General features: G+C 50.2%; 4 protein-coding genes across 5 annotated transcripts; 2 read left to right on the forward strand and 2 right to left on the reverse strand.

Annotated features, from left to right (window-relative positions):
• Positions 1-342: 342 nt before the first annotated feature.
• Positions 343-6,986, reverse strand: LOC123830238 (myeloid cell surface antigen CD33-like). The gene is made up of 6 exons (XM_045856245.1): positions 6,950-6,986; positions 6,505-6,885; positions 6,023-6,301; positions 4,425-4,521; positions 4,063-4,147; positions 343-742 (listed from the first exon to the last, which is right to left on the reverse strand). The coding sequence occupies exons 1-6, from the start codon at positions 6,984-6,986 to the stop codon at positions 623-625; spliced, it is 999 nt and encodes a 332-aa protein (XP_045712201.1). The 3' UTR covers positions 343-622.
• Positions 6,987-18,889: 11,903 nt separating this feature from the next.
• LOC123830233 (sialic acid-binding Ig-like lectin 5) lies at positions 18,890-23,717 on the forward strand. Its single transcript, XM_045856234.1, has 9 exons — positions 18,890-19,023; positions 19,090-19,470; positions 19,679-19,948; positions 20,155-20,199; positions 21,408-21,659; positions 21,744-22,028; positions 22,326-22,416; positions 22,767-22,827; positions 23,496-23,717. Exons 1-9 carry the CDS (start codon positions 18,987-18,989, stop codon positions 23,655-23,657), a joined length of 1,584 nt encoding a protein of 527 aa, XP_045712190.1. The 5' UTR covers positions 18,890-18,986; the 3' UTR covers positions 23,658-23,717.
• A 6,861-nt stretch (positions 23,718-30,578) lies between these two features.
• LOC123830237 (myeloid cell surface antigen CD33-like) lies at positions 30,579-34,450 on the reverse strand. 2 transcript variants are annotated; one of them, XM_045856244.1, is made up of 7 exons: positions 34,391-34,450; positions 33,943-34,326; positions 33,462-33,740; positions 33,201-33,248; positions 31,657-31,750; positions 31,256-31,336; positions 30,888-31,028 (listed from the first exon to the last, which is right to left on the reverse strand). In XM_045856244.1, exons 1-6 carry the CDS (start codon positions 34,425-34,427, stop codon positions 31,264-31,266), a joined length of 915 nt encoding a protein of 304 aa, XP_045712200.1. In that variant the 5' UTR covers positions 34,428-34,450; the 3' UTR covers positions 30,888-31,028; positions 31,256-31,263. The 2 variants fall into 2 exon arrangements, with proteins under 2 accessions (XP_045712199.1, XP_045712200.1); XM_045856243.1 differs by lacking the exon at positions 31,256-31,336 and having other exon boundaries at positions 30,579-31,028.
• Positions 34,451-48,046: 13,596 nt separating this feature from the next.
• LOC123830227 (sialic acid-binding Ig-like lectin 13) lies at positions 48,047-51,000 on the forward strand. The gene is made up of 6 exons (XM_045856227.1): positions 48,047-48,101; positions 48,169-48,552; positions 48,762-49,031; positions 49,239-49,283; positions 50,521-50,772; positions 50,860-51,000. The coding sequence occupies exons 1-6, from the start codon at positions 48,047-48,049 to the stop codon at positions 50,928-50,930; spliced, it is 1,077 nt and encodes a 358-aa protein (XP_045712183.1). The 3' UTR covers positions 50,931-51,000.
• The last annotated feature ends 18,435 nt before the right edge of the window (positions 51,001-69,435 follow it).

The following is a 69,435-nucleotide window of genomic DNA, read 5'->3' on the forward strand; positions in this document are numbered from 1 at the left end:
TGAGAAGACAGAGCAGTATCTTGACTTGGTCATCTCTGAGTTTTAGAACATTATATAAATGTCAACACGTGCTTTTGCCCACAGCAGGACTAGTGGCAGGCAGGCAAGATGGAAAGGGAAGTTACCAGAGTGGAGAGAGATGATGGGAAGAAACCCACAGCAGGGATTTGAGTAGAGAGCAAGGCTGACATGTTGCAGATGTGGTGTCCAGGATAGGACAAACACCCAGCCTCTAAGTGGTATGACACTCACTCTCACAGTGCACCAGGACCTCTGCTGAGTGTTCTGCATATGGACTTTTATTCAACCCTGAAGCAACTCTGTGAGGTGGAACTTCTTACACCTAATCACAAAGCAGGGAATGGAGACATGGAGGGGTAAGATGGTTGACTGGCTGCCATATTCAAAATAAATGGAAGAGCATGAACTCGATCCCAGTTCCTGTGATTGCAATGCCTCAGACAGTGTCAACATCACAGGAAATGCATGTACAGTCGTTTATGCACTCCTTGCCCATGGGGACATTAAGTCTCCAAGAATGAGTCTGCTGACATGGACACGCTGGCTTCCTACTAGGTCCTCATCTCTGTGTATTTTGTGTGGGTTCTCTTCTGAGGAGGATTCATTTCTGAAATCTGATGGAAGCATAATACACCTCTGGCTCTCTTTCCAAGATCAGGCTGTCCCATGTAGAGTGTGTAGGGTCAGCAGGGCTGTCTGATGTGGGTTTTGTCTGGTGACCCTGTGGGGAGAGCAAAGAATGGGGTCAGAGCAGGGAGTCAATGGAGTGGGGAGGGTCCCCTGAAGTGGATTTGAAAGTGACAGGACCTTTGTTCATTCTTCCAATCTTTTATTTAATACCCATTTTTAACCTGTACTATTGGGGTGTGTGTGTGTGTGTGTGTGTGTTTCTATGAGAGAGAGAGAGACAGACAGAGAGAGAGGGAGGGAGAGAGAGAGAGAGAGAGAGAGAGAGAGAGAGACATTGATGTGAGAGAGAACATCAATGGGTTGCCTCCCATACACACTCTGACTGAAGATTGAATCTGCAGCCTAGGTTTGTGCCCTCAGCAGGGATCGAAATCTCAAATTTTTCATATATGGGATGATATTGCAATGAACAGAGCCACCCCACCAGGGCTATGAAGTATTTCTCAAGGTCCCATGTCTTCAGTTACCCAACAAACATGCCTCTTATAGGTTGCTACCAATTCCACTCAACAGGCACACAGACCTCTGTGTAAAATGTAATTATTTTTACAAATAAAGAAAGTAAGACTGAAAGAAGGTATGTGCTTCTCAAATGTCTTTCATATGTCTATGGTTTGGGAACACAACCCCTGGGCTCTCAGGGGTCTCCCACGTGCCAGGCCCTGGATAGAGTAGAAGGGGTTTATGAAAATTGACTTCTCTTTCTGTGTGTCTCTCCTTTGCTGTTACACTGAGCCATTCTGTGATATCAGCTGAGTGACCTACAACAGGGTTGAACTCTGACACTGTCTACTTGCAGTATTCTCTGATCCCACACATCAGGGGCTGTGTCCCAGAAGATTGACCCCCACAGTGCCACATCAGATGCCAATCACAAATCCAGGTTGTCACTCCTTCCTTGGCTGCCAAGTTAACTGCAACATTTCTCAAGAGGCTTTGCACTTCCTCTTCTTCCAGTCTCACTTGAACTCGCTCCAATCAGGACATTTGCCTCCTCCTGGCCACCAGACCCGTGTTTGTCCACAGCAGCTCTGATACCACTCAGTTCAGTCTGAATGGCCATTTCTCAGACCCTGTCTCACCATACTTACTAGCATGTGAGCAAACATGGACAGTCTCTCCTCCTCAAAGTTCACTCCCTTCTGGCCCCCAGGACCCAACCCCACACTCTCTTGGACGTTCAATTTCTTCAGTGGTCTCCTTTCTGGGTCCACCATGTCTCCCTGACACTAAACACTGGAGGGAGAGGTCTCAGAGCTCTGTCTGCAGACCCCTTCTTATTTCGGTGCTGTCGTCCACTATCAGACCTTGAGTGGAGGATCCCCAAATCTCCGCACTTCCCACCTGCCCCCTCCTGAGCTCTGGACTCTGACCATCTGTTTTTTGTCTTCAGGTAAACATTTCAGATGCACCATAAACTTATGGTAACTGAAGCCAGGTTTCCTCTCTCACACTGTACTCCTCCTGAGAGGTGGCCATTTTGGGAAATTGTAATTAAGTTCTTAAAGTCTCAGGGTGACCACACGGGAGCCCTCCTTGGTGACTGAGGATGTTTATGGACATCTAGGACCATCTATGGACCACTATGGCATCACCAGACATCTATGACATTCATGCAGTCACCTCTGACACCAATGACACCTGTGAGGTAGAGTCCATGGGCTCTCTTTGCTCCCAGCCCAAGTACACCCCACACTCCATTGGTAAATGTGATTGACTCCACCTTCAAAATGTATCTAGAACCCAACTGTTTCACACCAAATTCATTGCTGTTACCCTTAATCAGTCTGTCATATGACTGGCCTGTGCCCCCATATTTATGGGTAGAAACTCTAACTCCCAATGTGACTGTACTTGGCATTTGGGACTTTGGAAAAGGATGCAATTTTAAAAGGGGTCATTAGGGCAGGACACAAAATGATTTAAATCTCCATAAGAAGAAGAAGCATAAATGCGTGGACACACAGAAAAGGCCATGAGAGGACTCAACCAGAAGGTGGCAATCAGCAAGCCAAGGAGAACATTTTTAGGAGAAACGTTTTACATCAGTAACATAATGCTTTATAAATATATAGATTTTACCCAAGCTTCCAGAACAGTTGACAAGTGGGAGATATTTGCTGAAGGAAAAGATCAGTGCTCGGGTGCTGTGAATCATGTGCTCAAAGACCTCACCGCAGTGCCCTCATTGGTGCACAAGTGAGAGCCAGAGTGCAGAGTGTGAGCAGGAACTGGGCAGTGATGCAGGCATGTGACAGGGCGGGGAGAGATGGTGGGTGATGCTGAGATGCGAGTGAGCAGGCAAGTGTGGGAGGCAGGAAGCACTGAATGTGACCCTGGTTTTCCGGCCTCAAATGCCAGACCAAGTGGCCTGGGCCTCAGCAGCTCAGTGCATTTCGGACTTGGGTGGGATGGGGTGGTGCTGTTTCATGGAAGCAATGCTAACAGGCATGTGGGGAAGGAGAGGTAGAGTGGTGGCAGTCAGGGTGCAGCGAGGCATCAGCAGGATAAGGACTAAGAGGGGAGCTCAGCTTGAAGGGAATGCCTGTGCTAAGCTGTGTTCAGAACAAGCATGGACAAGATTTGCAGAGCCTTGCTGCCAGAAGAGCTGGTGGAGGAGGGACAGAGACAGTTCTGTGATTGGGTGTTAGGGACAAGAAGACCAGTGGCAAGGTGGATATCCAGCACTAGTGTGTTTGTGGGGGTATTAACCACATCTTTCTTTGTTGTGACACCAGGGGCTTTGCTCCCCTAGAAAAACAGTCCCTGCCAGAACTTGCAAATGGCTAGAGATAGGGAAGGACTTGCCTGCAGATGTGACAGGAACACAACAAACTAGCCAGTCCCAAGGGAACAGCCCCTACCACCCCCTTTATGGAGCTCTTCCACCCCAGCCCCTTCTCCTCCTGTCCTAATCCCACCAGGACCAGGAACCAGGCAACAAGAGGCAGCTCCTACATCTAGAGCCCACTGACATCATTCAAACCAGCCAGGCCTAACCCTGCTTCCTCTGCCTCACCTCCCCTTTCCCAGGTAACCCTCCATCAAGGATATGCCCACGTGTCCCCCTCTCTCCTTCTGTCTGCATCTGACTGACCCCCGGACTGCCCCGTCTGGCCCTGTAGTGTGGCTTTCCCTCTGCCTCTTGGGATGTGGGAGCAATAAATGGTGGTACTTGTCTCCCAGGTGTGTTGGCCTGATATACTGAATAATAATAAAATCTACACTTTCAAATAGAAGTACAATGTTGGAGACCCCATTTTTGTCCATGGCAACTGGAGCTCGACTGTGGGCCACCCAGGAAAGAGGGTGGGGTGTGCAGGCTGCCCACCAGATGCTCAGGTCACTCACCGAGGGAGCAGGTGCTGTGGCAGTGTGGGTGTCCTCCATGCCCCCTGCTGGCCTGGCTGCTGTCTTCCTGTGGGTCCTCTTCACTCTGGGGGAGACACCAGGGTCTTTGCCAGGAGGTCCCTCTCTGAGGCTGGAGTGTGTGGCTAGGGCAGGTGCAGGGTGGGGCAGACCAGGAACCTTCATAACAAGACTTTCTAACCAGGTCCCCCTGATTTTGGACATCTGGGGCCACAGCTGGGAACACACTGAAGCCTGGCTCAGCAGCAGGATTCTCACCACTACTGCACCCCAGCCCTCCATGGGGCCTCCCAAGCCCTCCAGCCCCTGTTCTGCACCTCGGACCCACACCCTATGCAGCTCACAGGAAGTAGGTGGCACAGAGGCAGCCAGCAAGCAGCATGGTGACACCAGCTCCCACGATGGCCCCATGGACCACGTCTGTCCTGGTCTCTGGTTCCCCTGCACACGAGAGAGGCTCGGGGTGAGCTCCAATCTGAATGTGTAGGCCATGTCCCTTTCTCCTGGATAACGAAGACAGGGGTGCCCCTCAGCTCCCAAGCGGGTTCAGCACTGAGGTCCCCCAGAGCCACAGCATAAAGGGGTATGGTCTATGAACACCCCCTTATATGGTCCCTATGCTCCTGGGCAGCACATCTCATCACTTCTGAGACCAGGTCCCTTTCCACCTGGGTGTCTCTGAGGCAGACGCACCCTGGCTGCACAGAACCTTTCATCTCAGGATTGCGTGGGCATTCCCACAGAGACACGCAGAGAGCTGGGGGGTGCTGAGAGACTTGCCTCTCCTTCCTTCCTGGGAAGCATTCTGAATCTTCTATCCTCGTTGCATCTGGCCCTGTCACTCAGGGTTCAAGGTGGTCTTTGTGCCTCCAGAAAGGGGCACCATCAGGGAGGTTCTCAGACTTTCTAGGAAACCCCAAACCACTGACTTGCTTCCATCTGACCCGTCTCCCAGGAGCCCCACGCCCATGGTCAGGGTGGTGTCTCTGGGCACCACCTGTGTGACGGGACCAAACAGAGTCCCTGTCCAGTGGGGGTGGGGACCAGAGGCTGTCACCAAAGGGAACAGGGCTGGGGGAGTGCTGGGCTCCAGAGACAGGCTGGGGTCAGGGGTGAGGGGCCGACAGTCACAAAATACCCCAAAGAGAGTATTCTGAGCACTGAAAAGTCTCTGTGTGATACTGTAAAAGTGGACACAACCCATCACACAAAGTCCAGACCCACAGCACGTCCAGCACCACAAGTGGACCCTAAAGTAGATGGTGGGTTGTGGGTGATGGTGCCGAGTCACTGCAGGCTCATCGATTGTACACATGTCCCCTCGGGTGGCGGATGTGCTTGTAAGAAAGGGAGCAGCAGGTGTATGGACAATCATTCCACCTCTTGCTAAGTCTCACTGTCGTCCTACACCTGCTCTAAACACTGCATCTCCTGGAAAATGCCCTAAATATGGGTGACTGAAGGAAATGCCTCCTTTAGGATGGGCAGGGAGGAGATTGTGGGTCACCCTTGGGGGACAGCAGGAAAGGACATTGGGGATGAGGCCTGAAGGAGGTTCCTTCACCTAACCATATCCTGTCCCTCTCTTGGGCTCTGGTGGACTTGCTCTGAATGAGCTGGGCACAGACCCCTCTTCAATCAACGCCAAATCGGCAGGAGGATCCTTCCCACCTGGGCCGTCTCCCAGGCAGGCAACAATGGCTGGGTTCTGCGTGGCACCTGGGACAGGAAGAGAGGAGTTTCCTCTTCATTGGGTGAGACGGGATGAGATTCGTGTAGGCATCACCCCATCCTCAGAGACCACAGAAATGCAGGACACACAGGGATGTGCCCTCTGAGTCCCCTGCTCAGCCAGGCCTCCAGTAGAAAGGCACCTGCACAGCAGCCTGGCTCTCCTGTCCCCACACCCTCAGGGACCCTGCCGTTCTGAATCAGCACTCACAGGTGACGTTGAGCTGGATGGTTCTCTCCACAGTCACACCTGCTGCAGGAAATTGCACCTGACAGGTGAGGTTTGTCCCATGGTCCTGAGGCCGTGGGGTGAGGGTGAGCACAGAAGACAGTTGTTTCCTGGGACCCAGGGAGGTGTGAGCAGCTGACATCCAGGAGAAGAGGGGGGGTGTGCCCCGCTCACAGGCCCAGGGCACAGAGCAGGTCAGGTTCATGGGGCGGCCAGACTCCAGGGCCCCCGGGATGAGGATGTCAGGTGTGTGGTTGAGGGCTGGTAAGGAAATGGGGGGAGAGAAGATCAGGAGTGGGGGTCCCAAGTACAGCCCTCAGAGAAGCCTCAGGCTTTGGTCCAGATCATCCCTCTGAGCCCCACCATGCTGTTACCCCCTCCACCTCCCAGGATGGGCCCATCGCAGCCCTGCCCTGGGGCCACCGTGAACTTCCCTGTGGCCTGTCCAGGAAACTGTTCCTTACCCTCCACACACAAGGTGAGCTTGTTCTGTATGAAAGAATGTTTTAACATAGTTTTTCCCTCCACCCGGAAAAAGTACGATCCACCATCTGTCCTTCTGGCATCTCTGATTTCCAGGGAACAGTTGTAGTTCCTGGGATCCCCAAGGAGGAAGAATCGGCCCTGGGTCTCCTCCTGCACTTTGCGATTGTGCTTGTTTGTGGCAACCGGAGCATCCCAGTCTGTCTTAGCCCCATCTCGGAACCAGTAGCCATAAGTGGGGGGATCATAATACCAGTTCTCCGGGTAGATGAAGGAGCAGGGCACAGAGACACACAGGCCCTCCTGCACTGTCACCGGCCCCTGTACGATCACCTTGTATCTTCCATCCTGAGCCAGGGACCCTGCAGGGAAAGCAGGGTCAGCAGCTGCCCTCACCTACCCACAGCCTTCCCCTCAGGCTCTTACCTGCCCACAGCAGGGCCAGCAGGAAAAGCAGCAGCATCGCTGACAAGGAGGGTGTCTGGTTCCTGTGGGTGAAAAAGAATGAAGGCTGTGGGAGAGGTGCTGTGGGGAGACCACGGAAGCTGGGAGGAGCACGAGATCTCGGCTGTTTGTAAAAGAGGAACCTCAGGGCTAAAGTGTGCCCTCTCTGCACAGAACTGGAAAACACCCCCGCCACCCAGGAATACTGGCCATCCACCTAGAGAAGAGCCGACAGGGAGCCGACCCTGAGTGCTAGTCCCTTGGCAGCTCCCCTGCAGCACTGGGGCAGCAGCAAGACCCCTGAGGACAGACACGTGAGTCTCCTAAGGGCCCCCATTAGAGGGGCTGGTCATCTCCTGCCTGAGCAGGAGGTGAGAGCCTCACCTGAGCAATGTGCTGGGTCCCACAGGGTGTAGGACTCCTAATGTTCCTGTGAGAGTCAGGGAGAAAGGAAGAGGGGGGCCCTGTGAGGAGAAGGCAGTGCTCACTCACTCAATCATTCACTCAGTCATTCATTCACAAGCACTTGGTGAGCATCTAAATGTCAGTTGGTTGAAGACAAGACAAGAGGGGACCCATGGACCTGCTCTGTGTCCCTGAGAAAGTCCCCACCACAGACATCCCTCCCTCCCAACACAGGAAGGCTGTGGTCACTGAGGAGTTGACCACGTTTCCTGCTCACATGCTGGCTTTATTCTAAAAATACAAGTGTGGGGTGTTTTGAAAATCTAGCATGCTGAGGAACTGCAAGGCTGTTTTCCAAAGCAGGTGCACAGCTTTGCAGTGGAAAGCAAATCAGAAGAGGTCACTTTCCTTCGTACTCATTCCCACAGTTCTTTGGTTTTTTACTTTTTGTATAATAGTCAACTCACAGAATCATGGTGAATCTTCTTTATGTAATTTAATTTAAATATATCTCATATTGGTAATATTGAATGTATTTTCATGTATTTATTGACCATTTCTACATCTTAATAGAAATGTCTACTAAAATAATTGGGCAAATTATAAGCAGGGTTCTTTCTGATCTTTTCCTTGTTGTTAATGAGAGTTTTTCTGCATGGGATTTATTTTTTATTATTGCTTCACATGAACATCTTGGATATATTCTGGATACTAGTCATTCATTAAGTCTATATTATACATATTTTTTCCAAGTCTATAACTTTTTCTTTAACTCTCTTAATAATGGCTTTTGCAGAACAACAAGCTCCTGTTCCCCAGACATGTGCCTCTCACAGGGTGACCCTCTATTGCATCAGGATGTGGGAGAACAAGGCAAACTAGGTCTGGAGGCAGATGGGGACATTCATGGGGGGCAGCAAGTCACATGGGCAGTGCAGAGGGTGAATATTGGCCACCTGAAGTCATGATGGTACCTGCAAACATTACTGGATCAGGAAAAGGGGTTCTTGCAGTTGGGATGGAAGTGAGGATCTTGACCTGGAGAGGATCCTCCATTGTCAGGTTGGTCCCTGAATGTAGTCACATGTGTCCTCCAAGGAAGACACAGCAGGTGACTTTCTGCACACAGAGCAGGATGAGGCAGTGTGGCCAGGGGACAGGCTGCAGTGACCTAGAAACCAAACAAGGATGGCCGAGAGCCCCAGCCCCTGGGAATCACAAAGGTAGACTCTCTCCTCGAGCCTGTCAGGGCGTGAGTCCCACTGATGACTCGATTTCCGCAAATCAGAACTCATTTCTCATCACAGGGTTTAGGATATGAGACCCCAAGGTGTGGCAACTAGTCCTTCTCTGTTCCAGGGGTCTCAGTTGAGAACTTAGAAGGACAGAATGAAAAGATATTTTACTTACTGCATGAACTTCTGACCCCAAGGGCCAAGAGAATAAACCTTTACCAAAAAAGGCTCTGAGTGCATGGTAACTTGTTTCAATGGCCTCAGGAATGTAACACAGGCAGGAATTCATGGGGAACCTCTGGGGAAAAGCAGGGAAGGAATTGAGAAAACTCTTTTTCCTCAGGACCCACTCCACTGTTTCCCTTTGCAGACAAACTCCTCAGGGGTTTTCTGGACCCTGGGTTCCCATATCCCCTTCTCCAGTTCCCTCTTGATCCTACTCCAATCACATCTTCACACCTTTCCCACCAACCACTGAAACCCAGTGACGATGTGTTTTCTTGTGTCTTCTCTTCTCTGTGGGTCACCAGAGCCTGTCCTACCTTACCACTGTCACCCTGTCACAGTGTCACACCTGCCCACATCTCCAGTCCTGACCACCTCCTCATCTCCATCATTCACACCTGCTCTCTCTCTGATGTCCCCCGGTGGTCATGAGGTAGCTTCTCAGAATGAACATCCCCTCAAAACCCCTCTCTGGTCCCTGAAACACAGGCCCCTCCTTCTGTGGCTCAGTGCTCTAGTGTCTTCTCAGATTTAAATTCTATCCTCTTGTCTCCAGAAGGACAGTTTCTGGATGACATGGATTTTGGTGCTGGGTTCACAGTCACATCCCCAGTGTCTACAAGAGTGCACACAGTAGGGATTCAGTCACACTACCAAAAAGACTATACATAAACAAGTAAACATTATTTTTTCCAAAACCACATAAGAATTACACACACACTTGGAGGTGTAAGAATCTGAAGGGAAGGGCATTTCAGCAGGACGAGCTGCACATGCAAAGACTCAGAGTCACAGAGGCCCTGGCCAAGCTGGGAGCAGAGATGGTGTGAGATTCTGGAAGAGGGTGGGATCCAGTAGGGAGTCCAGCAGGGCACAGGCCTCGCCAGTTCTAAATCCAGCCTATGGATTTTGCCTCTGGTCCCCAGCCACAGAGAGGAAACATCACTGATCAAACCATGTGGGACATGGATGACAGGTGTCTGCAAACAGAGCTGGGAGGCCTGGGTTGAGGACCGAGGTGGACGCAGGACATTGATGGGTGCAGAGATCCAGGAAGAGATAAAGCCCCAGGAATGACCAGGGTCAGCATGGGGAGGAGATGGACATTCAGCTGAGCTGTGATAAGAAGGAAGGGTAGACAAGACTTAGTGGTTTACTGAGTCACAAAGAAGGAAGGGAGGGCACTGTGTCATCTGTGTGACCAGGACCCTGTAAAGAAGTAGGCTCAGGGAGGAAGATGGCAGCTCTGCTCTAACCATAGTAAGCAGGGCAATCCCAGGGACCATCCTGGAGGTGGTGTCACTGAAATGTTAGGTAGTGAGAGTCCTGGGTCATTCACCTGAGGCATTAACTGGATGCTGTGTTTGTGTTTTTCGTGCCCCTTGTGGGCCTCATCACCTTCCTCCTGTGGTACCTGACTCTGAGAGAAGAGACCAGGGTTTTCCAGTCTAGTTGGATCAGGGTGCAGTGGGCAGCAGACCCAACTCCCTGTTTCTTTCTCAAGGGATAGAGGAGAGAGTGAAGTGGGGGAGGCCAAGTCTCACAGATTATGTTGAGCACAGTAGGTGCCTCCCAGCCTGGACACTCATGATGGCTGTGCATGTGGGGTCCACACCCACCACCCCTGCACTTCTTGCCAGCACAAACCCTGATTCATCAGTGTCCCTGTCCCTGGTTCTGGACTGAGCCATGATCCCCTTGCCCTCCCCTCCCTTCCCTTCCTCCTTTGGCAGAGCTCACGTGAGGATGAGGAGGCAGAGGCAGAAAAGCAGGGTCTTGACAGCTGCTTCCACAATGGCCACTAGAACGACCAGCAGCCTGGGCCCTGATTTTCCTACAGGAAGGAGGGACGAGGAAGGAGTCACCTGCTCAATGACAATCCTGTGTCCTGTGACAATCCTGTGGCTCCACTGGGAACCTGGAGGTCATCCTCTAGGCCTTCCTGCATCCATAGACTCAGAACTGCCTGTGTCTTTACCCCTGAACCTGCCCTGACCCCTGGCAGTGGGACAGAAAATACAAGGTCTAGGTTGGAATTCATAAAAATAAAACATTGTGTTCATTGATTAGCATTATGGAAAAAGTGAAAAGCCAACTAATTTAATTGGAGAAATGTTTGCTAATGGTAGGTCTGATACTGTTGGTTATCCAGCACATATGAACAACTAATACAGTCCTGGCTGGTGGCTCAGGTGGTTAGAGTGTCATCCTGAAATGCCAAGGATGTGGGTTTGATCCCTGGTCAGGGCACATAGAAGAAGTGACCAATGAATCCATAAATAAGTGTAACAACACATCAATGTCCCTCTCTTTGTCTCCCTTTCCTCACTCTATAATCAATTTACAATATAAATCTTAAACAAAAAAACATTCTTACAACTCCACAACAGAAAGTCAAATAACCCCAATAAAAATGGGTAAAGGACTTGAAAAAATCGTCTTCATGATGAATACAAATGAGCAGTAAATACACAGGAAAATAAATGGCTTCATTGTTATTACACACAAATGCAAATCAAAGGTGTGCTGAAATAGCCCTTCATCCCCACTCACGACCTGTAATATTTTTCAAGGAGAATAACAATGCAGGTCATTGTGGGGAGAAATGGGAAGGCTTACACTTTGCTTTTGGGAACCTGAAGTGAAGCTGTCACTGTGGAGATCTGTCTGCAGTTTCTTCTAACAGTGACACACAGACACTACCCTGTGACCCAGCAATTCCACTCCCAGGCATGTGCCCCAAAAAACACATGTTCCAACAAAAAAAGCATAACCAGTATTCACAGCAGTGATCTCACCATCAAAAAGTCGAAACACCCAAATGTCTGCCTACTGATGAGTGGGTGAATGTGACACATCAGTACAATGGAGTGTTATCAAATACCATGTACAGAAAATGTATTATGAAATTATCTATCCAAGCCTATATGATATTATTAACCAGTATCACTTCAATACGTTCAATGAAAATGTAAAACAATAAAGAAAAAAATGAGAATAAAAATATGAAAGATGGATAGCACAAAAACTAAACACGAGCCTAGGGGACTCATCAGGAGAAGGTCTATCAGGAGCCCCGAAAGGCTGCTCTGCATGTAGGAGGTGCCTTGTTCTCCTGGTGCAGCTGACAGGGGGTCGGAGGAGTCCTCAAAAGGGTGGCATGTGGCACAGCTGCTCACAGTGGCCATGGGGGAGGAGGAAGATGAGGGACCACTCTGTCCTTGTGGTGCTGGCCACTGGGGTGAATCCAGGGTAAGGCAGCCACTGACCCTGCCCTGATGTGGAAGAGGCCATGCTCCCTGCAGCCCATTACAAGCTCCTTCCTACCTGGGCCGTCTCCTGGGATGACACCAATTGATGGGTTCTGGGGGGCACCTGGGACAGGAACAGAGGGTGGGATGGGGTGAGACACTTGTAGGTAACTCCCCATCCCCCACCCTTAGACATGACAGAAATGCAAGACACACAGGGCTGTGCCCTCTGGGTCTCCTGCTGAGCCAGGCCTCCAGGACAAAGGCACCTGCACCGTAGCCTGGCTCTCCTGCTCCCACACCCTCAGGGACCCTGCTGTTCTGACCCAGCACTCACAGGTAATGTTGAGCTGGATGGTTCTCTCCACAGTCACACCCACTGAGGGAAACTGCACCTGACAGGTGAGGTTGGTCCCATGGTCCTGGGGCCTAGGGTAAGAGTGAACAGCTGATGTCCAGGAGAAGAGAGGGGCATGCACCACTCACAGGCCCAGGGCACAGAGCAGGTCAGGTTCACGGGGCAGCCAGACTCCAGCTTCCCTGGGATGAGGATGTCAGGTGTGTCGTTGAAGGCTGGTGAGAAGAGGAGGACAGGGGATCAGGAGTGGGGGTACTAGATGCAGCTCTGAGAGATGCCTCAGGCCTTGGTCCAGCTCCTCCCTCTGAGCCCCAACATGCTGTCCCCCCTCCCCCTACCAGGATGGGGCCATCCCAGCCCTGCCCCGGGGCCACCATGAACTCCCCTGTGGTCTCTCTGAGAGCTTGTTCCTTACCCATCACATGCACATTGAGCTGGTTCTCTTTGTAATTTAGTTTCACATGGACCCTTGCTCCACCCTAAAAAAGTATGTCCCTGTGTCTCTACTCTGTGCGACTCTGATGTGCAGGGAGTAGCTGTAGTTCCTGGGATCCACAAGGAGCTGAAGTCAGCCCTGTGTCCTCTCTTGCACTTCACGATCTCGGTTGTTTGTGGCCACAGGAGCATCCCAGTTTGTATTAGTCCCATCTTGAAAGTGGGGAGTGGGGCGGGGGAGCATTATGTCAGTTGAATTGTGGGAAGATGAAAGAGCAGGGCACAGAGACACACAAGCCCTCTTGCACTGTCACAGGTCCCTGAAATGCCACCTGGTATCCTCTGTCCTGAGCCAGGGACCCTGTGGGGAAAGCAGGGTCAGCAGCTGCCCTCACCAACCCACAGCCTTCCCCTCAGGTTCTCACCTGCCCACAGCAGGGCCAGCAGCAGTGGCAGCATCACTGACAAGGAGGGTGTTTGGTTCCTGTGGGTGAAAAAGAATGAAGGCCATGGGAGAGGGGTTGGGGGGAGACCACGGAAGCTGGGAGGAGCATGAGATCTCTCTCTCTTTTTTTTTTTTTTACAAAAGAAGAACCTCAGAGCCAAAGTGCATCCCTCTCTGCATGGGACATGTGGACACTCAGCAGCCCAGATACGCTGGCCATTGACCCAGAGTAGAGCAGAAGGGGAGCCCACCTCAAGTCCTGCCCCCTCAGGAGCTCCCCTGCAGCCCCACAGCTGGACCAGGACCTCTTTGTATGGTACATGACTCTCCTAAGGGCTCCCCATCAGAGGGGCTGATCAACCCCCTGCCTGAGCAGGAGTTAGAGCCTCATCTGGGAGCCGTGCTGGGTCCCACAGGGTGTTGGACTCGTGATGCTCCTGTGAGACACAGGGAGAAGGGACGTTGGAATCTCTGTGAGGATAAGGCAGTGCTAACTCACTCATTCACTTATTCATTCATTCATTTCATTCAGAAGCACTTGGCGAGCATCTAAGTGTCGGCTGACTGAAGGTACACCCAGGGTACACCCAGCTCAGGATTTCATAACCACATACCAAGGACTGGCATTTCACACAACAGAAATGCATTTAAGGCTGGGGAGTCCAAGTTTGTGTGTCAGCAGATTTGGTTCCATGTATGAGCCCACCTACTAACTTGCTGATGGCCGACTTCTCCCTGTCCTCACGTGGCCTTTTTCTTTTCTTTTTTTTTTTTTTTGGATGTGGGAAGAGGAAGGGGAGATTGCTTTCTCTGTTTCTTATAAAGCCATCAATCTTCAAGGTACACTATCATGAACCACTTTAATCTCAATTATTCTGATATAACTAGCATGTACTTTAACATATGGATTGGAAGAATCTGATTCAGTCTATAGCATTCAGGCTCCATGGGGTCCCCACCTTCCACCCATCCTTATCCTTATTGTAGGCAGTTCCTTACCTGTTGTGTGCACAGTTTTTCTTCTCTTCCTGCTATAGCTTCCTTCCCCCCTTTGCAATAATCTCACTCCCCTTATTGCAATAATCCTTGTTTAAGAATCCTCACCTGAGGATATGTTTTTAAGAGAGAGAGAGAGAGAGAGAGAGAGAGAGAGAGAGAGAGAGAGAGAGAGAGGGAGGGAGGGAGAGAGAAATGTTGATCAGTTGCCTCTTATATGCATCCCAATCAGGGATCAAAACTGTAACCTAGGCATGTGCCCTGACCAGGAATTGAATCAGCAATCCTTGGTTGGCTGCAACCAACTAAGCCACTCCCAGGGCTTGCCATAGCCTTTTCAATAAAGTCTCTCCTTATCTAGATCCAGATTTGTTTTTTACATGACAGACTGAAGGCTGAAGGCCAGCCTCCTCTGCTCAGCTGTGGAGCCCTTGGAGAGCAGACCCCAGACACACATCCAGGGGCATGACCCCACCCTGACTCCTTTACCCCAGGCTCCAGCTATCACACATAAACTGCTCCTGCCTAGACAGTGGCCAGGACCTCTCCCAGCCTCATGTTTGTGCCTGATGCCACCACTGCCAGGGACGCTTTCCCTCCTGTCTCTGCTTTGCCAACTCCTGCTTTCCCCTCAAGATACATCTTGAGAGGGGTTTCTCCTGAGAAATTTTTTCTCACTCCCTTCCCACCCCTGAGGGCAAAAGCCAGAGCTCTGGTCCTTGGACCCCCAGGTCATGGGAACCTCATCAAACTGTGCTTTAAGTTTACATATTTCTGTGCCTTCCTGAAACCCCAAACCATGAATTTGAGCTCCCCTGAGGTAGGAACTGTGTCTTCTTTCTCTTACTGGTTCTGGTGTACAGTGGACATGCAGTAAATGTTTAGAGAAGAAAGAAATTGGGAGAAATGTAAGGATTTCTCAGTGTTTCCCTCATGAACATGATGCAAAGGAGCTGAAATGCACTTTTGTTTTAAAACTAGCCAGGGGCAAAGGTTTCTCTGGTGACCTTGAAAAGAAGAACTGGAGAAAGTTTGTCAATCTGCCAAAGTGACTCTGAAGGCAGAGGCGGGAGACTCTCACCCCGTGGTTCTTTCTCATCAGGGGGTTTTTACCACCCACAGACATTTGGAAATGTCTGGAGATACTGTGGTTGTCAAAATAGGGCAGGGGAAGCTCCTGGCATGTTGAGGGCAGAGACCAGGGATGCTGCTTAACATCCTACAATGCACAGGATAGCCCACCCTTAAGCAACCAGAACCCCACTCAGCTACAAGTGCCCCAATATCAACAACACTGAAGTTGATAAACCATGGCCCTAATTCAACCTGTGGGAAAGGGCAGGGGTTTGGAGGAGGTGGAAAGGCAGTGAATGCAGCTTGTGTGAGGTGGTGATATTTGAGCCCATTCTCACATGATAAACATGTACTGCAATGATGGAGAATGGGGACAGTATGACAGTATGACAGGGAGGTGGAACCAGGTCAATTCAGTCTGGGGAGGCCAGAAGGGGCAAGAGGAGTTCAGGTGGTGGCAGGGGTGTGACTGACGTGTATGTGGGTTGGTGGCTGAAAGAGTGTCATGGTGATGGTGAGGTTCTGAATCTTCCTGAACAACTCATAACTGAGTGGATACATTGAAAGTGGCAGGAGGGGAAGGATGTCTGGCCGGGGGAGGTGCAGAGCTGGAGCTTTGTGTTAGAAAGTTCCCTATTCTGCAGGACTTTTGTTTTGGAGTGGCTGGCATGGATCAAACTACTTGAAGGAATCATCCAGAGGGCAGGAGACAGAGAGCCTTAGCAAGCACATCCTCCTGCCTGCGGCTCATCTAGGTGGGGCAGACAGACATCCTCCTCAGGATGGACAAAGCCTGAGAGTGAACAGGAGAGGACGCAGATGGAGCAGAGACAGGAGCCCAGCTCAGTTACTTCTGATTGTTGGCTCCCCCACAGATCCATCCACCTCCACACCTTTCCCCTCCTGGCCCCAAACTGGGACATAAGCCTCTGGAGTCAGGCCCTTCTGCAGCATTGGGAGGCTGGTATCTCAGCTCGCCTAGGGTCCCGGTTTCAGCTTCACTGGCAGTGGCAGCTCCCCTGAGTCTCCCAGGGGTTCAGTGTCTCCTTGTGGATGGAGCACCCCCTGGAGGCCAGACTCTATCAGGCCCAGAGCAGAGTAGGAGAGGCTGGGTGAGTGTCTGATGAACTCCTAGGTCAGTGATGCTGGTCCCCGGTGTTGGGACCTCCGGAGTGCTGCCTTCCTCAGATTTGGGCTCTTCTCCCATAAAGAAGTCAACTATGTTCTGGATGCTGTGCTAACTTTTTAGATGCGAATAATGAAGCCAGGCTCAGAGCATGACGGGAGGAGAGCATTCACCACTCAAAGGGGGACTTTATCACACTTTACAGCTACTATATGACCTTAGGAGAAATCAGGTTTCATTTAGCTTTTTATCTGTCTTTTTAGAGGGGAGAGGAGGAGACAGATTCCCTGGGATGCTGGAGCATAGATGCTGAAGGACTGACTGAAACAAGTAGGATACAGCGGGACCCCCTCTCTGCCCCACCAGCATCTCTGGCTCTGGTCCTGCTCTGTGAAATGAGGTGACTGGCCTCCCATACAACCCTGCTCCCCTTCCACACTCCAGCTCACCTCTCCCATCCCCCACACCACCCTCCCTCCTTCCTCAGGTTTTCCCAGGCCACCCTCTCCTTGGGTCAGCCCTGACTAGTGTGGAAGTGACTCTGGCTTTACCCCACACTCCAGGTCAGCAGGGTCTGCCTCACCTCAGCCCGGCCCCTCAAGAACAGCCCGTTCCACAGAAGGGAAGCAGGTACCCAGGGTGCAGGTGCAGTGACAGGCCTCTACAGCAGAGGGAGCCGCCTGAGCAAAGCCCAGGGGAGATGGTCCTGCCCCGGGGAGAGGAGGAGCAGGGTGGTGGAGCTGAAGCTGCAGCCCTGCAGAGTGCAGAGCAGGTGGAGGAGAAACAGAGGGATTTCCTTGCCAGGTTTCCTCCCCTTACTAAGTCCCTGCCTTCCTTCTCCTCATCCCTCCCGCAGGGTGGCCCTGTCCTACAGACCCGCCCATTTGGACTGTGTCCACTGTGGGCCAGGCCAGGCTGCTCCCCACAATTTTCTTGTAGGAAAACCTCCATCTTCTTGGCAACTCCCTGTGTTACCTGGCTCAGGCTGTCATAACACAGTGCTGCCACTAGGGGCGTAAACCACACAATTCATATTCTCACAGTTTTGGAGACAGGAAGTTCAACATCAAAGTGTTGGTAGGAGTGGTCCCCTCTGTGACCTGTCTGCTTGGCTTGCACATGGTTCTTCTCCTGTGGTCTCTTCTCTGTGCATGTCTGTGCCCTAAACTCTCCTTATAAGGACACCAGTCCTATTGGATGAGGGTCTACTCTAATGACCTCATTCTATCTTAATCCCCATAAAAGACCCATTTCCAAAACAACTCACATTCAACAGTAGTAGGAGTCAGGACATGAACACATGAAATTTGGGGGTGACAGAATTCAGCCCACAGCACTTTGTGAGCCTGGGCTTGCAGCTGTACACAGGGCAGTGAGGCCTTTCCCAAGGCAGCACAGTGAGCATGAGGGAGCCAGGTGGGAGCCACATTGGAACCTGGGGCAATCTGGCTGCAGAGCCCGCATCCCTGACCGCCCCCTGGAGGTCTCCACTGAGGAAGCCCAGGGCTGAGCTGGCCATCAGATGTCCACCGAGGGCTGAACTCAGAGGGACCAATAAAGATTGGGGAGGATCAGCACCTGCCCTTACCTAGGGTTCTCCCACAGATCACAAGGGTTGAGGACTGTGATGCCTCCCTGTGACAGATGAGGAAAGTGAGGCTTGGAGGGCTGAAGAGCCAGGCCCACCTGACTCCAAAGGCACACTGTGCTGGCATCTTGCCCTGAATCAACACCAGGGATGCCTGGGCAGAGGGGCTCCAAGCAGGCCAGAAAGCTGAGGATCACCTGTGAGGTCACAGGCTGCTGACCCCCTTGGTGGCCTGGTTCTGTCCTCTGTGGCCATTATCACCTGGGAGCTCACTGTCGACTTCCCAGAGCAGCTGGTTTTCCTACACACCCTGGCTTGTGCTCCCATCAACACACCCTGGACCACTGGGAGCTGCCATGGACTAGGGCCCCGCTGCCTCCTTGGGTATTAGGGTCACTCTCAGGGACAGAGACAAAGGCTGCCACTGTCTCCACTTTCACTCCACGCCCCTGAGAGAGTAGATGCTCTGGTGGGCTGTGTGTTCATTCCTTCATCCATCACTACCTGTCTCCTGGAGGACTATGTCACATTTCTTGCCTTCCCTTGCCCCTCTGAGTCTGTCCTGAGTCCTGCTCCCAGGGGACTGATCCTGTGTATTGTACAGAAGCTGTGTCTGCTTTCTTGTGTGGACAGTAGTGCCAGAGGGATAGGTGAGGACAGGGAGTTGAGTGTGGTGGTGTGGGTCTTCCTTGGTGCATGGGGACCTCACGGGGCGTGATCTGGAAAGTGGAAGTGCTTATTCTCCAAGGGCTGGGCCAGCTCCAGCACACTGGCTGCCCACTTCCTCCTCCCTGATCATCACCATTTTCCTTTCCCCCTGGGTTCCTGTTGGGGCTTCCTCTCAGTCCTGTGACACTGAGACCCTGACAGTTACTCCAGAAATGCTGGTGCTGCTGCTGCTGGCCCTGCTGTGGGCAGGTGAGTGCCCCAGGGGAGAGTGTGTTGGCTGGGGTGGAGGCTGTTCTGACTCTCCTTTCCCTGCAGGGTCCGTGACTCAGCATCAAGAATTCCAGCTGCGAGTGAAGGAGTCCGTGACAGTGCAGAAGGGCCAGTGCATCTTCGTGCCCTGCACTGTGATCTATCCCAATAAAGGTTGGAATGAGTCTGACCCAGCTCATGGCTACTGGTTCCAGGAAGGGGCCAACACAAACACGGATCCTCCTGTGGCCACAAACAACCCCAACTGTAAAGTGAGGAATGAGACCAGGGGCCGATTCCACCTCATGGGGGACCGGACCTCCAACTGCTCCCTGCATATCAGAGATGCACAGAAAAGGGACACAGGGAGATACTTCTTTAGGATAGAGCGAGGGTCCTATGTGAAAGAGAATTACAAAAACAACATGCTCTCTGTACATGTGACAGGTAAGAAATGGGGTCAAGGTGAGGACACATGGCTGGGTCCTGAGGGCTCCTGGGCTGGGAAGGAACCTTATTCTCCTCATCCTGGGAAGGACTCAGGAAGACTTATGGGAAGTGGATCCAGGGGCAGGCCTGGCACAGAGGCAATAGTTAGGGGCACACTCGGGGACCCCACCTCCAGGGCCTCAGTCTCTGTTTCCCTCTTCTTCAGATCTGGTACCTGACATCCACATCCAGGGGACACTGGTGTCTGGCCACCCCAACAACATTACCTGTACAGTGTCATGGGCCTGTGATAGAGAGACACCACCCATGTTCTCCTGGATGGGGCCCAACCTCACATCCCTGGGTCCCTGGACTCCTAACTCCTCAGTGCTCACCCTCACACCAGGGCCCCAGCACCACGGCACCAACCTCACCTGTCAGGTGTCCTTGGAGGGTGGCCAGGAAGGGCAGAGGACCATCCAGCTCAATGTGACCTGTGAGTACCTGGTCAGGACAGCAGTCCCTGGGGGTGGAGGGAGTTGGGGGTTAGGGTGCTGGGCCCTGCAAACCCAGGATGCAGAGGAAGGAAAGAGGACACCCAATTTCACCCCTTTCCTGTGTATACAGTTTGTGGATGGAAAGGGACATTGCCCACCTTTCTGCCATTGAACAGGGAATAATTATGTCTGTCTGCTTGTCCAGATGCACTCCAGAACCTAACCATCATGTCCTGGCAAGAAGGCACAGGTAGGGTGCATCTTCTGTCTGGGGGTGGTGGAAGTGGGTTTCCCTGCATCCTTCAGAGCAGAGCTGGGATTTCAGAACTCAGATGGGAGACAGACTTGGGCCAGGTGTGAGGACAGAAGAGGTGAGAAGGCTCCCACTCACTCCTTCTCAGCTTACAAACTGGCCTTCTCCACCCCTACCCCTCACAGGATACTGCATGAGGTTCTCAGATTTACAACACTGTGGTCAGATGTTCATAGAACTTACAAAGAAATAAGTTTAGCTCCCCCTGGCACCATCCATAGTTATTAAAATATTATTCACTATATTCCCTCTACTGTACTTTACATCCCATGACTATTTTTATAATGAGTAAGTTGTAATGCTATTTTTTAAATCTCCCTTAATTTCTTCCACTAGCCTCATGTAAACAGCCTGTACATGGCCACTCCATCATTCCTCAGAGGACTTCTTGCTTCTCTGGGAGCAGGCGGGGCCATGCCATACCCTGGTGGTAGTTGTGGTCTATGCCATCCTCTCACCATGCCCTCCATGCCAGCACCATTGCCTGGCCTGCTGCCATCCTTTCTTGAGCTCTGCTTAAACCTCTCTTCCTCCAGAAAGCCCTCCCTGACCTGCCAGTCTCATTCAAGTGCTGTCCTCAGGACTCCTTCAACACAGTTAACCCCCCATCATAAACTATACCTTACTGCTCTGTGAGAACCTGCTTTTGGAGCATCTTGTCCATGAGACTGTGAAGTGTGAGACATAGTTGAAATGGGCAGGTCATAGTGTACCTCTGTTGAGAGACATAAATGACAGTGTTCATCCAGAGAAATATGGGGTCTGCATTTGCACTAGAAGCCAAAGCAGGGGTTGTGGGGACCAGGATGGTCCAGCCAAACCCTCAGCAACCTCTAGCAGAGGATGTAGTATCTGCCCCTAGCCCTGTCCCCTTGGGGCTGAGCCCAGATGGTAGAGTCCATGGGATTATGGAAGGGAAGAAACTGATGTACATAAAGTATGGAGGGGGGAGATAGCATGTGCACAGAAGTGAGTAGAGACAGAGACAAAGGGAAATACAGAAATGAAAAGAGAGAGAGAGACATAGATGAAGAGGAGGATTGAGAGAAAGAGCCACAGAGAGGCAAGGACATACAGGCAGGGAGAGAGGGAGACAGAGGGAGACCTAACCACAGGGGGGCTGGACTCTCTCTCTGTCTTTCCAGGATATAAAGTTCTGTCCAACGGCTCATCTCTCCAAGTCCAGGAGGGCAAGTCCCTGCACCTGGTGTGTAAAGCTGACAGCAACCCACCTGCTCATATGAGGTGGACCCGGGGCAGCCTGACCCTTGAGTCCACAGACCCAGGGGTCCTGAAGCTGCCCCAGGTGGAACTGGAGGACCATGGGAAATACATCTGCCGAGCTCAGCAGCACGAGTCAGTCTCTCTGGAAGCCTCTGTGACCCTCAGTGTGAAAAGTGAGTAAGAATACATCTGGGGCAGGGCCCTGGGGTGTTGGGGAGGAGAGAGGCTCCTCTGATCCCTCCCGTTTCTCCCCATAGACCCCCCACAGCTGCAGGGACCCTCCTGCTCCTGGGAGGATGAGGGTCTCCACTGCAGCTGCTCCTCCCAAACTCAACCGGCCCCCTCCCTGAGCTGGCAGCTGGGGGAGGGGCTGCTGGAGGGGAACCACAGCAATGTCTCCCAGAAGGTTACCTTCCACTCAGCAAAGCCCTGGGCCAACAGCTCCCTGAGTGTCCGTGGGGAGCTTACTTCCAACCTCAGGCTGGCATGTGAGGCCCAGAATGCCCATGGGAAAGAGACAGTGACTGTCCTGCTGGTATCAGGTAAGGTGTGAGGGGGGAAGCTCAGGTAGGGGGCACACAGCTCTGGACCCTAGAAGACACTGAGTGGGAGAGAAAGTGTCCTGACTCTGGGCAAAGGGACACTGGAGTCCAGGCCCCTGAGACATTTGGCTGGGGAGGGGGCTGGGCAACCTGGATGCTGCAGTCTTATGAAGGGGTGGGGGACAAAGTAGTCCTGGATGGGTGCGGGCACAGTCGACAGCATGGATTCGAGAAGGCGCGGTCTCAGATACATGCTTAGTGTAACAGGAACTCACCCCAGGTGTCTCATCCCTGCAGGGAGACCAGGATATAGGACAGGAGTGATTCAGGGGGCTGTTGGGGGAGCTGGTGCCACAGGCCTGCTGGCTGTCTGCTTCGGCCTCATCACGTGAGTGGGTGAAGGCCCCAAGCTGGGCGAAGGACTCAGGAGGTGGAGTTGGTGTTGTGTGGGGGCGGGGACACAAAGAATCTCCTAACCTGAAAGCCCAGAGTTATGACAGGGTGATATATCTGGGAAGAGTGCCACTAGTTGAGGCAGAGTCAGGAAGTCAGCCTCCTGGCACCTTGGCCAGGTGCACTGTGTTCCCATCACCTGGCTGCAGCTGTCTAGGAGGAGGGACGTGTGTTCCTGTCCTGGTCCCTGCAGCCAGGGAGCAGCCTCCACACCTGCCTCTGCGAGCCCTGCCAGGCCCCCAGGTGCGAGCCAGCTGGGCTGAAAGGCTCTGTCTTTGTCCTCAGACTGAGGATCTTCAGGAAGAAATGGACAGAAAAGGCAGAGAGCCAGGAAGGCAACTCCCAGGTGAGTACCAGGGGCCACATTCCACCCAGTGTTCCTGTGGTGAATACAGGTGTTCCTCCTCTGCCCCCAAACTTGACCCTCCCCCAGGTTTCCTGGCACTGCCCCTCAGGTCTGAGAAATGTCCTCTCCTGCCTCCCCAAGAGCCTGTCTTGGCCAAATCCTGTCCCATTTTTCTTATAGCAACGCTCTTCTCCTTCATTGCCATTTTCCTTTGGTTGCTTTTCGGCAGAGCCCCCAAGTATTACTCAGTGTCCCCTACTCCATCTCCCCTTCCCAAACATTCCCCTCACAGCTGTTGTGCTCCTGCCATTAACATCAGCGAGTCCAACAGAAATACAATGTGAACAATGTTTATAACTTACAACTTCCTAGGAGTGGTGTCAAAACAGTAGGGAGGAACATGAGATCAACTTTCCTATTTGTAAAATGGGATAACAGTCATATCCATGGAGAGAGGTGATAAGAATTACATGAGATTAGTAATAAGTACAAGCTTTTATGATTAAAATTTGTTAATGGTACAAATGGGTAAATGAGTGAATGAATAAGTGAGTGAATCATCAGGAAATTGGTGTGAAATGGATAAATGAATAAGACCCTCCAAGCCCCAGGTACCCATCTTCAGACCCCAAAGGCCAGCTCGGACACCCCTCTCTCCTCCCACTCAGGGTCACCTGAATGCACCCTCCTACCACCACCTGCCCACAGAGCAGGCCACCTCCCCCTCAGAGCATGAGCTCCACTACGCTGCTCTCAGTTTCCACAACATGAAACCACACAACCCTCAGGCCCAGGAGACCCCATACTCTCAGGTCAAGATCCGGAAATGATGGTGCACCCTCACCTGCAGGAGCTGGCTGGAGCCCAGTAAAGGCATCTCCAAAAAGAAAGGTGTGTCAAGGTCTGATTCTTAAACAGGTAACAGCCCTCTGAGCCAAAGGTCATGAATGGAAACATGAAGTTCCTTGGAGTGGCTGAGGTGGCAGAGATTCCTGGGTTCAAATCCAGGCTCAGCTACTTACTGAGGGTGTTCCAGCAGGCAAGTCACTTTATCTCTGTGTGCCTCAGTTTCCTGCTCTGTAACGTGGGGGATAATTTGGTGACCTACATTGTTAAGTGAGAAAACATGCACCATTGGCATTAAGGACATTGTTGTGTACTAAGTTCACCTCAGGTCAGAGGGAGATGTCACTTTTGGCTCTACCTCTATCTTCTGCTTCGTTGACTATTTTTAAGAACATGTGTTATCACCATTGGGTGGAGAGGAACTTGTACTATTTAAAAATATTTCTATTTCTAAATGTAACTTTTTGGCAGGAAAAGATATTTCCCAATACATGTATGTAACAAAGGGTTCATCCAGAGTGAATAAAGACTGTGTAAAGATCTTCCAAAAATCAAAGAGAGAAGGCAGACAACTCAGGAAAAAAAATGGGATATTCCAAGGGCCAATAAGCACATGGAAAAACTGCAGGCTTCAGCAGCGATCAGGGAACTGCAAATAGAATCTGCACTGCTCCACCACCATGCAGCACCACACTGGTGAAAATAAAAGGAATATGAAAAATAGTAGGTGTTGAGAACATTGCACTGAGTGAAAAAAGAGCCAGTCACAGAAAGACAGACACTGTGACCCCACTTACACCCTGTATCTACTGCCATTAAACTCTGAGAAACAGAGGGCACAGGGCCCCTGGGGAGGAGACATGGGAAGTAGCTACAGAGTTTCAGTTTTGCAATATGAAGACACTCTAGAGAATCATGGACAACCACATGAGCAGACTCAACACCACTGTGCTGTGCACTTGAAAATAGTGAAGGATTTTATGTTTTTTTTTCTTTTTTTCTAATTTTATTTTAATCATTGCTCAAGTAGAGTTTTCTGTTGTTTACTCCCATCCCAGCCTGCCCTCCCCGCTCCCTCCTAACCTCTCTCCCATTTCCACACCCCCTAGTTTTTGTCCATGTGTCCTTTATGTTTGTTCCTGTAAACTCTTCCCATTCTCCCCCGAAATTCCCTCCCCTCTCTCCTCTGGTCACTGTCAGCCTGTTCTCTATTTCAGTGTCTTTGGTTATATTTTGCTTGTTTGTTTGTTTTGTTGTTTAGGCTCCTGTTAAAGGTGAAATCATATGGTATTTGTCTTTCACTGCCTGGCTTATTTCACTTAGCATGATGCTTTCCAGCTCCATCCATGCTGTTCCAAAGGGTAGGAACTCTTTTCTTTCTGCTGCATAGAATTCCATTGTGTAAATGTACCATAGTTGTTTTTTGGTTTTGTTTTTCTTTTAGTTTAATCATTGTTCAAGTACAGTTTTCTCCCTTTTACTCCCATTGCAGCCCACCCACCTAGCCCTCCCCACCTCCCTCCCATTACTACGCTCCCTAGTTTTTGTCCATGTGCCATTTATATTTGTTCCTATAAACCCTTCTCACTCTCCCCTGAAATTCCCTCTCCTCTCCCCTCTGGTCACTGTCAGCCTGTCCTCTATTTCAGTGTCTTTGGTTATATTTTGCTTGTTTCTTTGTTTTGTTGTTTAGGTTCCTGTTTAAGGTGAGATCATATGGTATTTGTCTTTCACTGCCTGGCTTGTTTTGCTTAGCATGATGCTTTCCAGTTCCATCCAAGCTGTTCCAAAGGGTAGGAGCTCCTTTCTTTCTGCTGCATAGAACTCCATTGTGTAAATGTACCATAGTTTTTTGATCCACTCATTTACTGATGGGCATCTAGGTTGCTTCCAGCACTTGGCTATTGTAAATTGTGCTGCTATGAACATTGGGGTGCATAGGGTCATTTGTATTGGTGTTTCAGGGTTCTTCAGATATAATCCCAGCAGTGGAATTGCTGGGTCAAAAGACAGATCCATTTTTAGTTTTCTGAGGAAGTTCCATACTGTTTTCCATAGTGGTTGTACCAGTCTGCAATCCCACCAATAGTGCACTAGGGTTCCCTTTTCTCCACAACCTCTCCAACACTTGTTGTTTGTTGTTATTCTTCAACATAATAAAGGCCATATATGACAGACCTATAGCCAACATCATACTCAATGGGCAAAAAACTAAAATTTTTTCTACTAAGATCAGGAACAAGACAAGGCTGTCCACTCTCACCACTTCTATTCAATATAGTATTGGAAGTGTTAGCCACAGTGATCAGACAAGAAAAGGAAATAAAAGGCATCCAAATTAGAAAGGAGGAAACAAAACTGTCAATGTTTGAAGATGACATGATAGTGTACATAAACAATTCTATAGACTCAGCCAAAAGACTACTTGATGTAATAAATTAATTTGGGAAAACAGCAGGATACAAAGGATTATGTGTTTTTAACCACAATAAAGAAAAGTAGCATATAGTGGTTATCAGAGGCTTGAGACTGAGGGACTAGGTAGGCTGTTTGTGTTCAACGGGTACAGAATTTCAGTTCAGGGTGAGAAAGAACTTCTGGAGGTGGATGGTAGTGATGGTTGCACAAAGTGAATGTGCTGAAGGCCACTAAAGTGTACACTTAAAAATAGCTAAAGAGTTTTATGTTGTGTGTGCCTTAGAGCAATCAAAACATTTTGAAAGACAATCAAGTGTTGGTTGGGATGTGGAGCCACTGGGACTTGGGCACATGCTGATGGGGAGGAGAACTGGGACAACCTCTTGGGAAACACTGAGCATACAAGCCAGCACTTCCACCCCGGGGGGCAGAGCTAACACAGAAGTGTGCAAATGCCCTGAAACGTGCACCTGGAGGTCCCCAGAAGCACTCCCTGTGAGGGCTGAGCAATGCAACCTCCCCAAATTCCCATCTACAGGTCCACATAGTGCAGATTATTGACACAGTGGAAGATGCAAATAACAACCCTGCACCAAGCATGTGAATCCTACCAACACTATGTTGAGGAAAAGAACCCACACACAAAGAGGATGTGCTGTGTGATACCATTAACATGAGGTTCAGAAGCAGACAAAACTCATCTTTGGGCCCTGGCTGGTGTATCTCAGTGGATTGAGCATGGGCTGCAAAGCAAAGGTTCATGAGTTTGAATCCCAGTCAGGGCACATACCTGGGTTGTGAGCGAGGTCCCCAGTGGGGGCCACGGGAGAGGCAACAACACATCGATGTTTCTCTTCCTCTTTTATGCCCTCCCTTCCCTTCTGTATAAAAACAAATAAAATATATTTTCTAACAAAACCTCATTTTTGGTACTAGAAATCTGGAGCTTGGTCACCCTGAGGGGGAAGTGATGGGAAGATGGCAGGGGGGCCCTTCTAGGGGTTCAGGTAAGGGTGTGCTTCTTGATCTGGGCACAAGTTGCTCATGTGTATTCAGTCTATGAACCATTTTATTTATTTATTTTTACCCTCATCTGGGGATCAGGAAGGGGTGTTCCACCTGAGACCCTGAGGGGAACCTCAGGCTTTGGTACAAGTCCTCCCTCTGAGCCCCAACATGCTGTACCCACAACACCCTCCCAGGATAAGGACATCCAAGTGCTGTCCCAGGGCCACTTTGAATGTCCCTGTGGCTTCTCTTGCAGCAGGATCCATACCCATCACACCCAGGCAGGCTGGTTCTTTTTGTAATTATGTCTCACATAGGACTCTCTCTCCAACCTGAAGAAGTATCTCCCTGGGTCTGTTCCCTGTCTGTTGGTCTCTGATGTGCAGGGAGCAGCTGCAGTTCCCAGGATCCCCAAGGAGCTGGAATCGGCCCTGGGTCTCCTCCTGCACTTGGTGATCTCGGTTGTTTGTGGCTGCAGGAGGATCTTGTAATTCATTAGCCCTTTCCGAGAACCAGTAGCCATAAGCAGGAGTGGCATACTTCCAGTTGTTCCTCAAGTAGAAAAAGGAGCAGGGCACAGAGAGGCTCAGGCCCTCCTTCACCATCAGAGACCTCTGTAGGGTCACCTGATATCTGAACCAAGGTCACTGTGGGGAAAGCAGGGTCAGCAGCTGCCCTCACCCACACACAGCCTTCCCCTCAGGCTCTCACCTGCCCACAGCAGGGCCAGCAGCAGCAGCAGCAGCAGCAGCATCGCTGTCTAGGAGGAGGTCTGGTTCCTGTGGGTGAAAAAGAATAAAGGCAGTGGGAGGGGGGCTGTGGGAGGGGGGTTGTGGGGAGACCACAGAAGCTGGGAGGAGCATGAGATCTTGGCTTCTGCTGGCCATTTGCAAAAGAGGAACCTCAGAGCCAAACTGTGTTCCTCTCTGCACAGAACCAGGGACACCCCACAGCCCAGACATGCTGGTGCCCAGGGAAGAGCAGACAGGGAGCTGACTGTGAGTCTTGCCCACCTCGGGGCTCCCCTGCAGCACCAGAGCAGGACAAGGACCTCTGAGTACAGACACATGAGTCTCCAAAGGGCCCCCATCAGAGGGGCTGGTCATCTCCTGCATGAGCAGGAGTCAGAAACTCATCTGGCAGCCGTGCTGGGTCCCACAGGGTGTAGGGCTTGTAATTTTCCTGTGAGAGTTGGGGAGAGTTGGGGTCCTTGTGAGGAGAAGGCAGTGCTCACTCACTCACTCATTCATTCATTCAGAAGTACTTGGTGAGCATCTAAGTGTTAGTGGCTGAAGGGGAGCCTTGGTAGGAACTAAGTGGCTGAAGACAAGACAAGAGAGGGCCCATGGACCTGGTTTGTGTTTCTGAGACAGCCCTCACCACAGACACCCCGCCCCCAACACAGGAAGGCTGTGTTCACTGGGGAGTTGACCACGTCTCTGCTCCCATTCTAAGTATTTTCTTTTTAAAAAAATTTTTTTAAGATTTTATTTTATTTTAATTTTTAGAGAGGGAAGGGAGGGAGGGAGAGAGAGAGAGAAACATCAATGTGCAGTTGCTGGGGTTATGGCCTTCCACCCAGGCATGTACCCTGCCTGGGAATTGAACCTGCGATACTTTGGATCGCAGCCTGCGCTCAATCCACTGAGCTATGCCAGCCAGGGCTAGTATTTTCTAAACATATGAGTGTGGGGTGTTTTATGCTGAGTAACTGCAAGGCTGCTTTCCAAAGCAGATGCACAGCTTTGCAGTGGACAGCAAATCAGAAGAGGTCAGTTTCCTTCTCACTCACTCCCACAGTTCTTCTTTTGTCTTTTAATTTTTTGATAATAGTCAACTTACAGAATCATGGTGAAACCTCCTTGTGTGATTTGATTTAAACTTATCTCATATTGGTAATGTTGAACATACTTTCATGTATTTATTGACTATTTGTACATCTTTATAGGAATGTCTATTCAAATAATTGACCAAATTGTAAGTAGGGTACTTTCTGTTTCTTGTTGTTAATGACCGCATTTCTATATGGAATTTTTTTTTATTATAGCTTTATAAAAATATCTTGGATATATTCTGGGTTCAAGTCATTCATGAAGTCTACATTGTAGATATTTTTCTCTAAGTCTATAACTTTTCCTTTAACTCTCTTAATAGGGGCTCTTTTACAACAGCAAGCCCCTGTTGCCCAGACATGTGTCCCTCACAGGGTGACCCTCTACTGCATCAGTATGTGGGAGAACAAGGCAGCCTAAGCCTGGAGGCCACATGGGGACATTCATGGGGGGTAGCAGGTCACATGGGCAGTGCCAAGGCTGAATATGGCCAACCAAAAAGAGCCTGGTACCTGCAAACATTACCTGATCAGGAAAGGGTCTTTGCAGATAGGATGGAGGTGAGGATATTGACCTGGAGAGGATCCTCCTTTGTCAGGGTTCGTCCCTGAATGTAGTCATACATGTCCTCTAAGGGATACACAGCAGGTGACCTTCTACACACAGAGCAGGAGGAGGCAGTGTGGCCAAGAGACAGGCTGTAGTGACCCAGACACCAACCAAGGGTGGCCAACAGCCCTGGTCCCTGGGAATCACAAAGGTGGACTCTCCCCTCTAATCTCTGAGGATGAGAGTCCCACCGACAACGGGATTTCCACACCTCAGAACTCTTCTCATCACAGGGTTCAGAACATCTGACCCCAAGGTGTGGCAACTAGTCCTACTCTGTTCCAGGGGCCTCAGCCAAGAGGTTAGAGGTTAGAAGTACAGAATGAGAAGATATTTTACTTCCTGCATGAACTTTTGGCCCCAAAAACCAAGAAAATAAAACTTTACCATAAAAGGCCCTGAGTGTGTGGTAATTTGTTTCAATGGCCTCAGGAAAGCAATATAGGCAGGAATTCATGGGGAACCTCTGGGGAAAAGCAGAAAGAACTGAGAAAAGACCTCCTTCACTACACCCACTCCTCTGTTCCTCTTTGCAGGCAAACTTCTCAGAGGGTTTTCTGGACCCTGAGTTCCCATATCCCCTCCTCCCATTCTCTGCTGATCCTGCTCCAATCCCATCTTCACACCATTCCCACCAACAGAGATCCAGTGATGATGTGTTTTATTGTGTCTTCTCTTCTCTGTGTCCTCCCTCACCACTGCCACCCTCTCACACTGACACATGTGCCCCCATCTCCAGTCCTGACCATCTCCTCATCTCCATCATTCACACCTGCTCTCTCACTTATGTGCCCCGGTGGTCATGAGGTGGCTTCTCAGAATGAACATCCCCTCAAAACCCCTCTCTGGTCCCTGAAACACAAGCCGTCTCTTCTGTGGCTCAGTGCTGTAGTGGCTTCAGTGACTTAAATTTCACCCTTTTGTCTCCAGAAGGACAGTTTCTGGACGAAATGGATTTTTGGTGCTGTGTTCACAGCCGCATCCCCAGTGTCTACAAGACTGCACACAGTAGGGGTTCAGTCACACTAGTAAAGAGACTATAAATAAACAAGTAAGTATTATTTTCTTCAAAACCACATAAGAATTACACACACACTTGGAGACATAGGAATCTGAAGGGAAGGGCATTTCAGCAGGAGGAGCTGCACATGCAGTCTCAGAGTCACAGAGGCCCTGGCCCAGCTGGGTTTGGAGTTGGTGTGAGATTCCAGAAGAGGGTGGAATCCATTGGAGAGTCCAGCAGGGCACAGTCCATGCCCGGCTTAAATCATCCTATGGAGTTTGTCCCTCGTCCCCAGCCGTGGAGAGGAAACGTCACTGATCAAACCATGTGGGACATGGATGACAGGTGTCTGCAAACAGAGCTGGGAGGCCTGGGTTGAGGACCGAGGTGGAAGTAGGACACTGATGGGTGCAGAGACCCAGGAAGAGATGAGGCCCCAGGAACATCCAGGGCCAGCATGGGGAGGAGATGGACATTCAGCTGAGCTGTGATAAAGAGGAAGGGTGGACAACACTTAGTGGTTTACTAAATCACAAAGAAGGAAGGGAGGGCACTTTGTCATCTGTGTGACCAGGACCCAGTAAAGAAGTAGGCTCAGGGAGGAAGGTGGCAGCTCTGCTCTAACCACAGTAAGCAGGGCAATCCCAGCTTACTACCATCCTGGAGGTGGTGTCACTGAAATGTTGGGTAGTGAGAGTCCTGGATCACTCACCTGGGACATTAACCCGATTCCTTGTTTGTATCTTTCATGCCCCTTGTGAGCTTTGTCACCTTCCTCCTGTGGTACCTGACTCTGAGAGAAGAGACCAGGGTTTTCCAGGCTGGTTGGATCAGGGTGCTGTGGGCAGCAGGGCCAACCCCCTGTTTCTTTCTCAAGGGATAGAGGAGAGAGTGAAGTGGGGGAGGGCAAGTCTCACAGATTATGCTGAGCACAGTAGGTGCCTCCCAGCCTGGACACTCATGATGGCTGTGCATGTGGGGTCCTCACCCACCACCCCTTCACTTCTTGCCAGCACAAGCTCTGATTCATCAGTGTCCCTGTCCCTGGTTCTGGACTGAGCCATGATCCCCTTGCCCTCCCCTTCCCTCCCTCCCTCCTGGGGCAGAGCTCACATGAGAATGATGATGCAGAGGCAGATGACCAAGGTCTTAGTAGTTGCTTCCACACTGGCCACCAAAACCACCACTGGCCTGGGCCCTGATTTTCCTACAGAAAGGAGGGACAAGGAAGGAGTCATCTGCTCAATGGCAATCCCGTGTTCTTCGGCTCCACTGGGAACCTGGAGTTCGTCCTCCAGGCTTTCCTCCATCAATAGACTCGGGACTGCCTGTGCCTTTACCCTTGAACCTGCCCTGACCCCCTGTAGTGGGACATAAAATAAAAGGCCTCAGTTGGAATTCATCAAAATAAAACATTGTGTTCATTGATTAACATTATGGAAGAAGTGAAAAGCCAACCCATTTAATTAGAGAAATGTTTGCTAATGGTAGATCTGATAACGTTTTTACCCAGCACATATCAACAAGTCTTACAGTCCTGGCTGGTGGCTCATTTGATTAGAGTGTCATCCCAAAGTGCCAAGGTTGTGGTCAAGGCACATGCAAGAAGCAACCAATGAATCCATAAATAAGTGTAACAACAAATCAATATCTCTCTCTATTTCTTCCTTCCCTCACTCTATAATTGATTTACAATAAAAATCTTAAACAAAAAACATTCTTACAACTCAACAACAGAAAGTAAAATAACCCCAGTAAAAAATGGGTAAAGGACTTGAAAAGATTGTCTTCAAAGGTGGATACAAATGAGCAGTAACTGCATGGGAAAATAAATGGCTTCATTGTTATTACATGGAAATGCAAATCAAAGGTGTGCTGAAATAGCCCTTCACTTGTGACCTATAATATTTTTCAAGGAGAATAACAATACAAGTCACTGTGAGGAGAAATTGGAAGGTTTAGACTTGCTTTTGGGAACCTGAAATGAAGCTGCCACCATGAAGATCACTCTGCAGTTTCTTCTAACAGTGACACAAGAAACTACCCTGTGACCCAGCAATTCCACTCCCAAGCATGTGCCCAAAATACATATTTTCCAACAGAAAAAGATAACCAATATTCACAGCAATGTTCTCACCATCAAAAAGTGGAAACACTCAAATGTCTGTCTACTGATGAATGGATGAATGTGACACATCGGTACAATGGAGTGTTATCAAATACTATGTACAGAAGTTGTGTTATGGAATTGTCCACCTGCGCCTATATGATATTAATAACTAATGTCATCTCAATACATTGAATGAAAGAGTAAAACAATAAAGAAAAAGTTAAGAATAAAGACATTGAAGATGATAGGACAAAAACTAACTGTGAGCCCGGGGGACTCATCAAGAGAAGGTCTATCAGGAGCCCCGAGAGGCTGCTCTGCATGTGGGAGGTGCCTTGTTCTCCTGGTGTGGCTGACAGGGGCTGGAGAGTCCTCGGGATGGGGGTGGCCAGTTTTACAACTGCTCACAGGGGCCAGGGGGAGGAGTTAGAAGAAGGAGCACTCTGTTCTTAGGGTGCTGGGCACCCAGGTGAACCAGGGTGAGGGAGACTCCTGGCCCTGCCCTGACTTGGAAGAGGCCTGCAGCCCATAAAGGGCTCCTTCCTACCTGGGCCGTCTCCTGGGATGACACCAATTGGTGGGTTCTGGGGGGCACCTGGGACAGGAAGAGAGGGTGGGATGGGGTGAGACATGTGTAGGTAACTCCCCATCCCCCATCCTTAGAGACCACAGTAATGTAAGACACACAGGGCTGTGCCCTCTGGGTCTCCTGCTCAGCCAGGCCTCTAAGACAAAGGCACCTGCACAGCAGCCTGGCTCTCCTGCTCCCACACCCTCAGGGACCCTGCTGTTCTGACCCAGCACTCACAGGTGACATTGAGCTGGATGGTTCTCTCCACAGTCACACCCACTGAGGGAAACTGCACCTGACAGGTGAGGTTGGTCCCATGGTCCTGGGGCCGTGGGGTGAGAGTGAGCATGGAGGACAGTTGTGTCCTGGGGCCCAGGGAGGTGTGAGCAGCTGACGTCCAAGAGAAGAGGTGGGGCGTTCCCCGCTCACAGGCCCAGGGCACAGAACATGTCAGGTTCATGGGGCGGCCGCACTCCAGGTTTTCTGGTATGAGGATGTCAGGTGTGTGGTTGAAGGCTGGTGAGGAGAAGTGGGGACAGGGGATCAAAAAGAGGGTCCAAGGTGTGGCCCTGAGAGATACCTCAGGCTTTGGTCCAGCTCCTCCCTCTGAGCCCCACCATGCTGTTCCCCCTCCCCCTCTCAGGATGGGCCCATGCCAGCCCTACCCCGGGGCCACTGTGAACTTCCACTGTGGCCTATCCAGGGAACACTTCCTTACCTGTCACATGCACAGTGAGCTTATCCTGTATGAAAGAATGTTTTACAACAGTTCCTCCCTCCACCCGGAAAAAGTACGATCCACCATCTGTCCTCCTGGCATCTCTGATTTCCAGGGAGCAGTTGTAGTTCCTGGGGTCCCCAGAGAGAAAGAATCGGCCCTGGGTCTCCTCCTGCACTTCTCGATCTCGGTTGTTTGTGGCAACTGGAGCATCCCAGTCTGTTTTAGCCCCATCCCGGAACCAGTAGCCATAAGTGGGGGGAGCATAATACCGGTTGTTCTTCGAGTAGTTGAAGGAGCAGAGCACAGAGACACACAGGCCCTCCTGCACTGTCACAGGCCCCTGAAATGCCACCTGGTATCCTCTGTCCTGAGCCAGGGACCCTGGGGAAAAAGCAGGGTCAGCAGCTGCCCTCACCAACCCACAGCCTTCCCCTCAGGCTCTCACCTGCCCACAGCAGGGCCAACAGGAAAAGCAGCAGCATCGCTGACAAGGAGGGTGTCTGGCTCCTATGGGTGAAAAAGAATGAAGGAGGTAGGAGGGGGCTGTGGGGAGACCACAGAAGCTGGGAGGAGCACGAGATCTTGTTTGTTTATAAAAGAGGAACCTCAGAGCCAAAGTGCACCCTCTCTGCATAGAACTGGAAAACACTCCTGCCACCCAGAGATACTGGCCATCCACCCAGAGAAGAGCAGACAGGGAGCTGACCCTGAGTGCTAGCCCCTTTGTGGCTCCCCTGCAGCACTGGGGCAGCACTAGGACCCCTGAGGCCAGACATGTGAGTCTCCTAAGGACCCCCATTAGAGGGGCTGGTCATCTCCTGCCTGAGCAGGAGGTCAGAGCCTCACCTGAGCAATGTGCTGAGTCCCACAGGGTATAGGACTCCTAACGTTCCTGTGAGAGTCAGAGGGAAGGGAGGAGGGGGTCCCTGTGAGGAGAAGGCAGCACTCATTCATTCATTCATTCATTCACAAGCACTCGGTGACCATCTAAGTGTCAGTTGGCTGAAGACAAGACAAGAGGGGACCCGTGGACCTGCTCTGTGTCCCTGAGAATGTCCCCACCACAGACATCCCTCCCTCCCAACACAGGAAAGCTGTGTTCACTGAGGAGTTGACCACGTTTCCTGCTCACATGCTGGTTTTATTTTAAAAATACAAGTGTAGGGTGTTTTAAAAATTGAACATGCTGAGGAACTGCAAGGCTGTTTTCCAAAGGAGATGCACAGCCTTATAGTGGATAGCAAATCCAAAGAAGTCAGTTTCCTTCTTATTCTTTCCCACAGTTCTTGTCTCCTTTTTTAGTTTTCCTGTAATAATCACTCACAGAATCATGGTGAAACTTCCCTGTGTGATTTAGTTTAAATATATCTCATATTGGTAATATTGAACATATTTTCATGTATTTGTTGACCATTTGTACATCTAAATAGAAATGTCTATTCAAATAACTGGGAAAATTGAAAGCAGGGTTCTTTCTGGCTTTTTTTGTTGTTTTTGTTAATGACTATTTTTCTACATTGGGATTTATTTTAAATTATTGCTTCACATTAATATCTTGGATACATTCTGGATTCAAGTCATTCATGAAGTCTATATTGTAGATATTTTTCTCTAAGTCTGTAAATTTTCCTTTAACTCTCTTAATAGGGGCTCTTTTACAACAGCAAGCCCCTGTTCCCCAGACATGTGTCCCTCATGGTGTGATCCTCTACTGCATCAGGATGTGGGAGAACAAGGCAAACTAAGCCTGGAGGCCACATGGGGGCATTCATGAGGGCACCAGTTCACATGGGCAGTGCAGAGGGTGAATATTGGCCACCCAAAGAGTGCCTGGTACCTGCAAACATTACCTGATTAGGAAAAGGGTCTTTGCAGATAGGATGCAGGTGAGGATATTGACCTGGAGAGGATCCTCCTTTGTCAGGGTTCATCCCTGAATGCAGTCACAGTTGTCCTCCTAGGGAGACACAACAGATTACTCTCTGCACACAGAGCAGGATGAGGCAGTGTGCCCAGGGGACAGGCTGTAGTGACCCAGACATCAACCAAGGATGGTCAAGAGCCCCAACCCCTGGGAATCACAAAGGTAGACTCTCCCCTCCAGTCTCTGAGGGTGTGAGTCCCACTCAGCACTCGATTTTCACACCTCTGAACTCATTTCTCATCACAGGGTTCAGTACATCTGACTCCCAGGTGTGACAACCAGTCTTTCTCTGTTGCAGGAGTCTCAGTCAAGAACTTGGAAAGGCAGAATGAGAAGATATTTTACTTCCTGCATGAAGTTCTGGCCCCAAGGACCAAGAGAATAAAACTTTACAAAAAAAGGCCCCAAGTGTATGGTAATTTGTTTCAATGGCCTCAGGAAAGCAACACAGGCAGGAATTCATGGGGAACCTCTGGGGAAAAGCAGAGAAGAAGCTGAAAAATGTCCTCCTCCTGCAGACCCACTCCTCTGTTCCCTTTGTAGACAAACTTCTCAGAGGGTTTTCTGGACCCTGGGATCCCATATCCCCTCCTCCAGTTCTTTCCTGGTCCTGTTCCAATCACATCTTCACAATTTCCCACCAAACACTGAGACCCAGTGAGGACATGTTTTCTTGTGTTTTCTCTTCTCTGTGGGCCACCAGAGCCTGTGGGCCACCAGGGCCACCTCACCACAGCCACCTTCTCACACTGACACCTGTGCCCCCATCTCCAGTCCTGACCACCTCCTCATCTCCACTGTTCACACCAACTCTCTCGCTCATGTGCCCCAGTGGTCATGAGGTTGCTTCTCAGAATGAACATCGCCCTCAAGACTCCTCTCTGGTCCCTGAAACACAGGCCCTCCCTTCTGTGGCTCAGTGCTCTAGTATCTTCAGTGATTTAAATTCTATCCTCTTGTCTCCAGAATGACAGCTTTTGGATTAATGGATTTTGGTGCTGGGTTCACAAACAAATCCCCAGTCTACAAGACTTCCCACAGTAGGGGTTCAGTCACACTACTAAAAGGACTATAAATAAACAAGTACGTATTATTTTCTTCAAAACCAAGTAAGAATTACACACACACTTGGAGATATAAGAATTTGAAAGGAAGAGTATTTCAGCAGGAGGAACTGCACATGCAATGTCTCAGAGTCACAAAGACCCTGGCCAGGCTGCGGGGGGAATGGTGTGAGATTCCAGAAAAGGGTGGAATCCAGTGGAGAGTCCAGCAGGGCACAGGCCACTATAGCCCTACATCCTGTCTGTAAAGTTTTCCCCCAGTCTCTGGCCATGAAGAGGAAATGTCACTGTTCATCCCATGCAGAACCCGGGAGAGGAGTCTGCAAACACAACCAGGAGGCCTAAGTGAGAACAGAGGTAGAGTCAGGACTTTTTTGGGTTTAGAGGCCCAAGAAGAGATGAGGCCGTAGGAATGACCAGGGTCAGGATGGGGAGGAGATGGGCATTGAGCTGAGCTGTGCTAAGGAGGAAGGGTGGACGAGACTTAGTGACTTATTGAATCATGACAGGAAGGGAGGGCATCCCTGGCCCTGGTCCTGCACTCAGATGTGGACCCCTCACCTTCCCCTCCCCTCCCTTCCCCCTGGGGCAGGGCCTACTTGAGGACAATGAGGGAGAATAGGAGGAGCAGGGTCTTAGCAGCTGCTTCCACAATGGCCACCAGCACTACCACTGCCCCAGACCCTGATTCCCCTGTAGGAAAGAGACAAGGAGGGCATCACCTGCTCAATGGCAATCCCGTGTCCTTTGGCTCCACTGGGAACCTGGAGGTCATCCTCCAGGCCTTCCTGCATCCATAGACTAGGGACTGCCTGTGCCTTTACCCTTGAACCTGACCTGACCCCCTGAAATGGGACAGAAAATAAAAGGCCTCAGTTGGAATTCATCGAAAGAAAACATTCTGTTCAATAATTAGCTCTATGGAGAAAGTGAAAAACAACCCATTGAATGGGAGAAATATTTCCTAATCATAGATCTGATAAGGCTTATTATCCAGCACATAGAAAGACCTCTTACCATCCTGGCTGGTGGCTCAGTTGGTTAGAGCATCATCCCAAAGTGCCAACGCTGGGGGTTTGATCCCTGGTCAGGGCACATAGAAGAAGTAACCAATGAATCCATCAATAAGTGTAACAACAAATTGATGGTTTGCTTTCTGTCCCCTCCTATCTCTCTGAAATCAATTTAGAAAACAAATCTTAAACAAATCTGAAATCAATTTAGAAAACAAATCTTAAACAAATCTTAAATGTTAAAACTCAACAACAAAAAGTCAATCAACCCAATTAAAAATGTGCAAAGGGTTGGCCTGTTCTAAACAAATTAATTTTATAAAATGGGTAAAGGACTTGAAAAAATTGTCTTCAGAGATGAATACAAATGGACAGTAACTCCACAGGAAAATAAATGACTTCACTGTTTTTACACAGAAGTGCAAATCAAAGGTGTGCTGAAATAGCCCTTCACTCCCACTAGTGACCTGTAATATTTTTCATGGAGAATAACAATGCAGGTCACTATGAGGAGAAATGGGAAAGCTTACACTTTGCTTTTGGGAACCTGCAATGAAACTGCTATCGTGGAGATCAGTCTGCATTTTCTTCTAACAGTGACACACAGACACTACCCTGTGACCCAGCAATTCCACTCCCAGGCATGTCCCCAAAATACGTATGTTCCAACAAAAAAAAAGCATAACCAGTATTCACAGTAGTGATCTCACCATCAAAAATAGAAACACCCAAACATCTGTCCATTGATGTATGGATGAATGTGACACAGCCACACAATGGGGTGTTAGTAAATACTAGGAACAGAAGATACATTATGGAATTATCCACCTGTGCCTATATGATATTAATAACCAATGTCACCTCAATATGTTGAATGAAAAAGTAAAAAAAAATAAGGAAAAACTAAGAAGAAATACATTAAAAACAGGGAAGGAAACTAAACGTGAGCCTGCCGGATTCCACCAGCCACAGGCTGAATAGGCTCCAGGCTCTGCTTCAAGGTCTCGTCCCCTCTAGGCCCAGGGTCTGCAGCATGGACCCCCACACTCCCCTGTTCTGGCAATAGCAGGGTCCAGATGATCTGGGTTCCTGGAGTCCTGAGGCTGAACTTGAGTTGCTTCTGGGTGGAGCTGCTGGGGCTGGATCCAGCTGAGCTGAGGTCATCACTGGCCTGGACTAGCTCGTACCCGTTCCCCATCCTCTCTCACATCTCCCGAGCAGGGGCAGCCCACACACCAGCTGTCTGTACTCATTTGGCACCGAGATGCAGGGACACCTGGGCTTCAGCAGGTGGTGCACTCAGAAGGTGAGCTCCCCTCTGTTTGCAGTCCCTTACCAGGGCAGCGTCATGCCCTCAGGGAGAAAGGCTTCCTAACAGGGGCCCACGGTGAGGGCTGAGCTCAGGACAGTTAATATTGAGCCAATTAGATGGACAGCAGTGTGTGAGTCCCATAGAGTCGCTGAGAGGGAGGAGGACCTCGCACCACGCAGGTCCCCGAGGGCTGCCCTCAGCAGCTGCTGAAGGAGTACCTGACAGGGGTGTTGGGTCTTCAGTGAGGGGTCTCCTGGTTCCTGTGGGGGGTGTGGACAGGCATGCCTGCATGACTCTGCAGGCTGACAGGGAACTCAGTCAGATCAGGATTTTGAAACCAGGTACCAATGACTGGGCATTTCACACAACAGATATGTATTTAAGGCTGGGAAGTCCAAGTTTGTGTGTCAGCAGATTTGGTTGCTGGTGTGAGCCCACCTCCTGGCTTGCTGGTGGACCACTTCTCCCCATCTTCCTGTGGCTTTTTTTTTTGAATGTGAGAAGAGGAAGAGGAGATTGCTTTCTCTTTCTTTTCTTATAAAGCCATCAATCTTCAAGGTACACTATCATGAACCACTTTAATCTCAATTATTCTGAAATAACTATCATGTACTTCAACATATGGATTGGGGGAATCTGATTCAGTCTATGGAATTCAGGCTCCATGGGGTCCCCACCTTCCACCCATCCTTATCCTTACTGTAGGCAGTTCTATACCTGTTGTGTGCACAGTCTTTCTTCTCTTACTGCTATAGTTTCCTTCCCCCCTTTGCAATAATCTCACTCCCCTTATTGCAATAATCCTTGTTTAAAATTGCTCACCTGAAGATATGTTTTTATTGATTTAAGAGAGGGAGAGAGAAACAATGATAAATTGTATCCCATATGCATCCCAACCAGAGATCAAAACTGTAACCTAGGCATGTGCCCTGACCAGGAGTTGAACCAACAACCTTTTGGTGTAGGAGATGATGCTTCAACCAACTAAGCCACTTGCTAGGTTTTGCGATATCTTTTTGAGTAAAGTCTTTTCTAATCTATATTCAGATTTGTCATTTACATAAGAGATTGAACGCTGAAGGCCAGCATCCTCTGCTCTGCTGTGAAACCCTTGGAGAGCAGCCCCGAGACACACATCTAGGGGTGTGACCCCACCCTGCCTCCTTTACCCCAGGTTCCAGCTATCACACATGAACTGCTCCTGCCCAGACAGTGGCCAGGACCTCTCCCAGCCCCTTGCTTTGTGCCTGATGTCACCACTGCCTGGCACACTTTCCCTCCCGTCTCTGCTTGGCCAACTCCTGCTTTCCCCTCAAGATACATCTTGTGAGGAGTTTCTCCTGAGAAGCCTTTTCTCACTCCCTTTCCACCCCTGGGGGTAAAGGCCAGAGCTCTGGTCCTTGGACCCCCAGGCCATGGGAACCTCCTAACACTGTGTTTTAATAGTTTACACATTTCTGTGCCTTCCCCAAACCCCAAACCATGAACTTGAGCTTCCCTGAGGCAGGAACTGTATTTTCTTCCTCTTACTGTTTCTAGTGTATAATGGACACTAAGTAAAAGTTTAGAGAACAAAGAAATGGGCAGAAATGTAGGAATTTCCCAGTGTTTCCTCACTGAATGTGATGCAAAGGAGCTGAAATGTACTTATGAAATGAGCTGGGAGTGAATGTTTCTCTGGTGACCTTGAAAAGAAGAACTGGAGAAAGTTTGTCAATCTTCCAAAGTGACTCTGTGAAGGCAGAGGGAAGAGACTCTCACCCCATGGTGCTTTCTCATCAGAGGGTGTTACCACCCACAGACATTGGGAAATGTCTGGAGATACTGTGGTTGTCAAAGCAGGGCAGGGGAAGCTCCTGGCATCTTCTGGGCAGAGACCAGGGGTGTTGCTTAACATCCTACAATGCACAGGACAGCCCACCCCTATACAACCAAAACCCCACTCAGCTACAAATGCCCCAATATCAACAGCACTGGGATTGATAAATCATGGCCCTAATCCTAACTGTGAAAAAGGGCATGGCTGGAGGCGGTGGAAAGGCAGCGACCACAGCTTGTGTGAGGAACTGGCATTTGAGCCCATTCTCACAGAATAAGCATGTGCTGCAATGATGGAGAATGGGGACACTATGACAGGGAGGTGGAACCAGGTGAATTCAGTGTGGGGAGGCCAGAAGGAGCAGGAGGTGTTCAGGTGGTGGCAGGGGTGTGGCTGAGGTGTGTGCAGGTTGGTGGCTGAGAGAGTGGTGTGATGATGGTGAGGTTCTCAATCGTCCTGAACACCTGAATACTGAGTGGATACCTTGAAAGTGGCAGGTGGGGAAGTATGTCTAGCCAGGGGAGGAGCAGGGCTGGAGCTGAGTGTTAGAAAGTTCCCTGTTCTGCGGGATTTTTGTTTTGGTGCGGCTGGCATGAAGCAAACTACTTGAAGGAACCATCCAGAGTGCGGGAAACAGAGAGCCTTAGCAAGCACATCCTCCTGCCTGTGGCTCAGCCAGGTGGGTCAGACAGACATCCTCCTCAGGATGGACAAAGCCTGAGAGTGAACAGAAGGGAGGGGGATGGAGCCGAGAAAGGAGCCCAACCTGATGAATCCTGATTGTTGGGTCACCACAGAGCCATCCACTTCCACACCTTTCCCCTCCTGGCCCCAAACTGGGACAGAAGCCCCTGGGGTCAGGCCCTTCTGCAGAGTTGGGAGCCTGGTACCTGAACTCGGCTATTGACTCAATTTCAGCACCAAGGACAGCGTCAGCTGCCCTGAATCTCCCAGGGGTTCAGTGTCTCCTGGTGGATTGAGCGCCCCCTGGAGGCCAACCAGGTATCAGTCCCAGGGCAGAGTGGGAGCGGCTGGGTGAGGTTCTGGTGACTCCTAGGTCAGTGATGCTGATCAGGGGTGTTGGGACCTCCGGAGTGCCGCCTTCCTGACACGTGGGCTCTTCTCCCATAGGAAGTCAACTGTGTAGTGGATGCTGTGCTACCTTATTAGATGGGAATAACGAAGCCAGACTAGGAGCATCACTGGAGGAGAGCATTCACCACTAAAGTGGGGTCCTTATGACACTTTACAGCTGTTCCAAAACCTTAGGAGAAATCAGGTTTCATTTTAGCTTTTTATCTGTGCCGCAGCCAGCTGAATACCTTCAAGCATGCTTTGTATCTCTCCCCACCCGAGCTGATTAAACACTTACAATCCAGGACAGGCTTTCTTTTTTTCCTGTTTTTTCTTTTTGTTTGTTTGTTTTTCATTTTTCTCTGCAGCCTTCTGGTCTCTGCCCAGATGGTCTGAACCACCACAAGGCTCCCAGCCTCACTTCTGCCCAGGCACTTCCTGCAGTTCCTCCCCAGGCTGGCCTGAGCCCCAGAGTTAAAGAGTCACAGGAAGTGTGTGTCCTGAAAGGGCTCAAAACAGGAACTTCATCTCCCTCCAACCTTTCCCTCTACTTGTGGCTCTCTGTGTTTCCATCACTCAGCTCAGCAGTGCCCACATAGGGGTTGGCTTCCTGCTCCCCTGTGCCCTCTCCAGCATCCACTACACCAGGGGTCAGATTCCTCCCAGGTGACCCCTCATTTGAGTGCCCCAGACACCAGAATACAGCTCTCGGCCACTCAGCCCTAGGCCAGCATTCGATTGGATGCTGACCTCACTCCTGTTTATACTGGCAGGCCTGGGGCTTCCAGAAAAGGAGGGATGAGAAAAGTTGAGGTCCTTTGCTGTGTAGGACACAGGGAAGGTCCTGGACTCAGGCTCCAGAAATGGCCAGACACAAGGACACCCCAACCCTTCTCTTCACCCCTAAGCACCTCTGCACATCAGAGAAGCACTTGGCTGAGAGGGCCCTGACTTACAAGGAAAAACAATCTTTTGTTCACCTCTCACTTCTGGTCTTTCAGACTATTCCCTCTTGCTGTGGGTGAGTAATTAAAAGGAGAAGGAAAACAGGATGCATGTAATTCTCTTTAGCAAAATTAAAGCAAAACTTTATGCAAGACGCTGCTGCTTGTGCCTCTGCCTTTATGTAGACTTGGGAAGCCTGTCACTCAGCACACCCGTATCACCTACTGTGCAGCTCATCATTGTGTGGGAAGCTAGTGCACATGCCTGCCTCCAAGGACTCACTTTCCATTGTGGGGACTTACATATACAGCCAAGGGAATGCGTCTCAGTGCTCTCTGCCCACCTCCAATCTGTCCTCCACAGAGAAGCCAGAGTAAACTCTCAAAACCAATGGTGTCCTTTTCCTGCTTCTGCAGTTTAATTTTCCTCCAGTTGCCCCAATGGAAATAGACAGGTCCTTTAAGATGATCCCAGGGGTTTTACTCAGTTGCCTTGTTTGGTACTAATGCTTAGAACACAACACAAACCAAATGCCAACACATGTGTAGAGACACACACAAAGTTGTTCATCTAGTCTTTCTAAAAAGTTTAGCCTTAGCCATCATGTCTTAGTTGGTTGGAGCATCATCTTGTAGACCAAAAATCCATGGGTTCAATTCCCAGTCAGGGCCTGTACACAGATTATGGGTTTGAACCCTGGTTGGGACATGTACAGGAAGGCAGTCAATTGATGTTTCCTTCACACATCCATCTCTCTCTCTCTCGCTCTCTCTCTCTCTCTCTCTCTCTCTCATCAATGAGAAAAATGTCCTCAGGCAAGGATAAAAACTTTTTAAAATGTAACGTCATTTTTCTCATATAGATACAAAATAAACATGTGTTAAAGGCTTTTATTGTGTTTAAAAGCACATAACATCAGATCTACCCTCATAACCAATTTTTAAGAGCCCAGTATTAACAACTTCCAGAGCTCTGTTGTACAGAGCTCCCTAGAACTTTCTCATCCTACGTAATGGAAACGCCATGGCCATTACAGAGCAGGTCCCCATGTCATCTGACTCATGAATGAGAGAACCAGGCAGAAACGACAGGAGCACAGATCTGTGTGGAGTGCAGGAGTGTTGAAGGGAAGTTGTGAATGGATGTGACACTGGGTTGTGGGGGGATTCAAGTGACCCTCAGGCAGACAGAGTGCCTGTGTGTGTCTGTGGACTTGAACTACTTCCACGGTTTCCAATTATCTGTAATCTATGGCAGTGTAAAACTGTTCAAATGCAATAGAAGGCCAGAATCAGATAACCCTGGAAGTGTGTGTGGTAGAGAATGCACAGTTTTCCACCGCAGATGGCCAGTCATTTAATTTTTGCATCAATTTTCATACAATAATTAAAGCAAATACTTACTGATCATCTAATATAAGTCAAGCTTGTTCTAAGCAGTGTGGTGGATTCAGCAGTAAGAAGAGGTACAAGATTCTTCCTGAGGTTTACATTCTAGTGGCAGGAAAGACAGACAAAGAATGACTAAGTAGATCCTATGTTATATGGGTTGGTGATAAGGAGCCTGGAGATAAACACAACAGGAAAGGTTTATAGAAAACATGGGATGATGGGAGTAAAAGGGAGAAAACAGGACTTGAACAATTATTAAAATTATAAAAATAGAGAAAAAACCATGGGATGGATTGTATTCTTCATGCGATTATTGAGAAGCTGAGGTTTGAGTGTGTGTACATTAGCTTCACACACACATGCACACCTCAGATGTGTGCACACAGAGATCAGAGACACACACAATCACAGACACACACATACACACAGAGATCCCGCACACCCACACACACAGATACACCTCAACACACACACAGACATACTCCCTAGAGAGACACATGGAAAAAAGACAGGCACCACCAGACATACACACATACACCTTAGATACATACAGAGAGACCCCACACACAGGTGCATGCACACAAACACACATGCACAGGCACATACTTCACATACACACACAGACACAAACACCAGGCAAAGAGACTGTAAACACAGACACACTTGTCCACAGACACACAACACAGACATGCACACAAACACACAGAAACACCTACACACCTCAGATATACACACAGACACACCTGACACACACAGACCACAAACACAGACACACACAGAGACTCAGACATATAAACACTTACAGACAGAAACGCATGCCACAAGGAAACAAACACTTCTAAAGAATACACACACACACAGACACACAACAGGTCTCACACCCTGGGTCCTCACATGGGCAGCTTTGCAGGGGAAGATTCAGGCCTGATGGTCAAGCCAACCAGACCCAACATCCTAGCAGGAGGGAAGGTCAGGGACACTCAAATCTCCAGGTCCCTCTCGGTCATTCCAGTGACCTGTCCTTCTCAGAAGCCACCCCCTGCTCATTGTGTCACCATATCCATATCGCCCCAGTCCCTGAGCCTGTGGTCCAGCAGTCCCTGCAGCCTCATCACCCACCCTCAACCCACCACTGGCCTGAGAGGGAACTAAAGTTCTGTCCACACTCAGACCGAGGACTGGGGGATGGGCAGGGAAGGTGGAAACATCTCTCCACCTTTGGAAAAAATGACACCTAAAGCCAGGACAGGTGGGAAGGAAAGTGGACTCACCAGAAATAAGTAGGGGTGGAGAAGCAGGAGGAGAACAGAAAGAGGGAAGGGAGCAATGGAAAGGGGCAGGTGGAGGAGGAGGAATTGGAAGGGAGGGGAGGGGAGGGGAGTGGGCAGATTCCCTTGGACCCTGGAGCAGAGGGGCTGAAGGACTGACTGAAGCAAGAGGGATACAGCAGGACCCCACTCTCAGTACCACCAGTGTCTCTGGCTCTGGTCTTGCTTGTCAAATGGGGAGACTTGCCTCCCAAACAACCCTGCTTCCTTTCCACCCACCAGCTTACCTGTCCAATCCCTCCCACACACCCTCTCTCGCTCCTCAGGTTCCTCCATCACACCTTTCCCTTGTATCAGCCCTAACCAGTCAGGCTGTGACTCTGTCCATGCTGCCCACTCCTGGTCCAGCAGGGTCTGCTTCACCTCAGCCCATCCCCTCAAGATCACCATGCTCCAGAGATGAGAAGCAGGTACCCAGGGAGCAGGTGCAGTGACAGGCCTCTCCAGCAGAGGAAGCAGCCAGAGCAGAGTCCACAGGGCTGGTACTGCCCTGGAGAGAGGAGGAGCAGGGTGGCTGGGCTAAAGCTGCAGCCCTGCAGGGTGCAGAGCAGATGGAGGAGGAACAAGGGGTTTCCTTACAGGGCTTCTTCCACTTACCAAGTCCTTCCCTTCCCTCTCCTCCTCCCACCCACAGAGTGGCCCCATCCTACAGACCTGCCCCATGTGGACGGTGTCCATTGCGGGCCAGGCCAGGCCGCTCCCCACAATTTACTTGTAGGAACTCCTCCATCTTCTTGGCAACCCCTTGTGTTCCCTGGCTCCAGCTGTCATAACACAGTGCTGCCACTAGGGGGCAGAAACCCCAGAAATTCATAGTCTCACAGTTCTGGAGACAGGAAGTTCAACATCAAGGTGTTGGTTGGACTGTTCCCCTCTGAGGTCTCTCTGATTGGCTTGCAGGTGGTTCTTCCCCTTTAACCTCTCCTCTGTGCATGTCTGTGCCCTAAACTCTCCTTATAAGGACACCAGTCCTATTGGATGAGGGTCTACCCTAGTGACCTCATTCTACCTTAACCCCCTAAAAGATCCATCTCCAAAACAAGTCATATTCAGCAATAGTGGGGGCCACGACATGAACAGAAGAATTTTGGGAGTGACAGAATTCAGCCCACAGCACCACATGATCCTGGGCATCTGACTGTGCACACGGCTGTGAGGCCTTTCCCGAGGCAGCACACTGAGCATGGAGGAGCCAGGCTGGAGCCCAGGGCCATCTGGCTGCAGAGCCCGCACTTCTGACCCCACCCTGGAGGCCTCACTGAGGAAGCCCAGGCTTGAGCTGGCTATCAGGGCATGTCCATGGAGCCCCAGACTCAGAGTGACCACTGAGGACTGGGGAGGACCCGCACCTGTCCTTACCTAGGGTTCTCCCACAGATGACAAGGGTTGAGGACTGTGATGCCTCCCTGTCACAGATGAGGAAAGTGAGGCTTGGAGGGTGCTTGGACCTGAGTCCAAAGGCACACTGTGTTGCCATCTTGCTCTGAATCAACACCAGGGGTGCCTGGGCAGGGGTCTCCAAGCAGGCCAGGAAGCTGAGGACCACCTGTGAGGTCACAGGCTGCTGACCCCTGGTTGGCCTAATCCTGTCCTCTCTGGCCATTCTCACCTGGGAGCTCACTGTGGACTGCCCAGTGGAACTGGGTTTCCTACACACCCTGGCCTGGGCTTTTACCAACATACCCTGACCACTGAGAACTGGCATGGCCTGGGGCCCCTCTGCATCCCTGGGTGTGAGGGTCAGTCTCAGGGACAGGGACAAAGGCTGCCACAGTCTCCACTTTAACTCCTCGCCCCTGAGGGAGTACATGCTCTGGTTGTTTGTGTGTTCATTCCTTCCTCCGTCACCACTCGTCTCACCTGGAGGACTATGTCACAATTCCTGCCTTCCCGTTCACTTCAGAGTCACTCCTGAGTCCTGCTCTCAGGAGACTGATCCTGTGTATTTTACAGCAGCTGTGCTTGCTTTCTTGAGTGGACAGTAGTGCCAGAGGGACAGGCCAGGACAGGGAGTTGAGAGTGGTGGTGTGGGTCTTCCTTGGTGTATGGGCACCTCATGGGGACTTCATCCGGGAAATGGAAGTGCTTATCCTCCAAGGGCTAGGCCAGCTCTACCACACGGGCTGCCCACTTCCTCCTCCCTGATCATCACCTTTCTCCCTTCCCCCTGGCTTCCTGCTGGAGCTTCATCTCAGTCCTGTGACACTGAGACCCTGACACTCACCCCAGAGATGCTGCTGCTGCTGCTGCTGCTGCTGCTGCTGCTGCTGGCCCTGCTGTGGGCAGGTGAGTGCCCCAGGGGAGAGTGTGTGGGCTGGGGTGAAAACTGTGGCTGATTAGTCTTTCCCTGCAGGGTCTCTGGCTCAGGATGCAAGATTCCAGTTGCAAGTGCAGGGGTCCGTGACGTTGCAGGAGGGCCAGTGTGTCTTCGTGCCCTTCACTGTGATCTACCCCAATAAAAGCTGGACTGAGTCTGCCCCAGCTCATTGCTACTGGTTTTTGGAAGGGGCCAACACAAACACGGATCCTCCTGTGGCCACAAACGACCCCAATTGCAAAGTGAGGGACGACATCAGGGGTCGATTCCACCTTTTCGGGAATCCCTGGACCTCCAACGGTTCCCTGCACATCAGAGATGCACAGAAAAGGGACGCAGGGAGATACTTCTTTAGGATAGAGCGAGGGTCCTATGTGAAAGAGAATTACAAAAACAACATGCTGTCTGTACATGTGACAGGTAAGAAATGGGGCCCAGGTGAGGACACATGGCTGGGTCCTGAGGGCTCCTGGGCTGGGAAGGAACCTGATTCTCCTCATCCTGGGAAGGACACAGGGGGACTGATGGGGACTGGACCTGGAGGATGGACTAACACAAAGGCTGCAGTTAGGGGACACACTCGGGGTCCCCACCTCTGGGGCTACGGTCCTTGTCTTTCTCTTCTCCAGATCTGGTAACTGACATCCACATCCTGGGGACCCTGGAATATGGACACCCCAACAACATTACATGTACAATATCATGGGCCTGTGACAGAGAGACACCACCCTTCTTCTCCAGGATGGGAGCCAACCTCACACCCCTGGGTCCTGAGACTCCCAACTCCTCAGTGCTCACCCTCACACCAGGGCCCCAGCACCACAGCACCAACCTCACCTGTCAGGTGGCCTTGCCAGGTGGTGAGATCAAGGAGAAGACTGTCCAGCTCAATGTGCCCTGTGAGTACCGATCTTGTCACTGGTACACTGGTACCTGGGATTGGAGAGAGTTGAGTGTGTAGGTTTGAACTGTGTTAGTGGGGCTGGGGAAGAATTAAGGAGGACACCCAATTTCACCCCCTTCCTATGTATGAAATTTGTGGGTGGAAAGGGCCAATGGTCACCTTTCTGCCACTGAACAGGGAACAATTATGTCTGTCTGTCCAGATGCACTCCAGAACCTAACTATCATGTCCTGGCAAGAAGGCACAGGTAGGGTGCATCTTCTCCTGTCTGGGGATGGTGGAAGTGGGTCTCCCTGCATCCTTCAGAGCAGAGCTGGGATTTCAGAACTCAGAAGAAAGACAGACTCAGGCCAGGTGAGAGGACAGCAGAGGAGAGAAACCTTCACTCACTCCTTCTCAGCTTACAAACTGTCCTCCCCACCCCCAACCCCTCACAGGACACTGCATGAGGTTCTCAGATGTACAGCACTGTGGTAAGACATTCATAGAACTTACAAAGGAATAAGTTTAGCTCCCCATGGCACCATCCATAGTTATTACAATATTATTCACTATATTCCCTGTGCTGTACTTTACATCCCATGACTATTTTTATAACCAGCAATTTGTAATATTATTTTTTGAATCTCCTTAATTTCTTCTAGTAGCCTCATGTAAACACCCACAACATGACCACTCGGATGGGCCTCACAGGACTACTTACTTCTCTGGGAGCAGGTGGGACCATGCCACACCCTGGTGGTAGTTGTGATTTGTGCCATCCTCCCACAGTGTCCTCCATGCCAGCACCATCACCTATCCAGCTGCCACCCCTTCTCCTGTTCTGCCTAAGCCTCTCTTCCTCCAGGAAGCCTTCCCTGACCTGCCAGTCTCATTCAGGTCCCGACCTCAGGGCTCCTTCAACACAGTTAACCCCCAGTCATAAAGTACATTTTTCTGCTCTGTGAGAACCTGCTTTTTGGGTGTCTTGTCCATGAGATTGTGAGCTGTGAGACACAGCTGAACTGGGCAGGTCATAGTGTACTTCTGTGGGCAGATGTAAATGACATGGTTCATCCAGAGAAATCTGAGGTCTGCGTTCGCACTGGTAGTGAAGGCAGGAAGTGTGGGGACCAGGGTGGTCCAGCCAAACCCTCAGCAGCCTCTTGAAGAGGCTGTAGTGCATGCCCCTAGCCCTTTCCTTTAGGGGCTGAGCCCAGATGGTAGAGCCCATGGGATTATGGAAGAGAAGAAACTGATGTACATAAAGAATGGAAGGGGGAGAGAGCATGTGCACAGAGATGATGACAGAGACAGAGAGAGAGAAAAATATAGAAATGAGAAGAGAGAGAGGCATGTAGATGAAGAGGGAGATTGAAAAAGAGAACTAGGGAGAAGAAGACAGAGGCAGAGCCACAGAGAGGCAGGGAAATACAGGCAGGGAGAGAGGGAGACAGAGGGAGACCTAACCACAGGGGGGCTGGACTCTCTCTCTGTCTTGCCAGGATATAAAGTTCTGTCTAAGGGCTCATCTCTCCAAGTCCAGGAGGGCAAGTCCCTGCACCTGGTGTGTAAAGCCTACAGCAACCCACCTGCCAGTACGTGGTGGGCCCAGGGCAGCCTGACCCTGGAGTCCATGCACCCAGGGGTCCTGAAGCTGCCCCAGGTGGAACTGGAGGACCATGGGAAATACATCTGCCGAGCTCAGAAGCACGAGTCAGCCTCTCTGGAAGTCTCTGTGACCCTCAGTGTGAAGAGTGAGTAGAAGCACACTTGGGGGCAGGGCCCTGGGGTCTTGGGGAGGAGAGAGGCTCCTCTGATCCCTCCCCTGTTTCTCCCCACAGACCCCCCACAGCTGCAGGGACCCTCCTGCTCCTGGGAGGACCAGGGTCTCCACTGCAGCCTGTCCTCTTGAGCTCAGCCGGCCCCCTCGCTGTGCTGGTGGCTGGGGGAGGGCCTCTTGGAGGGGAACCATAGCAATGCCTCCCACACAGTCACCTTCCACTCAGCAGAGCCCTGGACCAACAGCTCCCTGAGTGTCCATGGGGACCTTACATCCAACCTCAGGCTGGGATGTGAGGCCCAGAATGCCCACGGGAAAGAGACAGTGACTGTCCTGCTGCTGCCAGGTCAGGTGTGAGCGGGGAAGCCCAGGGAGGGGGCACTCAGCTCTGGAACCTAGAAGACACTGAGTGTGAGGGAAAGTGTCCTGATTCTGGGCAAAGGGACACTGGAGTCCAGGCCCCTGAGACATTGGCTGGGGAGGGGCTGGGGGAACTGGAGGCTGCAGTCACATGAAGGGTGGGGGACAAAGGAGTCCTGCATGGGAGTGGGCACACTGGTCAGAATGGATTTGAGAAGGCAGGGTGCACAAACACCTGCCTAGGGAAGGAGGAGCTCACCCCAGGTGTCTTGTCTCTGCAGGGAGACCAGGATATAGGACAGGAGTGATTCAGGGGGCTGTCCGGGGAGCTGCTGCCTCAGCCCTCCTGGCTGTCTGCCTCGGCCTCATCATGTGAGTAGGTGGTGGCCCCAGGCTGGACAAAGGCCTCATGAGAGGGTGGTCGTGGTGTGTGTGTGTGGGGACGTAAAGAATATCCAAACCTTTAGCCCAGAGCTGTGACAAGGTGGTAAATCCATGAAAAGGTGCCACAGGTGAGGCAGAGACAAGAAGTCAGCCTCCTGGCACCTTGGCCAGGTGCACTGTGTTACCAACACCTGCCTGCAGCTGTCTGGGAAGAGGGAGGTGTGTTCCTGTCCCGGTCCCTACAGCCAGGCAACAGCCTCCACACCTGCATTTGTAAGCCCTGCCAGGCTTCCAGGTGCGAGCCAGCTGGGCTGAAAGGCCCTGTCTCTCTCCTCAGACTGAGGATCTGCAGGAAGAAATGGGCAGAGAAGGCAGAGAGCCAGGAAGGTGTCTCAGAGGTGAGTGCTGGGGGCCACGTTCCACCCAATGTCCCTGTGGTGAACACAGGTGTTCCTCCTCTGCCCCCAGACTTGGCCCTCCCCCAGGTTTCCTGGCACAGCCCCTCATATATGACAACTGTCCTCTCTCACATCCCCCAGAGCCTGTCATTGGCCAAGTCCTGTCCCATTTCCCTTGTATCAACACCCTTCTCCTTTGCTTCCTGTCTTGCTGAGTCCCCAACCACTTCCTGGTGTCTCTGACTCCACCTCCCCTCCCCAAATACTCCCCAACAGACATCATGCTCCCACCATTAACATCAGTGAGTCCAACAAAAAATATGATACAAGCAATGTTTATAACTTATAACTTCCTAGGAGTGGTATCCAAAAAGTAGGAAGGAACATGAGATCAGCTTTCCTATCTGTAAAATGGGATAACAGTCATATCCATGGAGAGAGGCTATAAGTATTACATGTGAGATTAGTAATAAGAACAACCTTTTATGATTAAAATTTATTAATTGTACAAATGGGTACATGAGTGAATGAGTGAGTGAATGAATGAGTGAGGAATCCTCAGGAAATGGGTGTGAAACGGACAAATGAATAAGAGCCCCCAAGTCCCAAATGCTCCTCTACAGACCCCAAACCTAGCTTGGACACCTCTCTCTCCACCCACTCAGGGTCACCTGAATGCACCCTCCTACCACCACCTGCCCACAGCACCAGCCACCTCCCCCTCAGAGCATGAGCTCCACTACGCTGCTCTCAGTTTCCACAACATGAAACCACACAACCCTCAGGCCCAGGAGACCCTGTACTCTGAGGTCAAGATCCAGAAATGATGGCGTACCCCCACCTGCAGGAGCTGGCTGGAGCCCAGAAAAAGCATCTCCGAAAAGAAAGGTGTGTCAGGGTCTGACTCTTAAACAGCTAACAGCCCCCAGGGCCATAGGTCATGAATGGAAAATATGAAGTTCCTTGGAGTGGCTGAGGTGGCAGAGATTCCTGGGTTCAAATCCAGGCTCAGCTACTTACTGAGGGTGTTCCAGCAGGCAAGTCACTTTACCTCTGCGTGCCTCAGTTTCCTGCTCTGTAACATGGGGGATAATTTGATGACCTACATTGTTAAGTGAGAAAACATGCACCATTGGCATTAAGGACATTGTTATGTACTAAGTTCACCTCCGGTCAGAGGGAGATGTCACTTTTGTTTCTATCTCTATCTTCCACTTGGTTGATGATTTTTAAGAACATGTGCTATCACCATTGGGTGGAGAGGAAGTTGCACTATTTTAAAATATTTCTATTTCTAAATGTAACTCCTTGGCAGCAGGAGATATTTCCCATTACATGTACGTAACAAACCCAGATGAACCCAGAGTAAGTAAAGACTGTGTAAAGATCTTCCCAAAATCAGTGAGGAAAAGGCAGACAACCCGAGAGAAAAAAACTGGGTATTCCAGGGGCCAACGAGCACATGGGAAGGCTGCAGGCTTCAGCAGCGATCAGGGAACTGCAAATAGAAACTGCAGTGCTCTGCCATCACACAGCACCACACTGGCGAAAATAATAAAAAGAGTATAAAAAACACCAGGTGTTGAGAACATTGCTCTGAATGAAAACAGCCAGTCACAGAAAGACAGATACTATGATCCCAGTTACCCCCTGTATATGCAGTCATTAAAGTCTTTAAAACAGAGGGCACAGGGTCCCCCATCAGAGGGGCTGGTCATCTCCTGCCTGAACTGGAGTCAGAGCCTCATCTGGGAGCTGTGCTGGGTCCCACAGGGTGTAGGACTCATGATGTTCCTGTGACAGTCGGGGAAAAGGGAAGTGGGTCCCTGAGGAGAAGGCAGCACTCACTCACTCACTCATTCATTCTCATTCAGTCATTCACTCGCTCACTCATTCATTCACTCATTCAGTCACTCACTCATTCATTTATTCACAAGCACTCGGTGAGCATCTAAGTGTCAGTTGGCTGAAGACAAGAGGGGACCCACGAACCTGCTCTGTGTCCCTGAGAAAGTCCCCACCAGAGACCTCCCTTCTTCCCAACACAGGAAGGTGGCTTTAGAGCTGTGGTCACTGGGCAGTTTACCACATTTCCTGTTCACATGCTGTGTATTTTCTAACAATATAACTGCAGGATTTTTGAAAATCTAATGTGCTGAGGAAGTACAATACTGTTTTCCAAAGCAGATGCACAGTTTTATAACATAGAGGAAAGCAAAACAGTTCTATTTTTTATATCTGCTCCCACAGTTGGTATTTTCTATTTTTCAGTTTGTTGATAAAGCAAACTTCCAGAATCACGGTGGAACCCCGTGTGTGGTTTAAATAAAATGATCTAATGTTAATAATTTTGAGGATAGTTTAATGTATTTATTGACCATTTGTGTGTCTTTATATAAATGTTTATTCAAATAATTGACCAAATTTTAAGTGTGGTTGTTTCTTTTGTTTTTGTTTAGTGACTTTTTTTTTCTACAAGTGGGCTGATTTTTTGTTCATTGGTTTGTTTGAGAATTTTGGGTATATTCTGGATACCATTCATGAAATTTATATTTGCAGGTTTATTTCTCCAAGTCTGTAACTTTTCCTTTAACTCTCTTAATGGTGTCCTTTATGGAACAACATCCTCCTATTCCCAAAAACCTGTGCCCCATGTGAGGTGACCCTGAAATGTATCAGGACATGGAAGAGCAGGGCAAACTAGGTCTGGAGGCAGGATGGGGACATTCATGGGGGGCAGCATGTCACATGGGCAGTGCAGAGGGTGAATACTGGCCACCCAAAGAGAGCCTGGTACCTGCAAATGTTACATGATGAGGAAAAGGGTCTCTGCAGATGGGATGGAGGTGAGGATATTGACCTGGAGAGGATCATCCCTTGTTAGGTATGGTCCCTGCATGTAGCCACACGTGTACTCCAAGGGAGACACAGCAGGTGACTTTCTGCACACAGAGCAGGATGAGGAAGTGTGCCCAGGTGACAGGCTGTAGTGACCCAGACACTCACCAAGGATTGCCAAGGGCCCTGGCCCCTGGGAATCACAAAGGTGGACTCTCCCTTCGAGTCTCTGAGAGTGTGAGTCCCACCAACCACTGGATTTCCACACATCAGAACTCATTTCTTATCATGGGGTTCAGGACATGGGACCCCAAGATGTGGCAACTTGTCTTTCTCTGTTTTAGGGGCCTCAGCCAAGAACTTAGAAGGGCAGAATGAGAAGATATCTTATTTCCTGCATGAACTTCTGGCCTGAAGGACCAAGACAACAAAACTTTACCAAAAAAGGCAAGGAGTATGTGGTGATTTGTTTTGATGGCCTCAGGAAAGCAACACAGGGGAGAATTCATGGGGCACCTCTGGGGAAAAGTAGAGAATGAATAGAGAAAAGTCCTCTTCCTCCTGATCCACTCCTCTGTTCTTCTTTGCAGACAAACTTCTCAGGGGTTTTCTGGACCCTGGCATCCCATATCCCCTCCTCCAATTCCCTACTGATTCTGCTCCAGTCACATATTCATACCTTTCCTACCAACCACTGAGACCCAGTGACTTGCATTTTCTTGTGTCTTCTCTTCTCTGCAGGTCGCCAGAGCCTGTGGTATGTCATCACTGTCACCCGGTCACACTGACACATGTGTCCCCATCTCCAGGCTTAACCACTTCCTCATCTCCATCGTTCATACCTGGGTTCTCACTGATGTCCCCTGGTGGTCATGAGGTGGCTTCTCAGATAGAACGTCACCCTCAAAACCGTTCTCTGGTCCCTGAAACACAGGCCATCCCTTCTGTGGCTCAGTGCTCTAGTGTCTCCACTGATTTAAATTCTATCCTCTTGTGTCCAGAAAGGCAGCTTCTGGATCTCAGAAATTTTGATGCTGGGTCCACAGGCACATCCCCAGTGTCTACAAAAATTCTGGCACACTGTAGGCATTCAGTTGTACTTGCTAAAGAAGATATAAATAAATGACAACCCTACATATTTCATTGTTCACAATATACAGGAATTACACACACACACACACACACAGACACACACACAAAATGAGGTGACTTTTAACTGAGACCAAAGAATGATCAGCACTTGGAGAGGTAGGAATCTGAAGGGAAGGCCATTTCAGCAGGATGAACTGTACATGTAAAGTGTCAGAGTCACAAAGACCCTGGCTCAGCAGTGAGCAGAGATGGAGTGAGATTGCAGAAGAGGGTGGAATCCAGTGGAGAGTCCAGCAGGGTACAGCCCACGCCAGTCCTAAATCCAGCCTGTGGACTTTGCCTTCATCCCAGCCACAGAGAGAAAACATCACTGTTCATACTGTGAAGTCCCTGGAGGATAGGGGTCTGCAAACACAGTCTGTTGGCCTCAGTTGAAGACAGAGGTGGAGGAAGGACATTGCTGAGTTCAGACACCCAGGAAAAGATGAGGCTACAGGAATGATTAGGGATAAGATGGGGAGGAGACGGGCATTGAGCTGAGCTGTGATAAGAAAAAAAGGTGGACAAGACTTAGTGATGTACTCAATCACGAAGAAGGAAGGGAGGGCACTGTGTCATCTGTGTGACTACGAGTCTGCAAAGAAGTGGGTTTGGGGAGGAAGATGGCAGCTCAGCTGTAACCATGCTCAGCAGAGCAATCCCAGGGACCACCCTGGAGATGGTGTCAGTGGGATGTTGAGTAGTGAGAATCCTGGGTCACTCACCTGAGGCATTAACTGGGTGCTGCATTTGCATCTCTCATGCCTCTTGTGGGCCTCATCACCATCCTCCTGTGGTACCTGACTCTGAGAGAAGAGACCAGGGTTTTTCAGTCTGGCTGGATCAGGGTGCAGTGGGCAGCAGACCCAACCCCCTGTTTCTTTCTTAAGGGATAAAAGGGAAAGTAAATTCAGGGATAGCAGATCTGGCCCCACAGATTACCTTGAGCACTGAAGGTTCCTTCCAGCCTAGATACTCACAATGGCTGCTCATGTGGGGTCCTCACCCACCACCCCTTCACCACCTGCCAGCACTACCCCTTATTTGCTGGGATCCCTGGCCCTGGTTTTGGACTCAACCACATGTCTCCTACCCTCCCCTTTCCTCCCTTGTTCCTGGGCCAGAGCTCACATGAGGATGATGAGGCAGAGCAGCAGGAGTAGTGTCTTAGCAGCTGCTCCCACAATGGCCACCAGCACCACCACTGCTCTGGGCCCTGATTTCCCTGCAGGAAAGAGGGACAAGGAGGGGGTCATCTGCTCAATGGCAATCCTGTGTCCTTTGTCTCCCACTACAAATCTGGAGGTCATCCTCCAGGCTTTTCTGCATCCATATACGCAGGACTGTCTATTCCTTTACCCTTGAACCTGCCCTGACCCCCTGTACTTGGACTAAAAATAAAATGGGGGCCTCACATGAAATTTATCAAAATAACACATTCTGTTAATAAATTAATAGTATGGACAAAGTGAAAAGCCAGCCTATTTAATGGGAGAAATATTTGCTCTTCTTAGATCCAATAAGGCTTATTATCCAGCACATATAAAGAAGTCTACAGTCCTGGCTAGAAGCTCAGTGGGTCAAAGCATCATCCAGATGTGCCAAGATTGTGAGTTGGATCCCTGGTCAGGACACATACAAGAAGCAACTAATGAATCTGTAAATAAGTATAACAATAAATTAGTGTTCTGCTCTCTCTCTCTTCCATCTTCTTCCTGTAAAATCAATTTAGAAAATAAATTCTCTACCACTTCACAATGGTCAGACTGGCTATCATAAACAAATTGACAAAGAACAAGTGCTGGCAAGGTTGTGGAGAAAAGGGAACCTTTGCGCACTGTTGGTGGGAATACAGCCTGGTGCAGCCACTGTGGAAAACAGTGTGGAATTTCCTCAAAAAAACTAAAAATGAAACTGCCTTTCACCCAGTAATTCCACTGCGAGGATTATACCTATAGAATCTGAAAACATCGATTGAAAAGAACCTATGCACCCCAATGTTCACAGCAGCATTGTTTACAATAGCCAAGTGCTAGAAACAGCTGTAACGCCCATCAGTAAATGAATGGATCAAAAAACTGTAGCATGTTTACACAATGGAATATACAGCAGAAAGAAAGAAGGAGCTCCTACCCTTTGGGACACATGGGTAGAACTGGAGAGCATTATGCTAAGTGAAATAAACCAGGTGGTGAAAGACAAATACCATATGATCTCACCTATAAGTGGAATCTAATCAACAAAACAAACAAGCAAGCAAAATAGAACCAGACACAATAAAGTTTAAAAAATAACAATCTGACAGTGACCAGAGGGGAGGGAGGAAGAGAATATTGGGACTAAGAAGGGGAAGGGTCAAAACAAGGAACATGTATAAAGGACACATGAACAAGGACAGTGGGAGTGAGGATTCTGGTAGAAGGGGGATGGGAAGCACAGGGAATAGTAATACGGGAAAATGTGGAGAACTCTAATTGAACAACAATTTAAAAAAGAAGAGAAACCTTTAACAAAAAAATCATTCATTTTTATTATTGTTGTTAGAGTACAGTTAGCTCCATTTTCCTGCCATCACCCCCACCTCCCACACTCAATCCCACCACCCTGACCTTGTCCATGGATCCTTTACCCATGTTCCTTGATGACCTGTCCCCTTCTTTCCCCCATTATCTCCTTCCTTCCTCCCCTCTGGTCATGTCAGATTGTTTTTTATTTCCTTGTCTCTGGTTCTATTTTGGTCATTTGTTTGTTTTGTTGATTAGGTACCAATGATAGGTGAGATCATATGGTATTTGTCTTTCACCACCTGGTTTATTTCACTTAGCACAATGCTCTCCAGTTCCATCCATGCTGTCATGAAGGGTAGTACTTCTTTATTACTGCTGCGTAGTATTCCATTGTGTAAATGTACCATGGGTGTGTTTGTTTATTTGCATTTTTTTTGATCCACTCAGAAAACTACACAATACTGAGGAAAGAAATTAAGGGAGACACAGATACATGGAAGCATATACAGAGTTCATGGATTGGAAGAGTTAACATCATTACAGTGTCCATACTACCCAAAGCAATATACAGATTCCATGCATCCCTGTTAAAATACCCATGACACATTTCTCAGATGCAGAAGAAATATTTCAAAAATTTATATGAACCATAAACAACCCCAAATAGCTGCAGCAATTTTTAGAAAGAAGAATAAGTAGGAGGGATCACAATACCTGACATCACATTATACTGCAAGGCTGCAGTAATCAAAATAGTCTAATACTGGCATAGGAACAGACACACAGATCAATGGGACAGAATAGAGAGCCCAGAAATAAACCCATGTCAAAAAAAAACATTCTTACAACTCAACAACCCAAAAGTCAAACAACCCAGTTAGAAAATGGGCAAAAATGCCCTGGCTGGTGTGAACAGATGGTGCCCAGGAGAAGACAGGGGTGTGCCCCATTCATAGGCCCAGGGCTCAGAGCAGGTCAGGTTTGCAGAGCAGCCCCCCTCCAGGGGCCCTGGGGTGAGGATGTGAGGTATGTGACTGAGGGCTGCTGAGAAGGGGGAGCAGGGGATCAGGATGAGGGTCCCAGGTCTCGCCCTCAGAGAAGCCTCAGAGCTTGGTCCAGCTCTTCCCTCTGACCATTTAGAAGATGTTGCTGGGGTTCCCCTTCAGCAGACCCTCCCTGAGCCTCCAGCCCAGAAAGGAGGCCAGCTTGGCTAGTGAGGAACAGCTGCAGGTCTGACCCTCGTCCTCCCAGGAGCAGGCTGGTCCCTGCAGCTGTGGGAGGTCTGTCGGGAGAAACAGGGGAGGGATCACAGGAGCCTTTCTCCTCCCCAAGACCCCAGGGCCCTGCCCCAGATATGTCCCTACTCACTCTTCACACTGAGGGTCACAGAGGCTTCCAGAGAGGATGACTCATGCTGCTGAGCTCTGCAGATGTATTTCCCATGGTCCTCCAGTTCCATCTGGGGCAGCTTTAGTACCCCTGGGTCTGTGGACTCCAGAGTCAGGCTGCCCCATGTCCACATTGTACTGGTGGGCAGGTTGCTGTTGGCTTTACACGCCAGGTGCAGGGACTTGCCCTCCTGGACTTGCAGATATGAGCCATTGGACAGAACTTTATATACTGGCAAGAGAGAGAGAGAGTCAAACCCTATCTGTGGTTAGGTCTCCCTCTGTCTCCCTCTCTCTCTGTCTGTAGGTCCCTGACTCTCTGTGGCTCTGCCTCTCTCTTCACCTCCCTGGCTCTCTCCCTCAATCTCCCTTTTTATCTATATGTGCCTCTGTCTTTTCATTTCTGTGTTTCCTCTGTCTCTGTCTCTGTCATTATCTCTGTGCACATGCTGTCTCCCCCCTCCTTATGTACATCAGTTTCTTCCCTTCCATAATCCCATGGACTCTACCATCTGGGCTCAGCCCCAAGGGGACAGGGCTAGGGGCAGACACTACAGCCTCTGCAAGAGGCTGCTGAGGGTTTGGTTGGACCACCCTTGTCCCCACGCCTCCTGCCTTGGTTTCCAGTTCCAACGCAGACCTCAGATTTCTCTGAATGAACTCTGTCATTTATGTCTGTCCACAGAGGTACACTATGACCTGCCCAGTTCAGTTGTGTCTCACAGCTCACAGTCTCATGGACAAGACACCCCAAAAGTAGGTTCTCACAGATCAGTAAGATGTACTTTGTGACAGGGGGGTTGAGGGAGTCCTGAGGATGAAATTTGAATGAGACTGGCAGGTAAGGGAAGGTTTCTTGGAGGAGGAGGGGCTTAAGCAGACCGCAATAAAGAGTGGGAGCTGGCCAGGTGATGGGGCTGGCATGGAGGCCATGGTGGGAGGATGGCACAGAGCACAACCACCACCAGGGTGTGGCATGGCCCTGCCTGCTCCCAGAGAAGCAAGTAGTCCTGTGAGGACTGACTGAGTGGCTATGTTGGGGGTGTTTACATGAGCTAGTAGAAGAAATTAAGGGAGATTTAAAAATAATATTACCAAAAATAATTTACAAATTGCCTGTTATAAAAATAGTCATGGGATGTACACAACAGCAGAGGGAATATAGTGAATAATATTGTAATAACTATGGATAGTGCCAGCGGGAGTGAAACTTATCCCTTTGTAAGTTCTATGAACGTCTGACCACAGTGCTGTACATCTGAGAACCTCATGCAGTGTCCTGTGAGGGGCTCGGGGTGGGGTGGCCAGTTTTTAAGCTGAGGAAGAGTAAGTGGGGTGTCTCTGACCTCTGCTGTTCTCTCTTGACCTGAGCCCGTGTTCCATCTGAGTTCTGAAATCCCAGCTCTGCTCTGAAGGTTGAATGGAGACCCACTTCCACCACCCCCAGACAGGAGAAGATGCACCCTACCTGTGCCTTCTTTCCAGGACATGATTGTTAGGTTCTGGACTGCATCTGGACAGACAGACATAATTGTTCCCTCTTCAGTGGAAGAATGTTGGTCAGTGTTCCTTTCCACCCACAAACTGTATACACAGGAAAGAGGTGAAATTGGGTGTCCTCCTTCCTTCCTCTGCATTCAGGGTTCACAGGGCCCAGCTCCCTAACCCCCAACTCCCTCCACTACCAGTGACTGCTGAGGTACTCACAGGTCACATTGAGCTGGATGATCCTTTCCCTGATCCCACCACCTGGGAAGACCACCCAATAGGTGAGGTCAGTGCCAGGGTGCTGGGGCCCTGGTGTGAGGGTGAGCACTGAGGAGTTGGGAGTCCAGGGACCCAGAGGTGTGAGGTTGGCCCCCATCAAGGAGAAGAAGGGTGGTGTCTCTCTGTCACAGGCCCATGACACTTTACAGGTAATGTTGTTGGGGGGGCCAGACTCCAGGGTTCCCTGGATGTGGATGTCAGGTACCAGATCTGGGGAAGAGAGAGACAGAGACCGAGGCCCTAGAGGTGGGATCCCTGAGTGTGCCCCTAACTGCAGGCTCTGCGCCAGGCCAGCCTCAGGGTCCAGTTCCCATTGGTACCCCTGAATCCATCCCAGGATGAGGAGAATCAGGTTCCTTCCCAGCCCAGGAGCCCTCAGGACCCAGCCATGTGCCCTCACCTGGACCCCATTTCTTACCTGTCACATGTACAGGGAGCATGTTGTCTTTGTAATTCTCTTTCACGTAGGACCCTCTCTCCATCCTAAAGAAGTATCTTCTTGTGTCCCTTTTCTGTGCATCCCTGATGTGCAAGGAGCAGTTGGAAGTCCAGAGGTCCCCGAAAAGGTGGAATCGGCCCCTGGTCTCATCCCTCCCTTTGCAATTGGGGTTGTTTGTGGCCACAGGAGCATCCGAGTTTGGTTCAGCCCCTTCCTGGAACCAGTAGCCATGAGCTGGGGCAGTCTCAGTCCGGCCTATCTTGGGGTAGGACACAGTGCAGGGCATGGAGATGCACTGGCCTTCCTACACCATCACGGACCCCTGCACTTGCAGTGGAATCTTGCATCCTGAGCCGGGGACCCTGCAGGGAAAGACGAATCAGCCACAGTTTTCACCCCAGCCCACACACTCTCCCCTGGGGCACTCACCTGCCCACAGCAGGGCCACCAGAAGCATCATCATTAGCAGCAGCAGTAGCAGCAGCAGCATCTCTGGGGTGAGTGTCAGGGTCTGATTGTCACAGGACTGAGAGGAAGCCCCAGCAGGAACCCAAGAAGAAGAGAAAAAGGTGATGATGAGGGAGAAGGAAGTGGGCCCTCCCGTGTGGTGGAGCTGGTCCAGCCCTTGGAGAATAAGCACTTCCACTTTCCAGATGGTGTCTCTATGAGGTCCCCACATCCCCAGGAAGACCCACACCACCACTCTCAACTCCCTGTCCTGGCCTGCCCCTCTGGCACTACTGTGCACACAGGAAAGCAGGCACAGCTTCTGAACAATACACAGGATCAGTACCCTGGGAGTGGGACTCAGGAGGGGCTCACAGGGGAACAGGAAGGCAGGAAATGTAACATAGTCCTCCAGGTGAGACAGGAGGTGATGCACGAATGAGTGAACACACAGCCCATCAGAGTATCTACTCCCTCAGGGGCGTGGAGTCAAAGTGGAGACAGTGGCAGCCTTTGTCCCTGTTCCTGACAGTGACCCACACACCCGAGGAGGCAGAGGGACCCCAGGCCATGTCAGCTCCTGTTGGTCCAGGATGTGTGGTGGGAGCACAAGCCAGGGCTTGTAAAAAAAATACCCAGTTCCTCTGGGCAGTCGACAGTGAGCCCCTAGGTGAGAATGGCAGAGAGGACAGGATCAGTTCACCCAGGGGGTCAGCAGTCTGTGACACCACAGGTGGTCCTCAGTTTGCTGGCCTTCTTGGAGCCCCCCTGCCCAAGCATCCCTGTTGGTGATTCAGAGCAAGATGCCAGCACAGTGTGCCTTTGGAGTCAGGCGGACCTGGCTTTTCTGCCCTCCAAGCCTCACTTTCCTCATCTGTCACAGGGAGGCATCACAGTCCCCAACCCTTGTTGTCTGTGGGAAAACCCTAGATAAGGGCAGGTACGGACCCTTCACTATCCTGAGTGGTCAGTCTGAGTCTGGCCCTTGGTGGACATCTCCTGATGGCTACCTCAGCCCTGGGCTCCCTAGTGGAGGCCTCCAGGGTGGGGTCAGAGGTGCGTCCTCTGCAGCCAGATGGCCCTGGGCTCCAGCCTGGCTCCTCCATGCTCACTGTTCTGCCTCGGGAAAGGCCTCACTGCCCTGTGCACACTTGGACGCCCAAACTCACGAAGTGCTGTGGGCTGAATTGTGTCACCCCCCAAACTCATTTGTTCATGTCGTGACCTGCACTACTGCTGAATGTGACTGCTTTTGGAGATGAGGTCTTTTAGGTGTGTAAGGTAGAATGAGGTCACCAGGGTAGACCCTCATCCATTGGACTCGTGTCCTATTAAGGAGAGTTTAGGGCACAGACACGCACAGAGAAATGACCACAGGGGAAGAACCATCTGCCAGAGAAGCAGAGAAGCCTCAGAGGGGACCAGTCCTACCAACACCCTGATGTTAAACTTCCTGGCTCCAGAACTGTTAGACTATGAATTGCTGTGGTTTATTCCCCTAGAGGCGGCACTGTGTTATGACAGCTGGAGACAGGGTTGCCAAGAAGATGGATGCATTCCTACAAGTAAAGTGTGGGGAGCAGCCTGGCCTGGCCCACAGTGGACACCATCCACAAGGAGTAGGTCTGTAGGACGGGGCCGCTCTGTGGGTGGGAGGAGGAGAGGGAGGGGAAGGACTTGGTAACACAAGGAAATCCGTGTGAAAACCCCCCTGCTCTCCCAGGACCAGCTCTGCACTCTGAAGGGCTGCAGCTTCAGCCCAGTCACCCTGCTCCTCCTCTCCCCAGGGCAGGACCAGCCCCCTGGGCTCTGCGCAGGCTGCTCCCTCTCCTGGAGAAGCCCATCACTGTGCCTGCATCCTGGGTACCTGCCTCCCATCTGTGGAGCACGGTCTTTTTGAGGGGATGGACTGAGGTGAGGCAGACCCTGCTGGACCTGGAGTGGGGAGCAGGCACAGAGTCACAGCCTGGATGGTCAGGGCTGACACAAGAGGAGAGTTGGCGGGGGGAACCTGAGGAAGGAGGGATAGTGGGTGTGGGGGGTGGGGCAGGTGAGCTGAGGGGTGGAAGGGGAGCTGCGTTGTATGGGAGGCAATTCGCCCCATTTCACAGAGCAGAACCAGAGCCATAGATGCTGGTGGGGCAGAGAGGGGGTCCTGCCCTAGCCCATTTGCTTCAGCCAGTCCTTCAGCCTCTCTGCTCCAGCATCTAAGGGAATCTGCCTCCTTCCCTCCCCTCTAAAAGGATTGATAAAAAGCTAAATGGAAACTTAATTTATCCTAAGGTCTTGGAAGAGCTGTAAAGTGTCATAAGGACCCCACTTTGAGTGGTGAATGCTCTCCTCCAGTGATGCTCCAAGTCTGGCTTCATTATTCCCATCCAAAGAATTAGCACAGCATCCAGAACATAGTTGACTTCCTTATGGGAGGAGAGCCCACGTCTGACGAGAGCAGCACTATGGAGTTCCTGGCACCCATGACCAGCATTTCTGACCTAGGAGGTCACCAGATCCTCACCCAGCCCCTCCCACTCTGCTTTGGGCCTGGTAGATGTCTGGCCTCCAGGGGGCGCTTCATCCACCAGGAGACACTGAACACCAGGGAGAAGCAGGGCTGTTGGTGATGCTGAAACCTGGTCCCAAGGTGAGCTCAGGTACCAGCCTCCAAGCTCTTCAGCAGGGCCTGACCGCAGAGGCTTCTGTCCCAGTTTGGGGCCAGGAGGGGAAAGGTGTGGAAGTAGATGGATCTGTGGGGGACCTGACAATCAGGAGCCATCCAGGTGGGTTCCTATATCTGCTCCATCCACCCCACCCCTCTCCTGTTCACTCTCAAGCATTGTCCATCCTGAGGATGATGTCTGTCTGCCCCACCTGGCTGAGCCACAGGCAGCAGGATGTGCTTGCTAAGCTTTCTGTTTCCCACCCTCTGGATGACTCCTTCAACTAGTTTGCTTCAGGCCAGCTGCACCAAAACAAAAATCCAGCAGAACAGGGAATTTTCTAACACTCAGCTCTAGCTCTGCTCCTCCCCTGGCTAGACATCCTTCCCCACCTGCCACTTTCAAGGTATCCACTCAGTAAAGAGGTGTTCAGGAACACTGACAACCTCACCACCACCACACCAGCCTCTTGGTCACCAATCCACACACACCTCAGTCACACCCCTTCCACCACCTGAACCTTTACTCCTGGCTCATTTGATAACAAAAGTACATTTCAGCACTTTTGCATCACATTCATGAGGGAAACACTGAGAAATCTCTATGTTTCTCCCCATTTCTTTGTTCTCTAAACTTTTACTGCATATCCATTGTACGTCAGAACCAGTAAGAGGAAGAAAATACAGTTCTTGCAGGAATCTCAAGTCCATGGTTTGGGGTTTGGGAAGGCACAGAAATATGTAAACTATTAAAACACAGTGTGATGAGGTTGCCATGGCCTGGGGGTCCAAGGACCAGAGCTCTGGCCTTTGCCCTCAGGAGTGGAAATGGAGTGAGGAAAGACTTCCCAGGAGAAACCCCTCTCAAGATGTACCTTGAGGGGAAAGCAGGAGTTGGCCAAGCAGAGACGGGAGGGAAAGCATCCCAGGCAGTGGTGACATCAGGCAAAAAGCAATGGGCTGGGAAATGTCCTGGCCACTGTCTGGGCAGGAGCGGTCCATGTGTGATAGCTGGAACCTGGGGTAAAGGAGACAAGGTGGGGTCATGCCCCTGGATGTGTGTCTGGGGTCTGCTCTCCAAGGGCTCCACAGCCAAGCAGAGGAGGCTGGCCTTCAGCTTTCAGTCTGTCATGTAAAAAACAAATCTGGGACTTCCGTCCAAGATGGAGGCATAGGTAGACATATTGTGCCTCCTCGCACAACCAAAAAAGGACAATAACAATTTAGAAACAAAATAACAGCCAGAAGTGATAGAAAATTGAACTGTATGGAAGTCGGACAACCAAGGCATTAATATAGACACATTGATCCAGATGGGTAGGAAAAGCAGAGTTGGGCAGCCTGGTGGAAAGGGATCGAGACACAAAAAGCAGTGGCACCGGGTGGGTAAGGCATCCTGGGCATGCAAGACCGCAGAAGGTGGGCACTGGGAGAGCAGGGGCCTGCTGGCAGACCATGGGCACAGGGTGAAAATGGGCAGACCCAACCAGGCAGCAATTGCGAAGTGAGAAACTGCTGGCAAGGCTGACCAGGGGGTCCCGAATTCACACTCAGATAAACCAGGCAAAATTTGGGAGCGAGATAGACTGGGAAACCCAGGGTCCCAGCACCAGGAAGTGTGGCCTTGGGGCACTGATTGAAAACACCTGTGGGGGTTGAGGTGCTGGGAGAGACTTCCAGCCTCACAGGAGAGTTTGTTGGAGAGACCCTCAGGGTCCTAGAATGTGCACAAGCCCATCCACATGGGAATTAGCACCAGAAAGGCCCAGTTTGCTTAAGGGAAGAGGTGGAAGGGACTGAAAGCCTACAGTCAGCAGAGCAAGCGCCATTGTTCCCTCTTGGACCCCACCCCCACATACAAAGTCACAACCCAGTGACTGGGTTGCCCCACCACCCTGGTGAACACTAAAGGCTCCACCCCTCACTATGTAACAGGCACATCAAGACAAAAAAATGGCTCAAAAGGAAGAACAGATTAAAGCTCCACAGCAAATACAACTAAGGGACCAAGAGATAGCGAACCTATCAGATGCACAGTTCAAAGCACTGGTGATCAGGATGCTCACAGAATTGGCTGAATTTAGTCATGAATTAGATGAAATAATGAAGGCTACACTAAGGGAAATGAAGGAAAATGCACATTGAACCAATAGTGATGGGAAGAAAACTGGGACTCAAATCAATGGAGTGGTCCAGAAGGAAGAAAGAAACAACCAAACAGAAAAGAATGGAGAAATAAGACTTCAAAACAAATGAGGAGAGGCTTAGGAACCTCCAGGACATTTTTAAATATCCAACATCTGAATTATAGGGATACCAGAAGGGGAAGAGAAAGAGCAACAAGTGGAAAAGTTATTCGAACAAATAATAAAAGAGAACTTCCCCAATCTGGCAAAGGAAATAGACTTCCAGGAAGTCAAGGAAGCTCACAGAGTCCCAAAGAAGTTGGACCCAAGGAGGAACACACCAAGGCACATCATAATTACATTACCCAAGATAAAAATGAAAGAGAGAATCCTAGAAGCAGCAAGAGATAAGGAGACAGTAACCTATGAAGGAATTCCCATCAGACTGTCAGCTGATTTCTCAAAAGAGACCTTGCAGGCAAGAAGGGGCTGGAAAGAAGTATTCCAAGTCATGAAAGGCAAGAACCTACATCCAATGTTGCTTTATCCAGCAAAGCTTTCATTTAGAATGGAAGGGCAGATAAAGTGCTTCTTAGATAAGGTCAAGTTAAAGGAGTTCATCATCACCAAGCCCTTATTTTATGAAATGTTAAAGGGATTTTTCTAAGAAAAAGAAGACAAAGAAACATGTATAGTAAAATGACAGCAAACTCACAATTATTAACAACCACACCTAAAACAAAAACAAAAACTAAGCAAACAACTAGAACAGGACCAGAACCACAGAAATGGAGATCACATAGAGGGTTATCACCAGGGGAGTGGGAGGAGGAGAGAGGGGAAAAGGTACAGAGAATAAGTAGCATAGATGGTAGGTAAAAATAGACAGGGGGAGGGCAAGGCTAGTATGGGGAATGTAGAAACTAAAGAACTTAAGACACATGGACATGAATGAAAGAGGGGTAATGTGGGTGGGAGAGGGTGTGCAGGGTGAAGGGGAGTGAAGGGAGGCAAATGGGACAACTGTAATAGCATAATCAATAAAATATATTTTAAAAATATATCTGGAACTATATAAGGAGAGACTTCATTCTGGTTGAAGCGTCATCTCATACACCAAAGGGCTGCTGGTTTCATTCGTGGTTAGGGCACATGCCTAGGTTACAGTTTGGATCCCTGGTTCAGATGCATATGAGAGGTAACTGATCAATATTTTCCTCTCTCTCTCTCTCTCATAAAAACATATCTTCGGGTGAGGATTTTTTAACAGGGATTATTGTGATGAGGGAGTGAGATTATTGCAAAGCAGGGAAGGAAACTTGCAATAAGGGAAGACAGACTCTGCACATAAGAGGTAAGGAACTGCCTACAGTAAGGACAAGGATGGATGGGATGTGGGAAACCCATGGAGCCTGAATGCTATAGACTGAATTGGGTACCCCCAAATCCATCTGTTGAAGTGACATGATTGTTATTTCAGAATAATTGAGGTTAAAGGAGTTCATGATAGCAGCCCCCTAAGATTGATGGCCTTGTCAGAAAAGGAACAGAAAGCAATCTCCCCTTCCTCTTCCCACATGCAAAATAAAAAGACCACGTGAAGATGGGGAGAAGTTGGCCACCAGCAAGCCAGGAGGTGGGCTCACACCAGCAACCAAACGTGCTGACACACAAACTTGGACTTCCCAGGCTTCAATACGTTTCTGTTGTGTGAAATGCCCAGTCCTTGGTACGTGGTTACGAAATGCTGAGCTGACTGAGTTCCCTGTTAGCCTGCACAGTCATTCAGGCAAGCCTGTACACACCCCCTACGGGAACCAGGAGACCTCTCACTGCCAGGTACTGTCAGGTACTCATTCAGGCAGATGCTGAGGGCAGCCCTCGGGGGCCTGCGCCGTAGGAGGTCCTCCTCCCCCTCAGCGACTCTATGGGATTCACACACTGCTGTCCATCTAATTGGCTCAATATTAACTGTCCAGAACTCAGCCCACAGTGTGGCCCCTGGTAGGAATCCAGCGTGCAGCTGCCCTGGGTAGGGCCTGCAAACAGAGGGGAGCTCACCTTCTGAGTGCGGTACCTGCTGGCGCCCAGGTGTCCCTGCGTCTGGGTGCCAAGTGAGCATTGGCGGCTGGTGTGTGGGCTGCCCCTGCTCGGGAGATGTGAGAGAGGATGGGGAAAGGATAGGAGCTAGTCCAG

This window comes from Phyllostomus hastatus, unplaced genomic scaffold, assembly GCF_019186645.2.
Source record: "Phyllostomus hastatus isolate PE091 unplaced genomic scaffold, TTU_PhHast_1.1 phas_scaffold_1224, whole genome shotgun sequence".
In the NCBI taxonomy this organism is placed as follows: domain Eukaryota; kingdom Metazoa; phylum Chordata; class Mammalia; order Chiroptera; family Phyllostomidae; genus Phyllostomus; species Phyllostomus hastatus.

Coding starts and splice junctions, on each gene's coding strand:
- LOC123830238 (XM_045856245.1), bottom strand. CDS start 6,986: ATGCTGCTGCTTTTCCTGCTGGCCCTGCTGTGGGCAG. Junction 6,886..6,949: donor GCTGGCCCTGCTGTGGGCAG/GTAAGAGCCTGA, acceptor CTTTCCCTGCAG/GGTCCCTGGCTCAGGATGGA. Junction 6,302..6,504: donor GCTCACCTTGTGTGTGGAGG/GTAAGGAACAGT, acceptor TTTCCTTACCAG/CCCTCAACCACACACCTGAC.
- LOC123830233 (XM_045856234.1), top strand. CDS start 18,987: ATGCTGGTGCTGCTGCTGCTGGCCCTGCTGTGGGCAG. Junction 19,471..19,678: donor GCTCTCTGTACATGTGACAG/GTAAGAAATGGG, acceptor CCTCTTCTTCAG/ATCTGGTACCTGACATCCAC. Junction 22,029..22,325: donor GACTGTCCTGCTGGTATCAG/GTAAGGTGTGAG, acceptor TCATCCCTGCAG/GGAGACCAGGATATAGGACA.
- LOC123830237 (XM_045856243.1), bottom strand. CDS start 34,427: ATGCTGCTGCTTTTCCTGTTGGCCCTGCTGTGGGCAG. Junction 34,327..34,390: donor GTTGGCCCTGCTGTGGGCAG/GTGAGAGCCTGA, acceptor CTTTTTCCCCAG/GGTCCCTGGCTCAGGACAGA. Junction 31,029..31,656: donor CTCTGCATCATCATTCTCAT/GTGAGCTCTGCC, acceptor TCTTTATCACAG/CTCAGCTGAATGTCCATCTC.
- LOC123830227 (XM_045856227.1), top strand. CDS start 48,047: ATGCTGCTGCTGCTGCTGCTGCTGCTGCTGCTGCTGCTGGCCCTGCTG. Junction 48,102..48,168: donor GCTGGCCCTGCTGTGGGCAG/GTGAGTGCCCCA, acceptor CTTTCCCTGCAG/GGTCTCTGGCTCAGGATGCA. Junction 50,773..50,859: donor TGTGACCCTCAGTGTGAAGA/GTGAGTAGAAGC, acceptor TTCTCCCCACAG/ACCCCCCACAGCTGCAGGGA.